The following is a 70,474-nucleotide window of genomic DNA, read 5'->3' as shown; positions in this document are numbered from 1 at the left end:
ATTTGATGAGAGTGCCAGATGGGATTGGAATGATAGCTCTGGAAAACATTCCAATGTATCAATTACTATTGATATGGCAGAATTTGAACTAACTCAAGGGTCAAGAGTTCAAGATGAAATTGTACTCCTTGAGGTCATTTTTGATATTTCATAAGAAGGTTTGAGTTCTAATGCTGATGGTTCAAGCTCACAGATTGATCTATCACAAAGCTATGATTTTACGCCAAAGAAATGAAGATCCTTGAATGAAGTCATTGCACAGTGTATTGTTTGCATTATGGAACCCGAGAATTATGAAAAGGCTACTCTAGATTTATCTTGGATGAAAGTTATGCAAGCTGAGCTAGACATGATTGAAAAGAATAATACATGGATGCTGGTAGATAGACCATCTAGCAAACCTGTGATAGGTGTGAAGTGGGTATACAAAACAAAATTGAATCTTGATGGAAACATTCAGAAAAACAAAGCTAGACTGGTTGCAAAAGGTTATTCACAAAAGCCAGGAATTGATTTCAATAAGACCTTTGCCCCAGTTGCTAGGCTTGATACCATAAGGACTTTGATAGCTTTTGCAGCTCATAAAGAATGGCAGCTATTTCAGTTGGATGTAAAGTTTGCATTCCTCAATTGTGTACTCAAGGAGGAAGTCTATGTTGATCAACCTCAAGGATTTGTCATACAAGGCAAGGAGGATAAAGTGTACAAGTTAAATAAGGCATTATATGGCCTTAAGCAAGCTCCAAGAGCTTGGTATGATGAAATTGATTCTTACTTCACCAAGGCAGGTTTTAAAAGAAGTCCTAGCGAAGCCACTTTATACACTAAGATTGAAAACTCAAGGATTCTCATAGTTTCTGTGTATGTTGATGATATTGTGTACACTGGAAGTAGTGACACAATGCTTGACAAATTTAAAAATGATATGATGCAGCACTATAAGATGACTGATTTGGGATTGCTGCACCATTTTCTTGGTATGGGAGTTGTTCAAACCAAGAAAAACATTTTCATACATCAGAAGAAATATGCAAAGAAGTTGCTGGAGAAATTTGGACTAAAGGGTTGTAAATCTATGGGAACACCATTTGTAGCAAATGAAAGGCTGTGCAAGAATGATGGAAGTGAAGCTGTAGATGAGTCTGAGTATAGGAAATTGGTGGGAAGTCTTATGTACCTTACTGCCACTAGACCAAACATAATGTTTGGTACTAGTCTTTTGGCAATATTCATGCATGGTCCAACTAAGAAGCATATGGGAACAACAAAAAGAGTATTGAGATACATTCAAGGTACTATGGACTTTGGCATTGAATATATAAAAGGAAAGTTAGCACTTCTTATTGGATATTGTGACAGTGATTGGGTTGGGAGTATTGATGACATGAAAACTACATCAGGGTATGCTTTCAATCTTGGCTCGGGTGTGTTCTCTTGGGCATCAATTAAACAAAACACAATGGCATTATCCACTGAAGAAGCTGAATATGTAAGTGCTGCTGAAGCAACATCTCAGGCCAAGTGGTTGAGATTTGTTTTTGAAGATTTCGAGGAAGAACAGGTTGAACCTATTATGCTAATGTGCGACATTTCAACAATAGCTATTGCCAAGAATCCTATGTTTCATCAGAAAACAAGACATATCAGTAGAAAATTTCACTTCATCAGGGATGCAGTACAAGAGAATGAGATTGAGCTTGTTTACTACAAATCTGAAGAACAAATGGCAGATATCCTGACTAAGACCCTACCAAAGGAGAAGTTCAACTATTTCAGAGAGATGCTAGGAGTCAAATCAGCTGACAGCATAGAGGAGAGTGTTGATGTTTAAGCTTTGCACTTTGCAGCTGCCTTCTGATTAAAGTTTCTTGTTTTCCTTTGTAATTCAAAGTTGTTGTTCTTAGTTTGTAATGCAAGTCTCATATTAAATCAAAGCTAATAGGCTAGATGTGTGCCACATGGTATAACAACTCACTTATAGGTGAGCATGTGTTGTGCACGTGAGTGTGTGTGTGTGAGGTGGATGTGTGAGTGCGCCTTCAAACGGCTATATCTCACTCCCCACTTTATGTTTGTAGCTGCATCAATTCAGTCATAGTTGAATAGAATCAAAGAAAAAGGAAAAATCTCTTCATCTTCTTTGCACCTTCATTTCTTCATGCTTTCTTAGAAGAAATCAAAATCTTATTGATTTCTTTTGATTTGTGCTCTGATTCTTCATAAAAAGCTACATATCCATATAAAAACTCTAACTCTATCATTGGGGAGGGGAGAATTCAAGACTGTATATAAGGCATTTGATGAAGTCGAAGGAGTCGAAGTAGCTTGGTGCCGAGTGAATATCAAAGGAGTAGAAGAAGTGGAAAGACTGTATTCGGAGGTTCATCTGCTGAAGTCACTGAAACATCAAAACATCGTACAGTTCCATAACTCTTGGGTGGATGATAAGAACATGACCATCAACATGATAACAGAGTTATTCACTTCCGGGAGCTTGAGGCAGTACCGAAATAATCATAAGCCATCAAGAATTGGGCTAGACAGATTCTTCGAGGCCGGGACTATCTGCATTTTCACAATCCTCCAATTATTCATAGAGATTTGAAGTGTGACAACCTATTTGTCAATGGATTTAATGGAGAAATTAAGATCGGAGATCTCGGATTGGCGATAGTCATGCAGCAGCCTATTGCTCATAGCATAATTGGCACCCCTGAATTCATGGCTCCAAAGCTTTATGATGAGGAATACAATGAATTAGTCGACATCTATTCTTTTGGCATGTGCATGCTAGAGATGGTGACTTGTGAATACCCTTATAGTGAATGTAAAAATCTGGCGCAAATTTATAAAAGGTTATCTCTGGTGTAAAGCCTGCTTCCCCGAGTAAAGTAGACAATCCTCAAATCAAGCAGTTCATGGAGAAGTGTCTAGTTCCAGTTTCTATGCGATTGTCTGCGGTGGAACTCTTGAAAGATCCAATCCTTGCAATTGACAATTTGACGGGGTCCAGGTGTGATCTTTCACAACTACACAAGTTGTTGAACTTGCCAGACCCCGCATCTAACTTTTCAGTTCTGGAGTTACAGGGTTTCTCTAAGAATAATGAGTTCAGGTTAAGAGCGGAGAGAAATCCCGTCAACACAGTGTCTTTAACTTTGCTCATTGCTGATACATGTGGTCTTGTGAGGTATATCAGGTTTGAGTTCTATCTCGAGTCTGATACTGTGATTTCAATAGCTGGGGAGATGGTTGAGCAGCTTCATCTTTCACATGAAGATCTGTCGTAGCCGAGTTAATTGATAACTTGATTGTGAAGCTTGTACCCGGATGGAAACCTTCATCGGAGTCGTCTCTAACGAACAAATATGGGTGAGCTAAAGAGGGAGCTTGATGCTATTGGTAGCAGAATTTCTCGAAATTAAGGGAAGAAGAAATGCAGAGTGCAAAGAAGAGTTGGATAGCAGAACATGTTTGGCATTGTACATACATTTGCGTTTACGGTTAGTTATGAAGATTTTCTTGTTCCAAAAAAAAGTGTTTCTTTTTCTTTTGCCTACTATGAAGGTAATTTTGTGGCGCATGTGGTGGTAATTTTTCTCTTTGCTCTAGGCATACTTAAAGATAGGATAAAATTTGTCTTGTATCCGAGACGCCATTTAGTAGCACCATCACCTCAATAATGTCTATTACCCAGTTATTGCATGTACGTATTCTTTGAATGATGGTGCTGTTTTTTTTTTTTTTTTTTTTTCCGATTACAAGATAGAACTTCCCCATGTAAATAGCTCATAATATTTATGCTTGCTAAAATTAAAAGTACGTTTAGATTATGGGGTACCAAAACGTAACATTATTCTTATAAACATCTGTGAACACTAAATACATGTGAGAAATTATAAAGTATTAAGCCAGAAAGCATACTAACATAATGATTAAGACCTAAACTAGGGTTCCGCCCTTCACATACTCGGTGAAGGCCAAGGCTATGAGACCTAACATGGCCAACCTTCCATTTATGAGCTCAGCATCTGGGGTCATGATCCCATCTGATTCTGATTCCACGCTGAGTCCATTAAATAGAGGAATCAATGATGCCACTGTTATCAAAATACTAGTTCCAAGGAACAATGAGACTCCACCATTAGATATCTGAGCGAACACATCCTGCCCCTTGGATAGTTCCACTGCTAGAGCTGAAACAAACCCAACCATTGCAAGTCTGCCGTTGATCCTCTCCGGCACTGGCCCACTGAATGCGAACAAGTCTGAAAACTTTGTGCTAACCTGCTATGAGATACGTGTCACATATTATCCACGTGTGAATGCCACAGTAACGACATATTGCTATGGAACTCCTTAGCAGTACATATATACATTAGGGTAGCTAAATTTAATCTTTGGATGAATATTCGTGTATTGCTCTCGAATAAAGTGGATTGGACTTATATCAATACCGACATACAAACTTGTAGTTCCTTTGACAAAGTCCCATATTATCTTGATTTTAAAGTTTTAAATGTACAAATGCATAATTAGCATGAGTAAGGTAATATTTATTAAACTTTTAATAGTTAAGACAATACAACAAATAAATAACGGATCAATTCAAGTAACACTAGACACTTAAGCAAAACAATACCTTGCTGGGAGAAGAAGGTGTAGGAAGTGGTGGTGGTGGATTTTTTGATGCATTTGTAACTATAGATGGTTGTTTCTTCTGACCATCCTACAAATGAAAAATAAATCAGATATAGTACGTAATTAGTATCATTATTTTATAAATATATGTACTTAAGATGCACATATATAAGCCAAATAACGAAGAAGACAGAAGAATAGAATAATTACCTTGGCCATTGAACATATCCTTATTTGAGGGTAGATGTGCACAGTTGGTGCAACAAGGTGATTCACTCTAACTGATTTATTCTTTCCCGCTCCATAAGCCAAGGAGTTAGCTAGGAATGTTGAATGCATGAAAGTTGCTGATGCAGCCATTGTATAAATATGTATTTTGGTTCTTGGTTAAACACTAACAAAAAGATCAAACTCTAAGCTTTTGGAGACGTAATTTGTTCTTACTTCTTGATATCAAGGTTTGAGCACCTTAGTTGCTTTTTATAAGGTAATGGTGCCCTAGTGGGGGAAGCTTTTTAAGCGGTTTATAGTTTGGCACCTCATCACTGTTTTACTTTCCCAATGACACATGACCACGTCTGTTAGAAGAAAAAAAAAAACTTACTTGAAACATGCATTGTGTAGCTGTAATTATATGACTAGAGAAGAGAATAAAAAGAAGTATACTTCTCTTGAAGGAACGAGAGGCCGACGTACATGCATGGCTGCAGAACATACAACATTACCATCTAGCCAGTAGTGACCATCCTGGGGTCACATTAATTTGTCGGGTCTTCAAATTTTTATGATATTTTGAGCAAGGGAATGATGTCTCACAGGACCACGACTCCTTTCAGCTAGGGGACACTGTATAGCAATAGCAGACACAATTGCACTAGAGAACGGATCTTTATGCTTCATTTAGTTTCATCCGCAAGAAAAATGTTAGATGAGTACTTGGTGGCCCACTCTCTTGGTCACTTTGCATAATTGCACTTGTTTGATAGCTAGGACAGCTTTGTGTGTTTGATCTTGTCCATATATGCCAGGTGCACGGTACGTAGAGACGTGGCACCTCGCACACGCTATAACGTCGCACACAGGGTTGGTTTGTTGTTTGATTTTTTTAGTTCGTCAATATACTTGAGCTTAAAAAAAAATTCAACCAAAACTATATGGATGAGTTAGTCTAAAATACTCTTTAATTTAAAAAAAAAATAGTTTATTGGTATTATTGTAAATGTAAATTTTGTTCGAGGTTGAATTGACAAAACTCCACTGACAAAATAAGACTCACTGTTAGTCTAATTGACGAATACCCGAGAAATAAGGAGGACGTCTGCCAAAGGGCCTTTGATGGCTAAGTCAGTGAATAGTTTGAGAAAAACTAGAACAAAGAGAATTATGAGTAGTAAGTGGCGATTATCGGTTCCCCTGTTGGAACATGACTATTTATAGGAGTAAACCCTCACATGCAATAATAAACACAATTGCACTAGTTTCTTGGTTTCAACTAGAGGACATATGTAATAACAGACACAATTGCACTAGACAACGAAGCTTTTGATTCGTTTTCGCCAAAAAGAAAAAGGTTGGATTGGATGGTTATATTGCTTTGCTTGTTCATCATGGGCCATGACCCTCTCATCATTTGCATTTGTTTGATAGTTTTGGAGAGCTTTGTGGGCAATTTTTCTGTTGTCTAGTCCAAGTAAGGTGATCTGAGGGACGTGGCTCCCCAAACACAGCACAATGAACAAGTCAAAGAATTAAATCTGCTCCCCTTAATTTTTTAAGGTTTTTACTTTTCTAGTATTTTCAGTGTAGTGTAGCTATATGCACAAGTACACAATCAATATGAATTAGCACCAAGTTTAATTCTATATTGCAGTATGCGTGTATGCATTTTTGAAGGTATTTACCGTTTTATACGACGACTAGCTAGTTTAACTTTTGGGTCCTAGTACATGTGTTAACATATATGAACTTGAAGCATAAAGCATTTGAAAAGGGGATGTTACCAACTTTCACCTTATAAGTCCTTTATAATTTTAAAATTCTTGCACTGTTATTTAATAATAAAAAAATATTTTCACGGCCATTGTTAATCCAACAGTATCCTCCAGATCCTCTTTATGAGGATCCCGGGATCCATGAATCGTGTCCGTTCATTATACATCGTGTGATCAGTTTTTGTCAAGTACTGTTTGTGTTCAATTTTAAATAAAAAAAATTTAAAATGATTTCTGACCGCACGATGTACGATGAACGAACACGATTCATGGACTTCCAGGATTCTCACAGAGGATTCGGATTCATCGTTAATGATATGCTCTGTCAGCAATATATAAAAATAGAAATCATCTAACCATTTTATTAGCAATATCATAATTTCATTGTTTAACTAACAAACGTGATTATGGATTTAGTAATTTTTGTAAAAATATCTTTAAAGAATGATCTAAAAAATAGATGATTCGGATCGTTATGAAACATTAAAGGATAAGAAATGAAAAAGAAGAAAATCTATGAAAAAAAATGCTAGCATTTCTTTTTTGACTAATATTAGGTAAACCAAATTTGTCAAACCATGTGATGTGTCAACAATAGAAAATAAGCACATTAATTAACATTTAAGTAATAATTCATTCATCAACAACCATGTCATATGATTGACAAAGTACGATTTAAATGGATGATTTCCATAGCATTACTGAACTTTCGATTTCCCTGCTAAACTTTTTAATTGAAAAACTAAGTACTCAAACTAATTTTTTTTGCCAATTACACCCCTACTATTAGTTTTTCATTCATTTCATCCAAGTTTCTGTTAAATAAAAGCATGTGCAAAACATGTGAATGTACTTCGGTCGCTTCATTCTTTAAAGTAATTGAAAACCCTAGATTTCTAAAATGTCGACCTGTGCAAATATGTGTGATTCTATAGCTTCTATATCTGAAGGTCTAGTGAAGTGACGCTTTTGTCCTCAAATGAGTGTCACGTGGTGTGCATGTGATAAGAGTTAACGTTAATTTGGATGAAATCTATGCAAAACTAACGGTATGGGGAAATCAGCCAAAAAATTAGTTTTAAGTCCTTAATTTTCCAATTAAAAAGTTGAGGAGGGAAATCGCAAGCTAAGCAAAAAGTTCAAGGGGAAAATTAGCAGTAAACTCTTTTTTCTTTTTTTTTTTTATAAATAAGTGAAAATGAGAATTGCTAAATTCTTTAATCTAGATCATTTATAATAAGGGTAACGCTGATGAGACTAAATTTATAAACTGTATATGTGAACTAAATTATGTGTCACCAATAAAAAAAATAAGCATGATAATTAACATTTAAGTAATAATCTAATCATCAACAACTATTGTAACATCCCGTCCCGAAACTAACGAAACGTACATTGAAATTACAATTTTACCCCTAATCTATTCGTTTACGTGTATATTTGTGTTGTGTGGGTGGTGGGACCACACACAATCATACATTTTTTTTTCTTTTCTCCCGGGATTCCCTCCCTCATTCCCTCACTCTGTCTCTTCTCTCTTCTCTCTTTTCTCTCTCTCTCTCTCTCTCTCTTTCCCCGAGCTCCATTATTCTTCTTCTTCCTCTATACACGGACACACATACAAGCATACCCAAATCTTCACCAAACAAGAAACCAATTACACCATTGAACTCGTGAGGTTGTGAGGAGCACAACCATACCAATTCCAGGTAAGAATTCGAACGTTTTCACGTCGTTTCAACAATGGCCGATTTGAAACACTGTTCATGCAAACCTAAACTAGCTTGTTTTTGGATTTTCTAAGCTTGTAGATGTGTTTGTGAGGTCCCAAGGAGCCTCGGAGTGGTTCGTTGGGTGAATTTGGACGTTGGGAAGGCTAGGTTCGAAGTTGGCCGAACTTTGAAGTCGTGGACAGGTATGATCTAGCAATTTTTAGGCCTTAAAACTAGTCTAACGTGATTCTACTAGTCCTAAGCTTCATTTTGGTATAAAGAACGTGAAAAATGGTTGAAAAACGAAGGAGAAAACTTAGTTTGAAAATTACCCAGTTTTCCGGCGCCGTCGCCGGCGCCGGAGGTTCGCCGGAGAAGAAAGGGGAATATTCCGTTAAGTCTAACGGAATATTCCTAACGGCAGTGACAGAATCCGGTTAGATTTGACGGAATATTCCGTCAGTTAACGGAATATTCCTGACGGCGTCAACTGACGCCGTCAGTGTGCAGTGCACGTGGGCCGCGCGTGGGGGCGCGTAGGTCCGTGCGTGTTCAGGCGCGTGGGGGCGCGTGCGTGGTCCAAAAATTTTTCTAAAAATATGGGCGTGATCCTGAGGTTGTGTAGGTCACGTTGGTATATTCATATGTCCAATTTGAGCAATGTATGAGAAGTTATTACGAGAAGTTGCTTAGGTGCTTTTAAATTAATGTTTTCGTAACTTTGTCGCGTATAGGTGATTCGTTTTCCGAGGACGAGCGTACGCACTCGAGGCAGGGGGGCTACGACCCTTCTAATTATCTGTGAGTGGGCTTTTGTTTTCCGTATATACCTATATACCTCTAAATTCCCAGAAATAGAATAGAAAAGGTTATATGTTTTATGCCATGCATCATTTGAATATTGTTTACGTATCATCACGTGCATTGGTAATTGGCATACATATATATAAATGTGTATTTGGTGCTGTGGACGCACAGGTAAGTGTCAGGTAAGCGGTATTCATGTGGTTATGCATTCCTGTTTATTATGCAATCGTAGTTTGAGATGCTTAGAGAGCTCATAATCTGCACCCCCGGTGTTAGTGCTCCCGCCCAGAGAGGGGCAGAGTCCTTCACGTGTATGTTCACCAGCACCACACGCTCGCCTTGGATCCAAGTTAGGTGCAAGCCTTGTCGTGCAGACCACATTAGGTGGTTCCGACTCGTAGGTGACCCGCGATTATTCGCATAGTCTTCACGTGATCGTAGCACTAGAGCGTATATATATTACACCCAGTCTTGTCGTACAAACCACGTTAGGTGGCTCCGACTTGTGTGCAGATTCAGATGTTGAGTTGAGATTAGAGCTCTATATGCAGCGGTACATGTCACGTTAGGTGACTCCCGGCTGCCAGATTATATGTTATTGATGTGATTTACGCTTGGGCATTTATATTTGATTATGAGATTCTGTTGTGGCATAATGTGAGCATGAATGGCATATCATGGAGCATGATTGACATATCTATACATACGTATATATGTTCATTTTCTGGGAAGTATACAGGTTTTACGGCGAGGGGTTAGAATGTATTTTGCTAAAGAGTTTTCAAAGAACTTTGTTTTTGCCCACTCACGCTTTTGTTTTTGCGCCCCTCCAGGTTCTAGTGGTCTAGAAGGTTCGGTGGTTTATCCCAGAGGGCGTCCCGGCATTTCTGACAGACATTCACCATTGTAGGGTCACCTTCGGGTGTAAATATGTCGTATCTTTTCCTTTTGGACTGTTGTAGCTTTGCTCTGAATTGTGTCTCACATACACTAGTACTCTGTATGCTATTAGGTTTTTAATTATTCGTACTTTTATATTACCTTCTTAATTAGCTTCCGCACGCGCACATGGTTACGTCACCTTTGCGTGACGGCCAGCACGCCCTGATCTCGGTCGGGGTGTGTCAGCTTGGTATCAGAGCCTAGGTTTGGCAGTCCTGTGTCTTTGTGAGTATTCTAATAGTTGGTGTCTTCTGTCAGAATCATGCCGCCTCGTCGGGAACCACGTCGCTCAGATGAGTCTAGTTTCCCTGATCTTACTCAGTTGGGGGAAGTGATTGCTACAGCCCTTCAAACAGTGATGCGCCCTCCCCAGAGGACTCCTCTGGAGACTATGTATAACCTGAAGTTGGATAAGTTTAAAGGTAACGAGGGTCACGAAGGCGCAGAACGTTGGTTGGAACACCTAGAGAAGACTTTCCGGGTGTTACATAACCAGGGGAACCTTCCTATGGAAAGGTGGGTTGAGACAACCTCTTGGTTTCTGGAGATGGAGTCTGCAGCTTGGTGGGAACAAGAACTTCGTAGGTTGACTCCAGCTCAGAGGACCGATTGGAATGTTTTCAAGGACGTGTTTCAAAGGAGATTTGTACCCCCTGAGTATATCGACCGTAAGAAACAGGAATTCACTGAATTGAAACAGCGAAAGATGACGGCTAACGAGTACTATCGTAAGTTCACTGATTTGTCTCGTTACTATCCTGATGTCGCTGGTAATCCGGCGGAGATGCTTCGTCGTTTTCGCTTGGGCACTAGAAAGAGATGGCGTTCTATGGCGACTACTACTCACTGTGAGTCCTACCAGGAGTTCTATGAGATATTGTTGAGGGTAGAGGACTCAGAGAATATGTCGAGCGACAGTGATGAAAAGAAAGATGACAAGGGGAAAAGTCAAGTGTCGCTTGGGCCTCGCCAAACTCAGAACTTCAAAAGGGGTGGTGCCAGTTCGAGTTCGTCTAGTGGTGGTTTCAGTGCCTCTGGACAAGGACGTGGAGGTAGGTTTTATGGAGGTGCTCGAGGCCAGAGACAAGGTGATGGTGGTCGAAACCGAGTTCCATTTTGCCGTAGATGTAATAACCGACATTTCGGCGAATGCAGGCGTGGCAGCGGTGTTTGTTTCACTTGTGGACAGATGGGACATATAGCTGTGAATTGTCCCCAGGGTCAGCAGCAGAAGCCGCAGCAGACCTTTATGCCGCCACCTGCACCGATTCGGCAAATCCAAGGTCCGAGTAATTATGGTCAAACAGGTAGAGGTGGTGCCTATCACTATCAAGGTGATGTTGTTCCCTATGCCCCGGGACCGTATCAGTACCCCCAGGACCCGTATTCACAAGGTGGTTATCCCCCATATCCCAGCAACTACATGCCGTATCCTCCAGCTCCAGTTGGTGGTTCTCAATGGTACCAAGGAGGACAGTATCAGCAGAGTGAGAATGCTACTAGTAGTGCAGGGTCTTCGAGACAGATGGGTCAGCCCAGTCAGGGGCGTGGAGCTCAAGGTCGCGGTGTTCAAGCGAGCAGAGGTCGCGGTGGACGACAGCAGGGCCAGGGGCGTATTCACAATATTTCCCTGCAGGATGCTCAGAACAACCCGGACTTAATTATGGGTACGTTAAACATTCTTGGTTATTTTGCTAGAGTCTTAATTGATTGTGGAGCTACACATTCCGTTATTTCTCATACATTTGCTCAAGTAACGCAACCTCGCCCCACACCTCTAGGGTACGATTTAGAATTCGCTATGCCTAGAGGAGAGAGATGTGTTGTAGATTGTTTATACCCAGGATGTCCAGTGATAGTAGAGGGTGTTGTTATGCCCGCGGATCTTATCCCGTTAGATATTGTTGATTTTGATGTGATTTTGGGCACGGATTGGTTGCACTTCTATCGTGCCAACATTGATTGTTACGGGAAAGTAGTTACTTTTCACCGTCCTGGATTACCTGAGGTTACTTTTGTGGGTGAGCAGAGTAGAGTAAGACATGGTGTTATTTCGGCTTTGCGAGCGAAGAAGTTGTTGTCTAAAGGTTGTCAGGGGTATCTAGCTCATGTGGTGCTAGAGGAGGCCGTTCCTAGCAGAATTGAGGATGTGAGAGTGGTCAGACACTTCCCTGATGTTTTTCCTGAGGATTTACCTGGTTTACCCCCGGATCGAGACGTGGATTTCAATGTTGAGTTGCTTCCAGGTACCAATCCTATTTCTTTAACTCCTTATCGTATGGCTCCTGCTGAGTTAAGGGAATTGAAAGTGCAGTTACAGGAATTAGTGGATAAGGGATTCATTCAGCCTAGTACTTCACCTTGGGGCGCTCCAGTGTTGTTTGTGAAAAAGAAAGATGGAACTTTGAGGCTATGTATCGACTACAGACAATTGAATCGGGTGACGATTAAAAACCGTTATCCATTGCCTCGTATCGACGATTTGTTTGATCAGCTGAGAGGTGCTAGTGTATTCTCTAAGATAGATTTGAGGTCTGGGTACTATCAGCTGAAGATTTGTAGAGATGATGTTCCTAAGACGGCGTTCAGAACTCGTTACGGTCATTACGAGTTTCTGGTTATGCCATTTGGGTTGACGAATGCACCAGCAGCTTTTATGGATTTAATGAACCGGGTATTTCAGCCTTACCTGGATAGATTTGTCATTGTCTTCATTGACGATATTCTGGTGTATTCTAAGTCCAAAGCGGAGCATGTCCGACATCTTACTTTGGTGTTGAAGAGGTTGAGAGAACACCAATTGTATGCTAAGTTTAGCAAGTGCCAGTTCTGGTTAGATCAAGTCGCATTTTTGGGGCACATCATTTCTGCTCAAGGTATTCTGGTTGATCCTCAGAAGGTTGCAGCTGTGGAGAGTTGGGAGCAACCACGAACCGTCACTGAAGTGAGAAGTTTCATTGGTTTGGCGGGATATTATCGGAGATTCGTTAAGGATTTTTCGGTGATTGCCTTGCCACTGACGAGGTTAACAAGGAAAGATGTTAAGTTTGAGTGGAATGATAAGTGTGAGCAGAGTTTCCAGCAGTTGAAGCATTGTCTTACTAATGCACCTGTTTTGGCACTCCCGGACGATAGTGGTGATTTTGAGGTTTATAGTGATGCTTCTTTGAATGGTCTGGGATGTGTATTGATGCAGCATGGTAGGGTGATTGCTTATGCTTCGCGGCAGTTGAAAACCCATGAGATGAATTACCCTACACATGATTTGGAATTGGCTGCTATCATCTTTGCGTTGAAGTTGTGGAGACATTATCTTTACGGAGAGAAGTGTAGGATCTTCACAGATCACAAGAGTCTTCAGTATCTCTTCACCCAGAAGGAACTTAATCTTCGTCAACGGAGGTGGCTGGAGTTGCTCAGCGATTACGATTGCACGATTGATTATCACCCTGGTCGTGCGAACGTAGTAGCCGATGCACTTAGCAGGAAGTCACATGGTCGTATCAATGCGCTATACGCTAGTCGTATTCCTCTTTTGGTGGACTTGCGTGCTACAGGAGTAAGGTTAGAAGCAGAAGATCGAGAAGTGGCATTACTTGCTAATTTTCAAGTTAGACCAATCTTGGTTGATCGGGTGCTTGAAGCTCAGGTAGCTGATGAACAGATTCAAGAACTAATTCGAGCTCGAGATCAAGGAAGGAGGCGAGATCTCAGAGTTCGTGATTCTGATGGCATGTTGATGTTAGAGGGTAGAATGTTCGTGCCTAGTAATGTGGAGTTAAAGAAGGAAATCCTCGATGAAGCACATATCTCGGCCTATGCCATGCACCCAGGGGCAACCAAAATGTATCATACCATTCGACCATTTTACTATTAGCCGGGTATGAAAAGGGAGATAGCTGAGTATGTGAGCAGTTGTGCTGTTTGTCAGCAGGTTAAAGCAGAAAGAAAGAAGCCGTTCGGATTGTTGCAGCCGCTTCCCGTTCCAGAGTGGAAATGGGAAAATATCACTATGGATTTTGTGTACAAGTTGCCGCGTACACATAATGGCTTTGATGGCATTTGGGTGATCGTTGATCGGCTCACTAAGTCGGCACATTTCATTCCAGTGAGAGAGAAGTACTCTTTGAGCCGGTTAGCAGAATTGTTTATCTCAAAGGTTGTGAAGTACCATGGTGTCCCTGTAAGTATTGTCTCGGATCGTGATCCACGATTCACATCGAAGTTTTGGGTAGCTTTTCAAGAAGCTTTGGGTACGAGACTACTTTACAGTACGGCATATCATCCACAGACAGACGGACAGTCCGAGAGAACTATTCAGACCTTGGAAGATATGCTGCGAGCATCAGTGTTGCAGTTCAGTGATGCTTGGCACCAGCGGTTAGACTTGATGGAATTTGCTTACAACAACAGTTTCCATTCGAGTATTGGCATGGCGCCATTTGAAGCTTTGTATGGTAGATCTTGTCGCACTCCGTTATGTTGGTCAGAGGTTGGCGAAAGAGTATTAGTAGGTCCGGAGATTGTCGAGGAGACTACTCAAAATGTTCAGGTAATTAGGTCTAACCTGAAAGCAGCTCAGGACAGACAGAAAAGTTTAGCAGATCGACATGCTACGGACAGAACGTATGAGGTCGGAGATTGGGTATTTCTGAAGCTTTCACCGTGGAGAGGTGTTGTGCGGTTTGGAAAGAAAGGGAAGTTGAGTCCCAGGTATATCGGACCGTACATAGTCACAGAAAGAGTTGGTGAGGTAGCTTACAGGTTGGAGTTGCCTCTGGAGTTGGCTAAGGTGCATAACGTGTTTCACGTGTCTATGCTCCGACATTATGTTGCTGATCCGTTACATGTAATACCTCCTCAACCGTTAGAGATAAATCCAGATTTGACGTACGATGAGGAACCGTTAACGATCTTGGATTGGAAAGAAAAAGTTCTGAGGAACAAAACGGTGAATTTGGTGAAAGTTTTGTGGAGGAATCACTCGGTTGAAGAAGCGACATGGGAGACAGAAAATAGGATGAGGGATTTGTATCCTAGATTGTTCTTCGATTACTAGGGGTTAAATGAGGTTGTTTTGAATTTCGGGACGAAATTCTATTAAGAAGGGTAGGTTGTAACATCCCGTCCCGAAACTAACGAAACGTACATTGAAATTACAATTTTACCCCTAATCTATTCGTTTACGTGTATATTTGTGTTGTGTGGGTGGTGGGACCACACACAATCATACATTTTTTTTCTTTTCTCCCGGGATTCCCTCCCTCATTCCCTCACTCTGTCTCTTCTCTCTTCTCTCTTTTCTCTCTCTCTCTCTCTCTCTCTTTCCCCGAGCTCCATTATTCTTCTTCTTCCTCTATACACGGACACACATACAAGCATACCCAAATCTTCACCAAACAAGAAACCAATTACACCATTGAACTCGTGAGGTTGTGAGGAGCACAACCATACCAATTCCAGGTAAGAATTCGAACGTTTTCACGTCGTTTCAACAATGGCCGATTTGAAACACTGTTCATGCAAACCTAAACTAGCTTGTTTTTGGATTTTCTAAGCTTGTAGATGTGTTTGTGAGGTCCCAAGGAGCCTCGGAGTGGTTCGTTGGGTGAATTTGGACGTTGGGAAGGCTAGGTTCGAAGTTGGCCGAACTTTGAAGTCGTGGACAGGTATGATCTAGCAATTTTTAGGCCTTAAAACTAGTCTAACGTGATTCTACTAGTCCTAAGCTTCATTTTGGTATAAAGAACGTGAAAAATGGTTGAAAAACGAAGGAGAAAACTTAGTTTGAAAATTACCCAGTTTTCCGGCGCCGTCGCCGGCGCCGGAGGTTCGCCGGAGAAGAAAGGGGAATATTCCGTTAAGTCTAACGGAATATTCCTAACGGCAGTGACAGAATCCGGTTAGATTTGACGGAATATTCCGTCAGTTAACGGAATATTCCTGACGGCGTCAACTGACGCCGTCAGTGTGCAGTGCACGTGGGCCGCGCGTGGGGGCGCGTAGGTCCGTGCGTGTTCAGGCGCGTGGGGGCGCGTGCGTGGTCCAAAAATTTTTCTAAAAATATGGGCGTGATCCTGAGGTTGTGTAGGTCACGTTGGTATATTCATATGTCCAATTTGAGCAATGTATGAGAAGTTATTACGAGAAGTTGCTTAGGTGCTTTTAAATTAATGTTTTCGTAACTTTGTCGCGTATAGGTGATTCGTTTTCCGAGGACGAGCGTACGCACTCGAGGCAGGGGGGCTACGACCCTTCTAATTATCTGTGAGTGGGCTTTTGTTTTCCGTATATACCTATATACCTCTAAATTCCCAGAAATAGAATAGAAAAGGTTATATGTTTTATGCCATGCATCATTTGAATATTGTTTACGTATCATCACGTGCATTGGTAATTGGCATACATATATATAAATGTGTATTTGGTGCTGTGGACGCACAGGTAAGTGCCAGGTAAGCGGTATTCATGTGGTTATGCATTCCTGTTTATTATGCAATCGTAGTTTGAGATGCTTAGAGAGCTCATAATCTGCACCCCCGGTGTTAGTGCTCCCGCCCAGAGAGGGGCAGAGTCCTTCACGTGTATGTTCACCAGCACCACACGCTCGCCTTGGATCCAAGTTAGGTGTAAGCCTTGTCGTGCAGACCACATTAGGTGGTTCCGACTCGTAGGTGACCCGCGATTATTCGCATAGTCTTCACGTGATCGTAGCACTAGAGCGTATATATATTACACCCAGTCTTGTCGTACAAACCACGTTAGGTGGCTCCGACTTGTGTGCAGATTCAGATGTTGAGTTGAGATTAGAGCTCTATATGCAGCGGTACATGTCACGTTAGGTGACTCCCGGCTGCCAGATTATATGTTATTGATGTGATTTACGCTTGGGCATTTATATTTGATTATGAGATTCTGTTGTGGCATAATGTGAGCATGAATGGCATATCATGGAGCATGATTGACATATCTATACATACGTATATATGTTCATTTTCTGGGAAGTATACAGGTTTTACGGCGAGGGGTTAGAATGTATTTTGCTAAAGAGTTTTCAAAGAACTTTGTTTTTGCCCACTCACGCTTTTGTTTTTGCGCCCCTCCAGGTTCTAGTGGTCTAGAAGGTTCGGTGGTTTATCCCAGAGAGCGTCCCGGCATTTCTGACAGACATTCACCATTGTAGGGTCACCTTCGGGTGTAAATATGTCGTATCTTTTCCTTTTGGACTGTTGTAGCTTTGCTCTGAATTGTGTCTCACATACACTAGTACTCTGTATGCTATTAGGTTTTTAATTATTCGTACTTTTATATTACCTTCTTAATTAGCTTCCGCACGCGCACATGGTTACGTCACCTTTGCGTGACGGCCAGCACGCCCTGATCTCGGTCGGGGTGTGTCAACTATCATCATTTAGTTTACAAAATTTAGTATTCCTAACATTAATAATAATTGTTTCCAAGTACACAGTAACAGAGGTCCTGGAAAATCAGAATTCCCAAAAACCGTAATCAAACACCATTAGTTTGGTGCACAAGTACAAGTACCACTAGAAGTAGAAGTCCTAAAAAATTGAAATTCCCAGAAACCCTAATCAAACTACAGTATATAATGTCTCCCCCTACCCTACATACTTGATTAACAGGTCTCTCCCAATTCCAATCGCTAGGTTTTCATCTCTAATCTCTCTCGCTCTCTCCGTCATTCAGTCTCTGGTTTTTAGGGCATTCTTAGGGTTTTGAATCAAGTAGTTTGCCTCTCGGCTAGAAATTTTTGTGACTTTCGTGGTTCAGCATTTGATTTTGGGGTTGCAGATAGCGCCATGGCTAAGTCTCGGATAGTTTTAACAACGGGGAGCTCCGCCGCAAACCGCCAAAATTCTGGTACAGAATCGGGGACATGTGGTTTATGGGATGCAGTTTTCGTCTTCGATCAGCGTTTGATTCCTACACCGTGGCTTGCAAGGCATTTTTTGAGCATGCACGTTCTTAATCTGATTCCAGTTGGGGTTGAGAACAAGAAGCTTTGATCGATAGAGTTTTTGAGATACGTTTTTGTCTTTTCTCCGAGGAACGAAAGAAAAGATTGTTCCTTTGCGGAGATTTAAGGTTATGGATTCCTATAGCGGTTTGGAAGATGCTGCCCTTGTGGAGAAAGATCCGACTGGGAGATACTTGCGGTATGACGAAGTGTTGGGGAGGCGAACATTCAAGACTGTAAGGCATTTGATGAAGTCGATGGAGTCGAAGTAGCTTGGTGCCGAGTGAATATCAAAGGAGTAGAAGAAGTGGAAAGATTGTATTCGGAGGTTCATCTGCTGAAGTCACTGAAACATCAAAACATCGTACAGTTCCATAACTCTTGGGTGGATGATAAGAACTTGACCATCAACATGATAACAGAGTTATTCACTTCCGGAAGCTTGGGGCAGTACTGAAATAAGCATAAGAATGTCGATATGAAAGCCATCAAGAATTGGGCTAGACAGATTCTTCGAGGCCTGGACTATCTGCATTCTCACAATCCTCCAATTATTCATAGAGATTTGAAGTGTGACTACCTATTTGTCAATGGATTTAATGGAGAACTGAAAATCGGAGATCTCGGATTGGCGATTGTCATGCAGCAGCCTACTGCTCATAGCATAATTGGCACCCCTGAATTCATGGCTCCAGAGCTTTATGACGAGGAATACAACGAATTAGTTGACATCTATTCTTTTGGCATGTGCTTGCTAGAGATGGTGACTTGTGAATACCCTTATAATGAATGTAAAAATCTGGCGCAAATTTATGAAAAGGTTACCTCTGGTGTAAAGCCTGCTTCCCTCAGTAAAGTAGACAATCCTCAAATCAAGCAGTTCATGGAGAAGTGTCTAGTTCCAGTTTCTATGCGATTGTCTGCGGTGGAACTCTTGAAAGATCCAATCCTTGCAATTGACAATTTGATGGGGTCCAGCTGTGATCTTTCACAACTACACAAGTTGTTGAACTTGCCAGACCCCGCATCTAACTCTTCAGTTCTGGAGTTACAGGGTTTCTCTAAGAATAATGAGTTCAGGTTAAGAGCGGAGAGAAATCCCGTCAACACAGTGTCTTCAACTTTGCTCATTGCTGATACATGTGGTCTTGTGAGGTATATCAGGTTTGAGTTCTATCTCGAGTCTGATACTGTGATCTCAATTGCTGGGGAGATGGTTGAGCAGCTTCATCTTTCACATGAAGATGTCTCTGTCGTAGCTGAACTAATTGATAACTCCTTGGAAATTGTTGTGCTCTGCTACTGAAGAACAAATGAGCGGCTAGTAAGACAATTTTGTGTGATGTTTTACTTCACCCGTATAGAAATGTGTGATCTCATAAACAAATCCATGTTTTATCTTTGGAGCAACTAAATTATAATCATCTTTCTACATGATTGAACGAAAAAGGAAAAAGTTAGCAACAAACAGATTATTAAGTTAAAAGACTGGCGCCATGTTTGAGATTGCTTATAAAATGACTAAAAGCTTTTTCTATCAACGAAAAGCGATTCTAACAATATTTCACAGAAACTTAAAAACTCGACCAGTTTTCTAACCTGAGAAAGAATTATAGGACCTCCTTGAGTTTGAAACAGCTTCTCTGCCTTTATCATAACAGATAATTAGAAATTAAATTTAGCTTCAAAATTATTTATTAAAAAAAAAATAAATTGCATTGGTGTAAACGGAAGATTTATAATATCCTACCTTGAAAGGTTCATTGTCCTTCGAAAAGCGATTCCGGGGACATATTTCAGCCAAACTGGGAATCCCCTGTTTCAGAAACAGAACAAAAAACAGAGTAATGAATATAAGCATAATTACATAAGATAAAAAAGAAATCACAAAATATTCGTAACAAAAATAATTACCCGAAGTTCCATTCGGCGCAAACATAAGGGCCAATCTGGAGATTAACAAATAGACCTGCTTGTTGCACCAGCTTGATGAACTTGACCAAATCATATTCGTCCCTCAAAATAATACTGCAAATTTGAAAAAATAAAAAACCAATGAATTAGCAAAAATATATTTGCATTAGAGAGGGCAAAGAAAATGAAAATTTTAAATGTGAATTGCTGACTGCATTACTTTTCACGGAGAATGTTCATGGCCATTCCAAAACACAAAGGATGACAATCCCAAAACACAGAAGTTAAAAACCCTAATACACAATCCTAAATTTCTTGTTGGGGTTTATCAGAAATTTGTGAATCAAATTCAAATTCCTATCCAAACTCAATAACCAGAAAACCAAACAGAGAATACAAATTCAATAATCCCAAAAGTTATTGAAATCAAACCTATTTCAACTCTAATATAATCCAAAATACCATATTCGCTTACCTTTGGGAAAAAGAAAAAAAATTATATACCTTGATGATAAAGAGTTTGGAAAGCCGCAGAGAAAACCTGGAAAATTCGAGTAACAACTTCTGCTGCAACTAAAAATCAAAGCAGATCAGAAAAGTACACCCAAAGCTTCAAAAACAATTAAATCACACACAATCAGAAAAATAAAAAACTCACCAGCAAACGTTTGATCGTATCCTCTCTTCCTGAAATCAAAAATCAAAACACATCAGAGAACCACACGTAAACCACGGAAAAAACAAACAAAAAAAAAATATTAAAATCCCATGTGGCAAGAAAACCAAATAACTCACCAAAGAACGTTAGATCGCTCAGGCAAAAAAACGATTCGAATTTAACCCAGATCGACAACCACAACGAAAATCACAGAGTCCATATATAGAAGGAAAAGCAGAGGATGGAAAATTTTCCAGGAAGAAAACGACCATGGGTAAGAGCGATGTGAAGCAAGAAAACCGCCGTAGTTAATCGGCGAGAAAAACCCGACAACAACAGGCAGCATGAAAGAGGAGAAAAAACACCCAATGTTCTAGAATAAGCAAAAGCTGAGAATGGGGAGAGAGACGATCGGAAAGAAGCACCGTCGATGATAAACATGTGGAAAAGATGGAGCAGAAGAGTCCAGAATAGAGGAAAAGCGAGAGGCAGCACGGATGACAACACATGAAAAAAGGGTCCAAACGAAATTAAACAAATCAAGTAAGGATAAAATCGGCATCACACTGGTATTATAGTGCAAACATGTTTAAGAGGCCAAGCTTGAGATAGCGTTCATGAGGGGTGGCTGCAGGTCATTGTTAAATTCCAAATGCCCTAATTATTTTTTCAACTTTAAGTAAGGCATTTTATCGAGCACTTAACCCATACTCATTATTATGTGCTTTGTGTACATCTTCACCTTTTGTGCCATTTTAGTTGTATCTTTAGGTTTATATCCTTAGGCTCAATATTGTTCTAGTGAATAAATTAATAAATATACTCTATACGTACAGAATTAGGAGGTCAGATTTAGTTTATTAGACATATGAGAGTAGAAAATTCAAAATGAACAGTGTATTTTTTGGCAACAGATCTAGTAAATATTATGACACGTGGATTCTCTCGTCTACGCGTAGTGGTTTGAGAGACGTGCCACAAGTATACATTACAATGTACTAGGCAGTGATTTCTAAGGTTACATTTGCTCAAGGTTTTCAAAGTTTTGTATAGGAGAGGAAAATGACCGACTTATGCCTCACGGGACCACGAGCACTAGTTTCAAGGTTTCAACTAGAGGACATATGTAATAACAAACACAATTGCACTAGACAACGAAGCTTTTGATTCGTTTTCGCGTTGGATGGTTATATTGCTTTGCTTGGTCATCATGGATCATGACTACTCTCTCATCATTTGCATTTGTCTGATAGTTTTGGAGAGCTTTGTGGGCAATTTATCTGTTGTCTAGTCCATGTATGGTGATCTCAGGGACGTGGCTCCCCAAACACAGCAAAATGAACAAGTAAAGAATTAATTCTACTCCCATTAATTTTTTAAGGTTTTTACTTTTCTAGTATTTTCAGTGTAGCGTAGCTATTGCACAAGCACACAATTAATATGAATTAGCACCAAGTTTAATTTCTATATTGCATATTGCAGTATGCGTGTATGCCTTTTGAAACTACTTACTGTTTTATACGACGATCAACTTCTGGGTACTAGTACATGTGTTAACATATATGAACTTTAAGCATAAAGCATTTGATAAGGGGATCTTACCAATCTCCACCTTATAAGTAGATCATTAAACGATGGCCTTCTCTTTCTGCTTTGTCCTTTATAATTTTTAAATTCTTGCATTGTTACTTAATAATGAAAATCATATTTTTCACGGTCATCGTTTAATGATCTACTCTGTCAAAAATAAATCTAAATTTTTAATTAATATTATCATAATTTTATTGTTTAACCAACGAACGTGATTATGGATTTAGTTAATTTTTTGTAAAAATATTTATAAAGAGTGATATAAAAAAAAAAATAGATGGTTCGGATCATCATAAAATAATAGAGGATGAGAAATGAAAAGGAGAAAATCTAAAAAAAAAATGTTGCTAGCATTTCTTTTTTAAATAATGTTAGTTAGACCAACTTTTTAAACCAAATTTGCAAATCATGTGATGTGTCACCAATAAAAAAATAAATACGTTAATCAATACTTCAGTAATAATTTAATCATCAACAATAACATCATATGATTTTTCAAGCATTAACAACCACGTCATATGATTTACTGAAGATTTAAATAGATAATCTATCTAGCATTACTTTTATTTAATATAAATAAGTGAAAATGAGATTTGGTAAATTCTATGATCTAGATAGTCAACAATGTACTAAGTTGGCAACTTATTTTATTATTGTATTAAAAAAAAAAACGATACTATATACAATGAGTTAGCAATAATATGGTTTAAATTCTTTTTTTGACGATAATCAAACCTAAGACCTCTAACTTACAAGTGAAGAGGAAAACTATTAGACCATAATACTAAGTGGCATCAAACTTGTTTTTAGATTAGAAAAAGGAACACATGCCCCTGTGATCTAAAATGAAGAGGCATACTGGCCCAGGTAACCTCTAAATTGTTTTTTAAACTGGTCCCAAAGTAACACTAACACATGCCCCTCCGATCTAAGTTGGTTACCGCCTTAGTTTAACAAAATAATTTATAAAAATAATTTGTTTCCAAGCACTACTAAGAGCAGTTCCACCCCAGCCCTTTAGGCTAGCACCCAGGCCAAAAAATGGATTGGCATGCCTTTTTTTGCTCCATCCCAGCCTAATAGGCTAGCACCTAGCCCAAGTCAGGCCGCAGGCCGGCCCATAATCGACAAAGTAAAGGACGGCTCATCTGGCGTCATGCTGACGCCAGCGTGACGTTGCATGGCATTTTATTTTATTTTTTACGCCAGGTGCACGTCACCGACAAGAAATCAGAGGTGAGCCCGCTTACACAGGCGCACTAAACCAATCTGACGGGAGGCCACGTGGCCAATCCTGGGCCATTGGATTTCCAACGGCTAGTTTTCTAGATCGTTGAATTCCTAACGGTCAAAAAAATTTTGAATTTGAAATCCAACAGCTAGTGATGTGGCTTGATCTGGACCGTTCGATATTCCAGAGATCAACGGTCCATGTTTTTACCCCATAAATTAAAAAAAAAAAAAAAGCACAACGGTCAGAAGTATGACTGTTGGCCACATGTCAACGTATAGGCTATTAATCCAACGGTCCAGATTAATAAACTAAATTAAAATTTATATAAAAAAAATAATTAATTAATTTTCTTATAAATACCTAACCCTCATCCTTTCTACCAAAGCTTTCATATGCTTTTTGTGTGAAAAAAAATACCTAGAACCTCATCCTTTCTTTTTTTTGTCCATATAAACCCTACATCCATCTTCATCAAATCTTGAGTTCTTACAATGTCTTCTTCAAGGAGAGTGTATAAACAGTTTGAGGAGCAACAGAAAAGATTGTTGGCACAACAGGAAGAATTGGTTAATCTCGAGGAAGGTGGAGATGGAGATGAGGCTTTCGCAATGGATGAGGATAAGAAAGATGACCATAGAAGGCAAAGAGCCTCACATTCCCTCTGTGTCATGGAAGTTATGGGTTAGATAGCCAAACCCAGACGTGTCGCAAACTTCGATAGAAAAAGGGAAAGACAAGGTAAAGATCTCTTGGAAGATTATTTTATTCCCAACAGCGTATTCCGTGATCATGTTTTTAGACGTCGTTTTAGAATGCAACGAAGTTTGTTTGACAAAATCATGAGTGCTATTTGCAACCATGGTCCATACTTTGTGCAAAAAAAAGTATGTTTTTCATGTTCTAGGTTTTCTTCATGAGCAAAAAATTACGACTGCCTTGCGAATGCTTTCTTATGGAGTATCTGCATATCTAGTGGATGAGATTGCAAGGACGGGAAAAACTGCAAATCTAGTGGATGAGATCGCGAGGATGGGAAAAACCTTCATTGGAGTTGTCTCTAACGAACAAAGATGGGTATGGTGAGCTAAAGAGGGAGCTTGATGCTATTGGTAGCAGAATTTCTCGAAATTATTGGAAGAAGAAATGCAGAGTGCAAAGAAGAGTTGGATAGCAGAAAATGTTTGGCCATGTACATACATTTTGCGTTTACGGTTAGTAATGAAGATTTTCTTGTTTCAAAAAAGTGTTTCTTTTGCCTACTATGAAGGTAATTTCGTGGCGCATGTGGAGGTTATTTTTCTCTCTGCTCTAGGCATACTTAAAGATAGGATAAAATTTGTCTTGTATCCGAGACCCCATTTAGTAGCACCATCACCTCAATACTGTCTATTACCAAGTTATTGCATGTACGTATTCTTTGAATGATGGTGCTGTTTTTTTTTTTTTTTTTTTTTTTTTCCGATTACAAGATAGAACTTCCCCATGTAATAGCTCATAATATTTATGCTTGCTAAAATTAAAAGTATGTTTAGACTATGGGGTACCAAAACGTAACATTATTCTTATAAACATCTGTGAACACTAAATACATATGAGAAGCTATAAAGTATTAAGCCAGAAAGCATACTAACATAATGATTAAGACCTAAACTAGGGTTCCGCCCTTCACATACTCGGTGAAGGCCAAGGCTACGAGACCTAACATGGCCAACCTTCCATTTATGAGCTCAGCATCTGGAGTCATGATCCCATCTGATTCTGATTCCACGCTGAGTCCTTTAAATAGAGGAATCAATGATGCCACTGTTATCAAAATACTAGTTCCAAGGAACAATGAGACTCCACCATTAGATATCTGAGCGAACACATCCTGCCCCTTGAATAGTTCCACTGCTAGAGCTGAAACAAACCCAACCATTGCAAGTCTGCCGTTGATCCTCTCCGGCACTGGTCCACTGAATGCAAACAAGTCTAAAAACTTTGTGCTAACCTGCTATGAGATACGTGTCACATATTATCCATGTGTGAATGCCACAGTAACTACATATTGTTATGGAACTCCGTAGCAGTACATATATACATTGGGGTAGCTAAATTTAATCTTTGGATGAATATTCGTGTATTGCTCTCGAATAAATTGGATTGGACTTATATCAATACCGACATACAAACTTGTAGTTCCTTTGACAAAGTCCCATATTATCTTGATTTTAAAGTTTTAAATGTACAAATGCATAATTAGCATGAGTAAGGTAATATTTATTAAACTTTTAATAGTTAAGACAATACAACAAATTAATAACGGATCAATTCAAGTAACACTAGACACTTAAACAAAACAATACCTTGCTGGGAGAAGAAGGTGTAGGAAGTGGTGGTGGTGGATTTTTTGATGCATTTGTAACTATAGATGGTTGTTTCTTCCGACCATCCTACAAATGAAAAATAAATCAGATATAGTGCGTAATTAGTATTATTATTTTATAAATATATGTACTTAAGATGCACATATATAAGCCAAATAACGAAGAAGACAGAAGAATAGAATAATTACCTTGGCCATTGAGCATATCCTTATTTGAGGGTAGATGTGCACAGTTGGTGCAACAAGGTGATTCACCCTAACTGATTTATTCTTTCCCGCTCCATAAGCCAAGGAATTAGCTAGGAATGTTGAATGCATGAAAGTTGCTGATGCAGCCATTGTATAAATATGTATTTTGGTTCTTGGTTAAACACTAACAAAAAGATCAAACTCTAAGCTTTTGGAGACGTAATTTATTCTTACTTCTTGATATCAACGTTTGAGCACCTTAGTTGCTTTTTATAAGGTAATGGTGCCCTAGTGGGGGAAGCTCTTTAAGTGGTGTATAGTTTGGCACCTCATCACTTTTTACTTTCCCAGTGACACTTGACCACGTCTGTTAGAAAAATAAAATAACTTACTTGAAACATGCATTGTGTAGCTGTAATTATATGACTAGAGAAGAGAATAAAAAGAAGTATACTTCTCTTGAAGGAATGAGAGGCCGACGTACATGCATGGCTGTAGAACATACAACATTACTATCTAGCCAGTAGTGACCATCCCTGGGGTCACATTAATTTGTCAGGTCTTCAAATTTTTATGATATTTTGAGCAAGGGAACGATGTCTCACAGGACCATGACTCCTTTCAGCTAGGGGACACTGTATAGCAATAGCAGACACAATTGCACTAGAGAACAGATCTTTATGCTTCATTTAGTTTCATCCGCAAGAAAACTGTTAGATGAGTACTTGGTGGCCCACTCTCTTCGTCACTTTGCATAATTGCATTTGTTTGATAGCTAGGACAGCTTTGTGTGTTTGGTCTTGACCATATATACCAGGTGCACGGTACGTATAAGAGACGTGGCTCCCCGCACACACTATAAAGTCGCACACAGGGTTGGTTTGTTGTTTGATTTTTTTAGTTCTCGTCAATATACTTAAGCTTAAAAAAAAAAATAAGAATCACTGTTAGTCTAATTGACGAATACCCAAGAAATAAGGAGGGCATCCGCCAAAGGGCCTTTGATGGCTAAGTCGGCGAATTGTTTGAGAAAAACTAGAACAAAGAGAATTATGAGTAGTAAGTGGTGATTATCGGTTTCCATGTTGGAACATGACTATTTATAGGAGTAAACCCTCTCATGCAACTAGGAGGGGGGCTGTAGGCCATACTAGGCAGACCTCTGTGTTGTGCTAGTGTGATGCTAGCATTTCTTTTTTGGCTGATATTGGGTATACCAAATTTTTAAACCATGTGATATGTCAACAATAGAAAATAAGCACATTAATCAACATTTAAGTAATAATTCATTCATCAACAACCACGTCATATGATTTACAAAATACAATTTAAATGGATGATTTCTGTGACAACCCGTTCCAAATTTTATTATTTTAAAAGAATAAATTTACGAAAATGCCCTTGAGGCGAGGGTATTGACTTTCGTTGACCAACGTATAGTGAGACATACGAGATATTCCTTTTGAGTATTCTTGTAGTACTCGACGATACAGACACGTAGGCATAAGCAGAAATGAATTTGGAGTTACGGTTAAAGTTTTACGGAACTGTAAACCTGAGAAGTACTTTGTTTTAGCTACTATTTATATTTTTATAAATTTTTTTATTAATGTTTTTTTAGTTTTTTAAGAAGGAAGAAGAAGAAAAGAAAAAAAAAAGAAAAAGGGAATGGCTGCCTGATGGCAGCGAAGGAGAAGAGAGGAAGAAAGTAGGAGGAACTGGGAGAGAGTGGCCAAATGAGGAGAGGAGAGAGGAAGGTGAGTGACCAACCAGAAGATGGAAACAGGAGGGGAAAGTAGGGAGAGGGATACACCGGATCCCTTTACCTGGTTCTCCATTTCGAGTTGACTCGACGGCACCATTAATTCCGGTGCATTTTCCGGTGGTTCTTTGGAAAATTAGAACCCCTCATCACTTGGAATCATCCTAGAATTCTTCCCTCTACCTACTCCAGCCCAAATTGGAGAGAATTTGGCCTTGAAACTGGGAAATCCGCACCGTGGGTGCCATAAGAATCCTTGCTTGTGTTCTACCAATTGTGAAACCACCTCCTTCAATTACCACTACCAAAACACTCCCCTAGAACCCAGGAACAAAGCCGAGGCAGTGGTGGAGGCATCGGAGCAAGTTTGGCCTTGGTCACAGGTATGAAAGTTACTTTACTCATTGAGATCTTCATTCCTGTAAATTTTGGTAATTTTTGGAAATAGTGGAATTTTCCGACGAACCGTGGCGGCACGTGGACCGAGACTCCACCTGACCTTCCTAGGCTACTTTTGAAGCTCCGATTGCATAATTGACATCCGTTTAGTAAAATTGTGATGTTTAATATGGTTTCATAGTTGACCACCTAGTTGGCCATTAAGAGGTCCTTTCACGAATTGATGATCCGACCATTGGATCATCACCAAACTTGGATACATTATAATACATAATATTTAAGGGCCATCGGAATTTACGGATCGGGAATTTGATGTACGGATCTTCCCGAATTGGATTTGTAAGTTCGTAAAATAAATGTTAATCGTCACTTGGTTTTGGGCAATTGGCAAAGATCCAACCGTTGGATCGTAATGAAATTTTAGTATGTTATTCTAGAAGCATAATGTGAATTTTTGGAAGTACAGATTGGAAATCTGATACGCAGATCTTCTGGATCAAGTTATACAGGGTTGTAGACCCTACTGTCGATCTTTGATCGACGGTTGACTTGTGATCAATGGGTCTCAAACTATTTTAGAATGTCCTTGAAGATGTGTTTTATGTGAATTACGTATCCTATTGATATGAGTTTTGAGATATGATTCGATAATTGTTATAGGCGCCAATCGTTCGGGACGCTTTGATGTACATGCTAGTGAATCATAGCGTGGACTTCAAGTGAGTGGATCTTTTCCTTCTTATCATATGTATATAATTGATAGTTCCGCAAATGTTTCTAAATTGATTTATGCATGTCACATGCAAATAATTAATGTGAACTACGAATGGCTTGATCCCTGTTTAGGGTACGTAGGCAGTCTAACGAGACGTTAGATGCAACCATATAATAAATGAGACTAAATAATTGAGACAATAGCCTTGTTCGAGGAATTGAGTAGTGTGAGGGAGATTGGTGAAAAATGTGAGATTTAACCTTAGGTTTTTGTAGTTAAATGTTGGTCATAAATTAAGATGTAAAGAATCAAGAAATTGAAGTAAGGAAAGGTAAGTACTGATAGTTAATTTAATTAGTGTCTATTTAGACTTATCGCTGATGATTACTCTCAAAAGTAAATAGTTCGGGAGTGGGGTGTTACAATTATGCATTTCATGCCATTTATATATATGTTTATATTTGGAAATATTATAATATGGTTGAATTTTAGATTTACATCATGGCATATTCATATGTATAGTACCTGAACCTAATTATTGTGAATGCTTTGAAGTACCAAATGATGTTGTGGATGTCCAGGTAAGCTTCAGGTGAGTACATGTTGATGATAGTGATAGTAGTGAGTATAATTATGTTGAGATATATTTGAGCTCATAAACCTGCACCCCGGTGTTAGTGCTCCCGCCCGTGGCCAGAGCCTAGCCTTCACGTGATTGTTTACCTCCTACACCACACGCTCACCTTGAATCCAAGGTAGGTGTCAGCCTGTCATACATACCATATTAGGTGCTTCCGACTCATAGGTGACCTACGATTCGTCGCACAGCCTTCACGTGATCGTAGCACTTGAGCATACTTATTTTCGTACATACCACTTTAGGTGGTTTCGACTCGTGTGCAGGTATACTTATGGATGAGCTATTGGCTAGCATATTGATGAGCTATTGGCTAGCATGTTATTGAGCTATTGGCTAGCATATTGATGAGCTATTGGCTAGCATGTTATTGAGCTATTGGCTAGCATATTGATGAGCTATTGGCTAACGTGTTATTGAGCTATTAGCTAGCATGTTGATGAGCTATTAGCTAGCATGTTATTGAGTTATTGGCTAACATGTTATTGAGCTATTAACTAGCATTAATTGATGAGAGATGGATAAGTCGTACAGGTCACTATAGGTGTTTCCGACTTATGTGTTAGCATTGATTGAGGAGATATGGGTGCAATCGTACATGTCACCATAGGTGACTTCCAACTTGCATGCTAGTATGGATTATCAAACACATGATTATTTATGTTGCTAATGAGATGCTATGTCGTGGTATACTGTTGGATTTACTATTGTTATACATTTGATTTCATACTTATACGTAGTATGATTTTCTAGAAACTATTCGAGTTTTACGGCGAGGGGTTACTACCTTTGATAATGGAAATGATTTTGAAAATCCTAGTTTCGATCACTCATTCACACTTTCTATTTATGCACCTCTCCAGGTACTAGCAGCAGAGTTTCCATATCAACGAGGATTTGTGGCACTTCCCAGTACAGGCGAATTCTTTTGATGGTATAATTATTATCTTACCTTACTGTATTATACCTATGCTCTGTATCACGCCTGAAATGGGTCCAGACCCGCTCACCGGGCACTCGTGTACTTAAGCACTTTTAGATTTTAATTTATTCACATTTTATACATTATCACACTTTATGGCTTCGTCACCTTCCTGGTGTCGGCCAGCACGCCTCGATTTGGGATCCTAATGGATATTTCGGGTCGAGGTGTGTCAATTTCCCTAGCATTACTGAACTTTCGAATTCCCCACTAAACTTTTTAATTGAAAAACTGCATTACTGAACTTTCGAATTCCCCACTAAACTTTTTAATTGAAAAACTAAGTACTCAAACTAATTTTTTTGCCGATTACACCCCTACTATTAGTTTCTCATTCATTTCATCCAAATTTTTGCTTAATAAAGGTATGTGCACAACATGTGAATGTACTTCGGTTGCTTCATTCTTTAAGGTAATTGAAAACCCTAGATTTCTAAAATGTCGACTTATGAAAATATGTGTGATTCTATAGCTTTTGTGTCTGAAGGTCTAGTGAAGTGACGCTTTTGTCCTCAAAGGAGTGTCACATGGTGTGCATGTGATAAGAGTTAACGTTAATTTGGATGGAATCTATGAAAAACTAATGGTATGGGGAAATCAGCCAAAAAAATTAGTTTTAAATCCTTAATTTTCCAATTAAAAAGTTTAGGAGGGAAATCGAAAGCTAAGCAAAAAGTTCAAGGGGAAAATTAGCAGTAAACTTTTTTTTCTTTTTTTTTATAAATAAGTGAAAATGAGAATTGCTAAATTCTTTAATCTAGATCATTTATAATAAGGGTAACGCTAATGAGACTAAATTTATAAACTATATATGTAAACTAAATTATATGTCACCAATAAAAAAAAAAATAAGCATGATAATTAACGGTTAAATAATAATTCAATCATCAACAACTAACATCATTTAGTTTTCAAAAGTTAGTATTCCTAACATTATCCTTATGGTAATCATAATTGTTTCCAATTACACAGTAATCGAGGTCCTCGAAAATCAGAATTCCCAAAAGCCCTAATCCAACTCCATGAGTTTGGTGCACAAGTGCAAGTACAAGTACCACTAGAAGTAGAAGTCCTAAAAAATTGAAATTCCGAGAAATCCTAATCAAACTACAATATATAATGTTTCCCCCTACCCTAGATAATTAATTAACAGGTCTCTCTCCCAATTCCAATCGCTAGGTTTTCATCTCTATTCTCTCTCGCTCTCTCCGTCATTCAGTCTCTGGTTTTTAGGGCATTCTTAGGGTTTTGAATCAAGTAGTTTGCCTCTCGGCTAGAGATTTTTGAGACTTTCGTGGTTCAGCATTTGATTTTGGGGATGCAGATAGCGCCATGGCTAAGTCTCGGATAGTTTTAACAACGGGGAGCTCCGCCGCGAACCGCCGAAATTCTGGTACAGAATTCGGGGACATGTGGTTTATGGGATGCAGTTTTCGTCTTCGATCAGCGTTTGATTCCTACACCGTGGCTTGGGAGGCGTTTTTTGAGCATGCACCGTCTTAATCTGATTCCGGTTGGTGTTGAGAACTAGAAGCTTTGATCGATAGAGTTTTTGAGATACGTTTGTCTTTTCTCCGAGGAACGAAAGAAAATATTGTTCCTTTGCGGAGATTTAAGGTTATGGACTCCTGTAGTGGTTTGGAAGATGCTGGCGTTGTGGAGAAAGATCCGACTGGGAGATACTTGCGGTATGACGAAGTGTTGGGGAGGGGAGCATTCAAGACTGTATATAAGGCATTTGATGAAGTCGAAGGAGTCGAAGTAGCTTGGTGCCAAGTGAATATCAAAGGAGTAGAAGAAGTGGAAAGATTGTATTCGGAGGTTCATCTGCTGAAGTCACTGAAACATCAAAACATCGTACAGTTCCATAACTCTTGGGTGGATGATAAGAACATGACCATCAACATGATAACAGAGTTATTCACTTCCGGGAGCTTGAGGCAGTACCGAAATAAGCATAAGAATGTCGATATGAAAGCCATCAAGAATTGGGCTAGACAGATTCTTCGAGGTCTGGACTATCTGCATTCTCACAATCCTCCAATTATTCATAGAGATTTGAAGTGTGACAACCTATTTGTCAATGGATTTAATGGAGAACTGAAAATCGGAGATCTCGGATTGGCGATTGTCATGCAGCAGCCTACTGCTCATAGCATAATTGGCACCCCTGAATTCATGGCTCCAGAGCTTTATGACGAGGATTACAATGAATTAGTCGACATCTATTCTTTTGGCATGTGCATGCTAGAGATGGTGACTTGTGAATACCCTTATAGTGAATGTAAAAATCTGGCGCAAATTTATAAAAAGGTTACCTCTGGTGTAAAGCCTGCTTCCTTCAGTAAAGTAGACAATCCTCAAATCAAGCAGTTCATAGAGAAGTGTCTAGTTACAGCTTCTATGAGATTGTCTGCGGCAGAACTCTTGAAAGATCCAATCCTTGCAACTGACAACTTGAATGAGTCCAGCTGTGATCTTTCACAACTACAAAAGTTGTTTAACTTGCCAGAGCCCGCATCTAACTCGTCAGTGCTGGAGTTACATGGTTTCTCTAAGAATAATGAGTTCAGGTTAAGAGCGGGGAAAAATCCCGATAACACAGTGTCTTTAACTTTGCGCATTGCTGATACATGTGGTCTTGTGAGGAATATCAGGTTTGAGTTCTATCTCGATTCTGATACTGTGATTTCAATTGCTTGGGAGATGGTTGAGCAACTTGATCTTTCACATGAGGATGTATCTGTCGTAGCTGAGCTAATTGATAACTCGATTGTGAAGCTTGTACCCGGATGGAAACCTTCATCGGAGTTGTCTCTAGCCGACAAAGATAGGTATGATGCGCTAAAGAGGGAGCTTGATGCTATTGGTAAGCAGTATTTCTCGAAATTAAGGGAAGAGGAAATGCAGAGTGCAAAGAAGAGTTGGATAGCAGAAAACAAAATAGCTGTAATTGATGTACTACACTCTTGCTAAGTATTTTCTTTTCGTCTGTTTTCCCTCTAACATTCATTTGATTCTTGTGAATTGCTTTCGTTAAGAAATGCGGGGACGTGTTTTTAAGTTTGGATTTGTACTTACATTTGTATTTACGGTTAGTAATGAATATTTTCTCGTTCCAAAAGAATGCATTTCGTTCATATGCATAGCTCCTCCCTCTTTATATGTTTGTGTCTATTATGAAGGTAATTTCGTGGCATATGTGGAGGTATGTAATTTTTCTCTCCTCTCTAGGTATACTCATGTTGACAGGAGAAAATTTGTACCAGAGATACCATTTTAATGGCACCATCATCTCAATACCGTCCACTATCAAGTTATTGCATGTAACTATTCTTTAAATTGATTTTTTTTTTTTTTATAAAAAACTTTTTTTTTTCTCCATCTAAATATATATATTTATGCTTGCTAAAATTAAGAATATGTTTGGATTATTTGGTACAAAAACGTAAAATTATTCTTATAAGCATCTGTAAACACTAAATACATGCCAAAAAAAATATATATATATTAAGCCAAAAAGCATCCTAACAAAATGATTAAGACCTAAACTAGGGCTCCGCCTGTCACATATTCAGTGAAGGCCAAAGCTACGAGACCTAACATGGCCAACCGTCCATTTATGAGCTCAGCATCTGAGGTCATGATCCCATCTGATTTTGACTCCACGGTGAGTCCTTTAAATAAAGGAATCAATGATGCCACTGATAGCAAAATACTAGTTCCAAGGAACAATGAGATTCCACCGTTGGATATCTGAGCAAACACATCCTGACCCTTGGATAGTTCCACCGCCAGAGCTGAAACGAACCCAACCATTGCAAGTCTGCCGTTGATTCTCTCCGGCACTGGCCCACTGAATGCAAACAAGTCTGAAAACTTTGTGCTAACCTGGAAAAAAAAAAAAAAAAAATCCCTGCTATGAGATGCCTGTCGCATATTATCCATGTGCGAACGCCATAATAACAACATATTGATATGGAACTTCTTTGCTTTGGATAAATATTCTGGACAGACAAACATGCCGTAGGTCTTTTGATAAAGACCCATTATCTTGGTTTTAAACTTTTAAATGTAGAAATGCATAATTGGCGCGCGTAAGGTAATATTTGTTCAACTTTTAATAGTTCAGACAATGCATATAAATAATTAATGGATCCATTCAAGTAACACTAGACAATTTAATAAAACAATACCTTGCCGGGAGAATGAGAAGGTGTAGGAGGTGGTGGTGGTGAATTTTTTTATGCCTCTGTAACTTTAGATGGTTGCTTCTTCTGGCTATCCTACAAATGATAAATCAGACATAGTACGTATCATTATTTTGTAACTATATGTAGTGTAAGATGCACATATATAAGCCAAATAAAGAAGAAGACAGAAGAACAGAATAATTACCTTGGCCATTGAGCATATCCTTATTTGAGGGTAGCTGTGCACAGTTGGTGCAACAAGGTGGCTCATTCTAACTGATTTATTCTTCCCCGCTCCATAAGCCAAGGAATTAGCTAGGAATGTTGAATGCATGAAAGTTGCTGATGCAGCCATTGTATATATATGTATTTTGGTTCTTAGTTAAACACTAACAAAAAGATCAAACTTTAAGCTTTTGGACATGTAATTTGTTCTTACTTCTTGATATCAAAGTTAGATTGGTTGCTTTTTATAAGATAATGGTGCCCTAGTGGGGGAAGCTCCTTAAGCGGTGTATAGTTTGGCACCTCATCACTTTTTTACTTATCCAGTGACACTTGACCACGTCTGCGAGAAGAAAAAAAAAAAAGAAAAAAAAAAGAAAAAAAAATTGAAACACGCATTGTGTAGCTGTAATTATATGACTAGAGAAGAGAATAAAAAGAAGTATACTTCTCTTGAAGGAATGAGAGGCCGATGTACATGCATGGCTGCAGAACATACAACATTACTATCAAGCCAATAGTGACCATCCTGTGGTCACATTAATTTGTCGGGTCTTCAAATTTTTATGATCTTTTGAGCAAGGGAAAGATGTCTCACGGGACCACGACTCCTTTCAGCTAGGGGACACTGTATCGCAATAGCAGACACAATTGCACTAGAGAACGGATCTTTATGCTTCATTTAGTTTCGTCCGCAAGAAAAATGTTAGATGAGTACTTGGTGGTTCACTCTTTGAGTCACTTTGCATAATTGTATTTGTTTGATTGCTAGGACAGCTTTGTGCATTTGGTCTTATCCATATATACGTAAAGGGATCCTCTACGGATCCTTTCTACTAAATCCACCAATTCGGACTCTTGAAATTTGATCTAACGGTTAAAGTTATTATAACTTTTAAAACGGGCCCTTGACCAAATTTCAAGAGCCCGGATTGATGGATTTTGTGGATTTGGTGGAAGGGACCTGAAGATGATCCCTTTCCCATATATACAAGGTGCATGGTACGTATAAGAGACGTGGCTCCTTGCACACACTACAACGTCGCACACAGGGTTTGGTTTGTTGTTTGATTATTTTAGTTCAACAATATACTCGAGCTTAAAAAAAAAATTTAATTCAACCAAATTTATAGGGATGAGTTAGTCTACAATACTCTTTAATTAAAAAAAAAAAGTTTATTGGTATTGATAAATCTAAATTTCGTTCAAGGTTGAATTGATGAAACTCAACGTACCAAATAAGACTCACCGTTAGTTTCATTGACGAATACTCAAGAAAAAAGGGAAGGTGTCCACCAAAGGGTCTTCGATGGCTAAGTCAGCGAATAGTTTGAGAGAAAATAAAACAAAGAGAATTCTGAGTAGTAAGTGGCGATTATCGGTTTTCCTGTTGAAACTTGACCATTTATAGGAGTAAACCCTCACATGCAGCTAGGAAGTGAGGTTGTATGCCATAATAGGTAGACCTCTGTGTTGTGCTAGTGTGATACAGACCATTCTCCACAGACAACTCACAAATAGTCTCAAAGGTCTTTGGTAGATAATTGTCCTGTATCGCAGGACACTCAAGGGAGACTTAAAAGAGTCTTCTTTTTGCCACCTTAGGTCGGGTATGGCATGCTGTTAGGATTGGGATATCATGGCCCAAAGGGTATCTTGATATATATGTAACTAACTTGAAAGCCCAGTACCTATGGGGCCGAAAAATGCCAGGCCCTTTGAGGTACCATGTGGTTTGCTCACAATGTCGAAGGTAAAATCTTTGTATTGAGTTAAAAGTTCACATGTCCTTCTCCTATTGGATTTAGTCCATTTATGCCTCCAAATGTATTATTAAATTTGAACATTTATAGTGCAATGCAATCACGTTCAAGTATAATATCTTATATTTACAGTAAATTAATACAGCGTCCAGAACGTAAATGTTAACGTTTTTATAGTATTACTAACGTCATTTTGTGTAATTAAATTACTAGATTATATGTAACCTTATCGATGTTGTAACTCACACCTTGAATGTTAAAATCATGTTGAAACATTGTTATACTTTAGGATAGGAGGACATAAGGGACTAAGATGTTGTGTATTATCATGACGTACGCTAGTGATAATTTATGTCTACATTTTAATAAGACGTTCATGGTCATCAACGTTGGTATTATAATGCAAACACGTTTAAGATGCCAAGCTAGAAATAGCGTTCATGAGGGGTCTAACTAAGCAATGGTGGCTACAGGTCATTGTTAAATTCCAAATGCCCTAACTATTTTTTCAACTTTAAGTGAGGCATTTTATCGAGCACTTAATCCATACTCATTATTGTGTGCTTAGTGTACGTCTCCACCTTTTGTGCCATTTTAGTTGTATCTTTAGGTTTATATCTTTAGGCTCAATATTGTTATAGTGAATAAATTAATAGATATACTCTATATGTACAAAATTAGGAGGTCAGATTTAGTTTATTAGACGTATGAGAGTAGAAAATTCAAAATGAACAGTGTATATTTTGGCAACATGTCTCTAATTAATTTGTCTTTCCAGTAAATTTTGTGACACGTGGATTCTCTCGTCTACGCGTAGTGGTTTGAGAGACGTGCCACAAGTATGCATCACAATGTACTAGGCAGTGATTTCTGAGGTCACATTTGTTCAAAGTTTTCAAAGTTTTGTATAGGGGAGGAAAAGAACCGACTAATGCCGCACGGGACCACGAGCACTAGTTTCAAGGTTTCAACTAGAGGACATATGTAATAGCAGACACAATTGCACTAGACAACGAAGCTTTTGATTAGTTTTGGCATTGGATGGTTGTATTGCTTTGCTTGTTCATCATGGATCATGACTACTCTCATCATTTGCATTTGTCTGATAGTTTTGGAGAGCTTTGTGGGCAATTTATCTGTTGTCTAGTCCATATATGGTGATCTCAGCGACGTGGCTCCCCAAACACAGCAAAATGAACAAGTCAAGAATTAATTCTGCTCCCATTAATTTTTTAAGGTTTTTAGAGAATATTTGATATTCTATTTGAATCTAATTTTTTAAACTCAAAAACAATTTTTAAGTTTTATGTCTTAAAAACTTGTTTGGTATGACTGTTTTTAAAAACTAAACTCAAGAATAACTCAAAAATATAGTATATTCTTTAAAAACACAAAAAATGAGTTTTTAGAGTTTTTAAACTTAAATTCAATCTGTTTTTTTTTTCTCTCCCTCCTCCCCTTTCACTCCAAAGCTATCTCTTTCTTTTCTTCATTCTCTCTACCCTTCTCTTTCTTTTTTTTACCTTTTTCGTCTCTCCTCCAATCCGCACTAATTATTTTCTCGGTTTTTTTCTATTACTCCTCTTCCTCTTCCTCTCTATCTCCTCCAATCCTCTCACTTCTTTTTCTTTTCTCCAATCATCTTTTACTTTCTTTCCTCCTCTCTCCTCTTTCTCTCTCAACCCTCTATTTTTATATTTCTTTGTCCAATTTAAGTTGTAAAATTTAAAATTTTTAAATCACATACCAAACAAGTTTTCAAGTTTTAAAGAAAATTGTTTTCAAGAAAAATTCTTAAGAAATGTTTTGAGAAATTATAAAAAATTTCAAATAGGATACCAAACAAGCCCTTACTTTTCTAGTATTTTCAGTGTAGTGTAGCTATATGCACAAGCACACAATTAATATGAATTAGCACCAAGTTTAATTTCTATATTGCAATATGCGTGTATGCCTTTTGAAACTATTTACTGTTTTATACGACGATTAACTTCTGGGTACTAGTACATGTGTTAACATATATGAACTTTAAGCATAAAGCATTTGATAAGGGGATCTTACCAATCTCCACCTTATAAGTAGATCATTAAACGATGGCCTTCTCTTTCTGCTTTGTCCTTTATAATTTTTAAATTCTTGCATTGTTACTTAATAATGAAAATCATATTTTCACTGTCATCGTTTAATGATCTACTCTGTCAGAAATAAATCTAAATTTTTAATTAATATTATCATAATTTTATTGTTTAACCAACAAATGTGATTATGGATTTAGTTAATTTTTTGTAAAAATATTTATAAAGAGTGATATAAAAAAATAGATGGTTCAAATCATCATAAAATATTAGAGGATGAGAAATGAAAAGGAGAAAATCTAAAAAAAAATGTTGCTAGCATTTCTTTTTTAAGTAATGTTAGTTAGACCAAGCTTTTAAACCAAATTTGTAAACCATGTGATGTGTCACCAATAAAAAAAATAAATACATTAATCAATACTTAAGTAATAATTTAATCATCAACAACAACATCATATGATTTTTCAAGCATTGACAACCACGTCATATGATTTACATAGTATGAAGATTTAAATAGATAATCTATCTAGCATTAATTTTATTTAATATAAATAAGTGAAAATGAGATTTGGTAAATTCTATGATCTAGATAGTCATCAATGTACTAAGTTGGCAACTTATTTTATTTTTTAAAAAATGATACTGTGTACAATCAGCAAGCAATAATATGGTTTAAATTTTCGTTTGATGATAATCAAACCTAAAACCTCTAACTTACAAGTGAAGAGGAAAACTATTAGACCATAATACTAAGTTGCAGCAAACTTGTTTTTAGATTAGAAAAAGGAACACATGCCCCTGTGATCTGAAATGGAGAGGCGTACTGGCCCAGGTAACCTCTAAATTGTTTTTTAAATCGGTCCCAAAGTAACACTAACACATGCCCCTCCGATCCAAGTTGGTTACCGCATTGTTTAACAAAATAATTTATAAAAATAATTTGTTTCCAAGCACTACTAAGAGCAGTTCCACCCTAGTCCTTTAGGCTGGCACCTAGGCCAAAAAATGGATCGAAATGCCTTTTTTTTTTTTGCTCCATCCCAGCCTAATTGGTTGGCACCTAGCCCAAGCCAGGCCACAAGCTGGCCTAGAATCGTCATAGTAAAAGGATGGGTCATTTGACGTCATGTTGACGCCAACGTGACGTTGGATGGCATTTTTTTTTTTTTTTTGCACCAAGTGCACGTCACCGACAAGAAATCAGAGGCGGGCCCACTTGCGCAGGCGCACTAAATGGCTAGTTTCTGGATCGTTGGATTTCCAACGGTCAAAAAATTTTGAATTTGAAATCCAACAGCTAGTGACTTGGCTTGATCTGGACCGTCCGATCCAGAGATCAACGGTCCATGTTTTTCCCCCATAATTTTTTTTTTTAAAAAAAAAAAAGACAACAGTTAGAATTATGCATGTTGGTCATGTGTCAACGTATAGGCTATTGGATTTGAATCTTTTTCAAATCCAACGGTCCAAATTAATAAACTAAATTAAAATTTATAAAAAGATTAATTAAAAATTGTTAAAAAATAATTAATTAATTATTTTTCTTATAAATACCTAACCCTCACCCAATTACCAAAGCTTTCATATACTTTTTGTGTGAAAAAAAAATACCAAGAACCTCATCCTTTCTTTTTTTTTGTCCATATAAACCCTACATCCCTACATCCATCTTCATCGTTTTCAAATCTTGAGTTCTTACAATGTTTTCTTCAAGGAGAGTGTATAAACAGTTTGAGGAGCAACATAAAAGATTGTTGGCACAGCAGGAAGAATTGGTCAGTCTCAAGGAAGATGGAGGTGGAGATGAGGCTTTCACAATGGAGGAGGATAAGGAAGATGACCATAGAAGGCAAATGGCCTCACATTCCCTCTGTGTCATAGAAGTTGTGGATCAGATAACCAAACTCAGACGTGTCGCAAACTTCGATAGAAAAAGGAAAAGGCGAGGTAAAGATCTCTTGGAAGATTATTTTATTCCCAACAGCGTATTCCGTGATCATGTTTTTAGACGTCGTTTTAAAATGCAACGAAGTTTGTTCGACAAAATCATGAGTGCTATTTGCAACCATGATCCATACTTTGTGCAAAAAAAAGATGATTTTCATGTTCTAGGTCTTATTCCTGAGCAAAAAATTACAGCTGCCTTGCGAATGCTTGCATATGGAGCATCTATAGATTTAGTGGATGGGATCGCGAAGATGGGAAAAACTGGTGTCCCTGATGCGGTTTTGCTCTGCAATTTAAGCCTTCTACACCAATGAGTACCTTCGGAAACCCACGCCAATGGACATGCGAAGGCTTCTGAGGAAGGGTGAGATGCGAGACTTCCCTGGCTTGATTAGAAGCATCAACTGCATGCATTAGACCTGGAAAAATTGTCCAAGTGCATGGCAAGGAGCGTATGAGACAGAAAATGAGCCAAAAGTATCATTTTGGAAGCGGTGGCTTCATTTGATACATGAATTTGGCATGCATTTTTTGGTGTTCCAGGAGCTCAGAATGACCTAAATGTCCTTGCCTAATCTCCAGTCTTCGGCGAAGTGCTGCAAGGAAAAGCACCCAGAGTCATATATTCAGTGAATGACCACACATACAAAATGTCGTACTACCTTGCAGACGACATTTACCCAAGGTGGACAACGTTTGTCAAAACAGTCTCACATCCACAAAGTGAAAAAGAAAAACACTTTGCAAAATGTCAAGAGGGGTGTAGGAAGGATGTAGAACGTTGTTTTGGTATCCTGCAAGCTTGTTGGACAATTGTCCGGTCAGCTGCCAGAATGTTTGATGTTGAGGCACTTCGATCTATCATGATGACGTGTATCATTCTCCACAACATGATTGTGGAAGATGAGTATGATTATGATGTCGTCGACGAATACGAGCCGGACACAATGAACAACTCAAGAACACTTATCTATAGTGCTCATGACGCCATCGAAGATCCCATGCAACACGAGTCATTGGAACGGGATGGACGTTACAATGAATTGATCGTGAGTGGTACACTTCATTGCAAGAGCCATATTGGCACTGTACCCTTCAAAATGATTTGACTGAGCACCAATGGGAATTGCAACAAGGTCAAGATAATTAAAAGGAGCTTGTGGTGGAACAATAAAGTTCTTAGTTTATTTAGTGTTTTTTGTTAAGTTTATTTGGTGAGTTTATGTAATTTTATTATGATAATGACACATGGTGTGATGAGATTAGTTAAAAATCATATCCGAAATTAAAACTATTTTTTTATTTATTATTTTATAAAAAAATTAATAATATTTTAAATGGGCTGAGTGCCAACGCTTTTGGTAGAGGTGGATATCGTTTGTGCCAGCGCATTTTTTAGGGGTGAAAATGCATTTGGCCTATTACTGTTTATTAGGGTCTATCACATGTTCTTCGCTTTATTTGATCTTTTGAGAAGGAGGACCGATGTTTCACGGGGCCACGCGAGCACTTTTGAAGCTTTTTTTTTTTTGGTCGAGGAGCACTTTTGAAGCTTAATTTTAGCTAGAGGACATTTGTAGGAGCAGACTGAATTGCCCTTTGTCAACGAATCTTTTGCTTCATTTTCGTCAGAAAAAGTTGGATGATTATGTACGTATATACGAAATACGACCTTGCTTATTCACAGACAGTCAGTTGCACTTGCATACAATTACATTTGTTTGATAGCAACGACAGCACTGTGGGCATAATCGGTGGTATGTTAGGGTAGGGACGTGGCTCCCTGCACACACCACATCGTCTCAGTCGGCTGGGATTCTGAGGTCCCGTTAAATTTCTGTCTTCCTCCTTTCTTTTTTATTTATTTATATTTTCAGTGTAATATTGCAGCAAGGCACAAGTTGCATGCACAACAGAAGGAATTACGTTCAAATTTTACGATGTAACGAGTTGCAGACATAAAAGTTTAACTAAGGGATGTCATGCTGGTATCGCATTTTTTAGCTTTGATTTTATTAGTTTCATGGATTTTGGTGAGAGAGAGCTAATGTGACATTTCTATATTACATTGATTGGTACTACCGTAATGGTCCTTCTAACATACTTTATTTTAACAAAATTCTGACTGGGTTGATGAAAATGACCAAAGTTACAAATTTTGATGAGTTAAAGGATTAATAATCATGAATTTTAATTGAAAAACCATTACTTTAATTGAATTAAAATTAAAAAATTAGTACGACAATTTTCTCTTTATTTCCTTGTCTACATACTAAAACTCGTCACAATTACTCAAACTTTCCACAACCCTCTTTGATGATAGGAGTAGGATAATAACAAAGAGAAGGCAATTAGGCCAACTTCACACCAGTACTTTGTACATGACCATGAGCTGTCTCTTTAAGTGTTAGGTCAATGTCACGTTCACACCGGTAGTACTCTTTAGATGCCCATGTGCTGTTGCCATGCGGATCAATAATTTTTAGGTCTATACATTAGTCACACGAATATAACAATATTATTGGCGATTCCTTTTTTGAAAACCGTATTATTGACGATTCTTGACGCAAACTGGCCTTTAACATATGGAAAGAGATCCTCTCCGGATTTCATCCATCAAGATTATTGGATCAAGTGATTCAAATCTTTAAAATTTCATTCAACGGTCTATCTGTTTTGATCTCTTAAAAGTTATAATAATTTTTAGTTGTTTGATGAAATTTCAAAAGTTCGGATTACTAAATCAGATGGTTTTAATGGAAAAAATCCCAAGAAAATCTGTTTCCTAACATATAATGGTAGGACTTTTCTAAGTCACTATTAATTAACTTGTCAAGAAAAAGTAATTTGAAACTCATAGGAAATATGTATTTTGCTTTTTTCATCCACATTTGATTTTCGATAAGAGACAAATTTCTACCAAAATTAATTTCCCAAAATTAAGCTAGAGCCTTGCATTATGTTTGAATGAAAAAAAAAATTACTTGAAATTTTATTAAAAATCAAAATTTATAAATTGACATGCATAAAATTTATTATTTAAATTTTCACACATAAAAATTTAAAATTTCCGCGTAAAAAAACTTGAAATTTGGAACTCCCAAGTCTCAAGTTTAATTTTCATGTAAATACGTCATTTTTAAATTTCCATGAAAATAAAAGTAACAAATTCCGTTTCAATTTTATTGTTCTTCTAAGTTAATTAAAGAAAAAAATTCACAAATTCTAGATAATAAACTTCTATTATTATAAAATCCCTTAGTAATCTTAAATTTTCTCATCGAAACAATTTGATAATATTATCTTTATACCCAATGATACAACGTCCACAAAAATAAAAATAATACTAAAATTTCAAATTAAATTTACAAACCAAATATGAATATTACTGATTAATTTATTAAATAAATATCAATTAATGTATTTATTTTTATTAGTAAAATAATTTAGTTTGTAAATTTTCTCTCTAATATTATCGATTAGATTATGTCTATGGGTTGAAAATTTGACATTCTTATAAAAATTGGTAAACACTAATTACATATGCGGAAAGCTATTCCAAGGAATAATTAAGTTACATAACACCCGTATTAATTAGGACCTGATCAAACAAGAGTCCCTCCCTTCACATACTCGGTGAAGGCCAAAGCAACCAAACCTAACATAGCCAACCTTCCATTCCAGAGCTCAGCATCAGACGTCATGATCCCGTTTGATTTCGACTCCACGCTGACTCCTTTGAAAAGAGGAATCACGGATGCGACTGAGAGCAAGATACTAGTGGCAAGGAACAACGAAACTCCACCATCGGAGATCTGAGTAAACACATCCTGGCCCTTGGACAGTTCCACTGCCAGAGCTGAAACAAACCCTACCATTGCAAGTCTGCCGTTGATTCTCTCCGGAGCTGGCCCACTGAATGCAAACACATCTGAAAACTTAGTGCTAACCTTCTTGGGAGGACGAGGAGAAGGAGTAGGTGTAGGAGGTGGTGGTGGGGTTTTGGATGCCTCTGGTATTGTAGACGGTTGCTCCTCCTGACCATTCTGCAAATCAAAGAAAATTAATCAAATTAACTTCGTACGTGAATAGATAGGATATTGTACAATATAGTATTCAGATGTTAATTGAAGAATTAATTACTAATTACCTCGGCCATGGAGCGTACGACCATGTGGCGGTACCTATTAGCAGGAACAAGGTGGATGACTCTCGCTGATCTGCTCTTTCCAGCTCCATAAACCACTGAGTTAGCTAGAAGTGATTGCATGGTAGCTGATGCAGCCATTATATGTAATACTATTAAAAAAACCTAATCAAAGATCAACACAGAGGAGATCGGAAACTTTTGAATGCTTAATTAGTTTGAAGAAGTTCGTGTATTAATTTTGCATGCCTTGAGTGCCGTTTTATAGTGCAATGGCCAAAGTGGGGGAAGCTCATGAACGGTTGATATTTTGGCACGACGTCATTCAATTGCCATTCCCACTATTAACTGGCCACGTGGATTTGTTGTCGACACATGGTGGAAAGAGAGACGTGGCGTCTGCAGACACCACTATGTAGCAGTCAGTAATTTCTGAGGTCAGATTTGTTCAAGGTCTTCGCTTTCTTTTTTATCTTATATTTTTGGGGCATACACGTCTTTGATCTGTTGGGCAAGTGGTCCCGTGTAATTTAAATCGAAACTTGACTTTGATATTAAAATCAAGAGTAAAATCCAAATTTAATTTTAGTCGCTTAATATATTAATTATTTTATTTATTAATTAATTGTGATATAATTTTCATTTTTATTTTATTTATCATAATATATTGAAGATTACAAGGCACTTGTAAGAATATTGTGTTCTCTCCAATTTTTGTATAGAAATCTTTAGTTTTGTTCTTAATTGAAAATTACAGGTCCAGATTAGAATTGGGGCATGAAAATTACGTATGATGTTTCATCCGATGATTTGTGTTATTTGTAATCCTTCAAAAATATTCATTTACAGAGAAAAAAATGAGACGAAAAGAAAAGAAATTATCGCTTATTGAACAAACTAATTAAACAATGTAATGAAAATAGTACTTCCAAAGCACAGTTGGATGCTGTTCTTAAATGATAAACTAGCTCACGTATGTGTTCCAGCCGCTAAGGCCATCTCCAACCGAGGGCTGGCCAGAGGGCTCGTTTTAGCCCTCTAGCCCTCCAAGATTCTCTAAGATATTAATATTTTAATGAACAATATAGGGCCATATTTGCCTCCGTCTCCAACCGATAGTCAGAGGGCCAGAGGGCCAGATGGCTCGTTTTAGCCCTGTTACAAAAAACCGTCTCCAATCGAGGGCCAAATGGCGATAGGGCCAAACATAATTTATTATTTAAAAACTACAACTTAAATCTTGTTTAAGTTTCATGTTGTTAAATATTTTTTTTTATCTTGTATAATTTTAATGTTGGTTAATGTTATTAATATTGTTTAATGTTGTTTCATGTTACTTAATTTAATTTAATGTGGAATAATGGCTTAGGAGGTTATAGAAAAAAATAGAATTAAAAAAATATGAAACAAATTTTGTGAAATAGAAATTATAGGAAAAAAATAGAATTTAAAATAAAATGAAACAAATTTTGTGAAATAGAAGTTATAGGAAAAAAATGAAATTTAAAAAAAAATATGAAATAAATTTGTAAAATAAAAGTTATAGGAAAAAAATAGAATTTAAAAAAAAATATATGAAAAATAGAAGTTATAGGAAAATTTTTGTAAATAAAAAATAATAATAAAACTGTTAAAAAAATATTCAAAGAATTCATGTCGGTTATAACCGACAGGAAATCCAACATAAGCAAAAAAAAAATGCAGCCAGCCCTCCAGCCCTCTCCGATTTTGTGGGGCCAATCCTCTGGCCTAGCCCTCGGTTGGAAACAGTTTTCGAACTATTTTCGGTCCTTTGGCCCTCTGGACCCTTTGGTTAGAGATGACTTAAGGCCATCTCCAACCGAGGGCTAGCCAGAGGGCTCGTTTTAGCCCTCTGGCCCTCCAAGATTCTCCAAGATATTAATATTTTAATGAACAGTACATGGCCATATTTGTCTCCATCTCCAACCGATGGCCCTCCAAGATTCTCCAATATATTAATATTTTAATGAACAGTACAGGGCCATATTTGCCTCCGTCTCCAACCGATGGCCAGAAGGCTCGTTTTAGCCCTACCACAAAAAACGCCCTCCAATCGAGGCCCAAAGGGCCATAAGGCCAAACATAATTTATTATTTAAAAACTACAACTTAAATTCAAATCCAACAGCTAAGTGACGTCAGCTAGCCGTTGGATTTGAATTTTTCTTTTGCTATAAATAGGGTGGATATTGGGTTATAATTCACACAACTTTGAATTCAATTTATTTCAATTCAATCTCTTTCAATTCAATCTTTTTCAATTCAAGTTTGCAATGAATTCCAACTTTGGATCCTCTTTGGATTCCAACTGGGGGTCTTCATCCAATTCCAAATTAGAAGAAAAATGGACGCAAATGAGATGAGAAGATGAGGAGTCTGATGAAGGAGTTTAAGTAAGGCGCAACAAACAAAACATAGTAACAGCCATGGTTGTGGCCATGGTATGTCAGCCAACTGAGGAACAACCTCAATGGGGTGGCTTATTGCTGGTCGCTCTTACAAACCACGAAACAGAGCGATGTCGCATGCCAATCTGATGATCAACTACTTCAACCCCAACTCGGTGTACACAGAAGAGGATTTCAAGCGTCGCTTCCGGATGAGGCGTCATGTCTTTGAGCGTTTATTTCGTGATGTCCAGCAAGTCAATCCATACTTTCTACAGAAGCGGGACAGAGCAGGCCGCCCTGGTTTCTCACCTTATCAAAAGGTTACTGTTGCATTCCGAATGATAGCCTATGGCTCCCCAGCTGATTTTATGGATGAAACCCATGGTATGTCTGAGTCTACATGCCTTGATACTCTTCAACAATTCTGTGACATAATTCTTCAGGTTTACAAAGACGAGTACCTCTGCGAGCCAAATCAAAAAGATCTGAATTGGCTCATTCGCAAAGCTGAAGACCGTGCATTTCCGGGCATGATAGGGTCATTAGACTGCATGCATTGGGATTGGAAAAATTGTCCCACCGGATGGTAAGGAGGCTTTAGTGGAAGGTCGAGAAAGCCAACTGTTGTGTTAGAGACGGTTGCCTCATATGACACATGGATTTGGCATACTTTCTTTGGAGTCCCTGGATCCTAAAATGACATTACAGTTCTTGGGCGTTCACCCCTTTTCAATAACTTGACGAAAGGTAAAGCACCTCAACTTCACTACTACATCTACAACCGTCAATACAATATAGGGTATTACTTGGCAGATGACATCTACCCAAAGTGGGCGACACTTGTCCAAGCAATTCCAAACCCTAGAAATGACACAGAAAAGTTGTTTATCTTACACCAAGAGGCATACCAAAAAGATGTTGAGAGAGCTTTCGGTATTCTACAAGCATGGTGGAAGATTATTAGCAAACCAGCAAAAGGGTGGAGTCGAGAAAATTTGGACTCCATCATGATGTCTTGCATCATATTACACAATATGATAGTGGAGGATGAACGAGATGGGTATATTGATGGAGAGTCCAATGACAACCAAGAAAATCCAAATAGGTCAAGAAGGGCTCGTGTAAAAATATATGATGGGCCTAATTTGCCTTTCAATCTAAGAACTAATAGTATCTCTATAAATGAGTACATGAAACGCTATAGAATGATACGTTCTCGTGCCACAAACAAGTACCTACAACATGATCTTGTTGCACATCTTTGGGCCAAAAGAAGCATGGAGTAGGCGTTTAAGTTTTATGTTGTTAAATGTTTTTTCAAATGTTGTTTAAGTTTCATGTTGTTAAATGTTTTTTTTATGTTTTATAATTTGTATGTTGGTTAATGTTATTTAATATTATTTCATACTGTTTAATGTTGTTTCATGTTACTTAATTTAATTTAATGTTGTATAATGGCTTAGGAAGTTATAGGAAAAAAATATAATTTAAAAAAAATATGAAACAAATTTTGTGAAATAGAAGTTATAGGATAAAAATAGAATTTAAAATAAAATAAAGCAATTTTGTGAAATAGAAGTTATAGGAAAAAATGGAATTTGAAAAAAAAATGAAACAAATTTTGTAAAATAAAAGTTATAGGAAAAAAAATAGAATTTAAAAAAATATTAAAAATAGAAATTATAGGAAAAATTTTGTAAATAAAACTATAAAAAAAAAATTCAAATGCAACGGCTAGCTAACGTCAGCTAGCCGTTGCATTTGAATTTTTTTCTTAAGCATTCTTGTCGGTTAACCGACAGGAAAATTGAATTTTCTGGCCAGCCTTCCAACCCTCTAGCCCTTTTAGATGGAATTGTATAAATCATCCAAGTGGGCATATTCAACTTCAGTCCAAATCGAATTTCCTATTCAAATTATGTTCAGTTCTAAACCATAAGACCATCGTATTAATGCATTCAAGCTTGTTAGATCCCTAAGATGAAATTTTGATAGAAAAAGTTCGATTAGGATGGGGTAGGTTGATAAGAAACATAACGGCAAGGGCATTATATTCAGAGGAAAAACCTCACCTTTCATAGAGGAGACATAACGTAAGGAGATAGATTGACTTTAGAAAAAGAGACAAGGAGATTGGCGTACAGAGGAAGTGCTAACATCATTGCTAGCATGCAAATAGAAATAGCAAACGATGACCGATTGATATATAGATCATACACTCAGGGTTAAAAGTTAATTACTTGAAGAAGATGAAGCAGAAGACATAAAAAATTGCCAACACAAGAAAAGAAGCGAGACCGAGGGATCTCCATCTCCACTGGTGCAAGTGCAATTATGCAAACCAGAAAGATAAATTTGAGTACTTTTTTCATTTTTGGCACAGAGAACTTGATTACTTTGATGGGGTATTTGCATAGTTCCAGACATATTTTGCAAAAAGTTCAAATTCTCGGTCACCACCAACTTCATCACTGGGCACACCGTCAGAAATTTCTTTCAAGTCCTCATCCGTAAGCTTCACATTCAACGATCCAATGTTGATATCAAGGTTCTTAACTTGAGTTGTCCCTGCATATAATCAAAATCGAACTTGAGTATTTTTTTTAATTTTATGATTCACTTGAAATATCTGTACTGTAGTGTTTAAAATCCACAATCAATAACAAAGAGTAAGAGAACAGCATTATGTTTAAGAGAGAGTACTGTAAGATGTAATCATACCAGGGATTGGGACATTATAATTGTCCTGATGGAGAAGCCATGCTAGAGCTAATTGAGGAGCAGTGCAGGCATGCTGTGTTGCAAGGCTGGCAAATTTGCCATAAAGTAGTTTGTTCTTTTCCAAATTCTCGCCATTGAACCTCGGATGTGTATGCTGGGACACCACCACAATAATGTGAGTTCGGAGTTAAGGGTGATTGCTCTAACAAAATAAGTATCCCAAACCTATGTTGATATATATATATATATACATTTTTTTTGTTGTTCTCTCTCTCTCTCTCTCTCTCTCTCTCTCTCTCTCTCTCTCTCTCTCTCTCTATATATATATATATATGTGTGTGTGTGTGTGTGTGTGTGTGTGTGTGTGTATTTATATCTCTATATACAAGTGAAGTCATACATACCAGCAAACTCTCTTCAGGCAAGCTCTCTACAATTGCCTTCCCACCGAAGAATCCACGACCAAGTGGACTATATGACACTATCCCGATTCCAAGTTTCCTGTAAGGTGTGATACAGATTAATATTATTTTTTTTCCCCTCAGATTTTGAAAACATCAATCTTCACCTAGCTAGGAAAATAAACTTGTGGTACTTGACATTGTAAAACTCAGATAGGTGAAAGGTAACAAACCGGCAAAGGGGAATAATCTCATTTTCGATTTCACGACTCCACAGAGAATACTCCATTTGCACAGCAGTGATGGGATGAACAGCATGAGCTCTAGTTATTGTGTCAGCACTAGCTTCTGACAGACCAATGTATCGGATTTTTCCTTCATTTACCAGCTTCTTAAGCTCCCCCATCTTTCCTCCCAAAAAGATAATTCGTTCCAAACAGATATCCATCAACATATAAAGATATAAAGATATTTGGATATAAAGGATGAAAAATGGAACGGCGAAAAGTCTCTGGATGCTTACAGTATCCTCAATTGGCACTGAAACATCAACGCGGTGCTGATAGTAGAGATCGATGTAGCTGACATCCAGCCGCTTAAGACTAGCTTCACAGCATGACCTCACATATTCCGGGTTCCCATTCACCCGAAAGTCATAGTTTCCTGACATGGCAATGCCAAATTTTGTAGCCAATTGAACTTTCTCTCTAGGAAGCCGTTTCAAAGCCTAAAAGTACAAGAAGAGTAAATGATCTGAAAAGTATTTTTCTAACAAACTTATATCGCTTTTAGATGGCATGTCTTAGTGCTAGAGCTCATCAAATCTCATCTTTCATTCAAATATGGAAAGAAAAAAAAATAAAGAAAGAATATTACGGCTCCAAGCAAGATTTCGTTGTGATGATTAAGGCCGTAAAGATCTGAAGTATCAAAGAAGGTGATGCCCCTATCAAATGCTTCCTTAATAATTGTACATCCAGCTTCATCAGAGAGCGGAGCTTTGTTGCCATTGTATGTCCCAGATAGTCCCCCACATCCATAACCCAGTCTAGAAACCTGCAGTGCAGGAAAAAAATGAAACCCAACGAGGAGAAATGAATTAATAGTAAGTTTTTTATTTTTTTTTTATTTTTAAAGTAATTACCAATTCCTTAATTAATCACTACAACCAAAGACCAATTTCCATTGATTATGTAACTAGTTCACTTGATTATATCTGCAATTAGCCTTTGATTATGTAAGTAGTTGACTTGACAGAAACTAAAACGAGACAACAAAAAAAAAAAACCTTAATCACTTACCTCCAAGCCCTGACTACCTAGTTTAACTAGTGGGATTTGAATCTGTGACTTGTCCTCCATTCTCAACGAACCCAGAGAGGTACTTCTGTAATGAAAAATTGGGTTATTGCTGGTTGCTGCTTACATGTAAAAGAGAAGAACTAACTGGAGGGCACCACTATGCAGTGCAGACACCAGATACAACCACTTTAAATGATTTGTTTACTTTTTTTTCTTGATTTATTGGAAGCAACTTGCAGTATATGATTTTATTTATTTTTCTTGATTTATGGGAGAGAGAGAGAAATAGACTATAAAAACCCAACTTTCTATATTTTATGTTGAAAATGTCCAATTCATAAACTTGCAATGTAAACAAACATGTGAAACATGATTAAAAAATAATAATAATCTCAAGACAGCTGTTCTTAAATGTTGTTATTATAAGTTAAAATAACTGTCTCATGTGAGGACAAGCTATTTAGCGTTTACTAATCATACTTAAAGATTTCAGGTAAGTAATATATTTATGAAAAATAGAAAGCTCCCCAAAATACAAAGACATAAGCTTTATATTTGTTTCAAGTGTTCACACGTTGCATCTACTACAATTTTTTCTCCAGTTTTGTGGAAATGCAAACACCGATATTACCAATTTTGAAACAAAAGATAACGAAAATATGATCCAAACTATGACCGAATCTATGTGCAAACTCTCTCTGCTATACTTTCGTACAGAAAAACAATGCATACAATGCAAGAGATGCTGACATGCTGACCAGTTTAGCCACAAATGCCTACCAATTTTTGCTTCCATAATATGCATAGAAGCATAGCGCAGTTTTCACACCGCCCGCAGATATCAGCAGAGAAGAGAATGCTTTGAAGTTATTTTCATTCATCTCAAGGTGAGGTATAATATACAGCCTTAATCCTAATCAAATAAGGAAGAATAATTACAAGAGATTACAAAGAGATTTCTCCCAAATTACACGGGATCCATCATAAACTAAGGAATCCTAAATTATAGGAAACTATACAAGTTAACAAGCAGCTTGGCAAATGCAGCAGCCGCCCTAGTGCTTCTGTTGGCTTGCCCACTTCCCCCAATGATTTCACAATCCTCTTCTGTTTCTTCTCCGCAGCCATCACCTCATTCAACGTCATCACATCAGACTCCAATTCATACAATTTCAACTCAGTCTGTTGCAATTCTTTCATGAGCTCTTTAACTTGTTCCTGCAATTTATGAGTCTATTTTTCTTCCTCTTGAACTTTAATTCTTCTTTATTCTTCAGAGATCGACTTCACTAAATAAGCAAGTAATGGCGAAACCAGAAATTTTTCACTAGGTGGGCCAGCTTAAAGATTTAAATCATTATAATAATAATAAACATGATACTGTATTTTCACATTATCAACTAGCTAAAGAAAATTTTGACAAGACGAGCCAATAATTTTCGTTATTAAACAAAAACGTGTTTAAATTCAAACAAATCCAAATTTGTACATATACAAAAATCGATGAGAAAAAAAGAATGTAAGAAAAAGAAATGGTCTATAATAAAAAATCAATAAAAACTACATGTCGAATTTTATTTTTTAGAAAACTTAATTTTAATCCTTAAAAAAGATAAGTTTTAGACTATGACCTTGTGTAAGATTAAAATCCAATTTTAGTCCCTAGTACATTTAATCATCTCATTTATTAGTTATATTTTGATGTTTTATTTATCTTTTTATTCATATTTTAATGTATTAATTACATTTAAATTTAATTTTCATTTCATTTATCATAATATTTTAATGTCTACATTTAGGCAACTAATTTTTTTTATAATATATAGTCTGATAACAATTTTGTATGTTCTTCATTTAGGTACATTAATATATTTGAATATTTCGGTATATCTATTGATACAAACATATAGGTACATTAATTCATCGATACAAACATATATATGCATTTCGGTACATACATTTTGGTACACACATTTGAGGTTTTTTATTTATTTATTTTTTTTTATTTTTTTTTAGTACAACGATATATTTTTACACTAAGGCAAAGGTGGTTCGGCTAAACCACACAATAGACAACTTAATTTGGTATCGAAATTGTCATCGACGAGATTCGAACCTAATACCTCTCATTTGAGTATTGACTTTCAGGTACATTAATTCAATATACTATATTTTGGTACATACATTTCAGTACGTACATTTTGGTACATACATTTCGTATTGACATTTATGTACATTAATTCAATATAATATATTTTGGTACGTACATTTCGGTACATATATTTCGGTACGTACATTTTGGTACGTATATTTGGGTACGTATATTTGGGTACGTACATTTCGATACGTATATTTCAGTACATACATTTCAGTACCTATATTTTGGTACGTACATTTTGGTACGTATATTTCGATACATACATTTCGGTACATATATTTCGGTACATATATTTCAGTACGTATATTTCGATACATATATTTTGGTACATATATTTCGGTACATACTTTTCGGTACATACAGTTTAGTACATACATTTCGGTATTGATATTTAGGTACATTAATTCAATATAATACATTTAGGTTCATTATAACATATTTCAGTACAATCATGTAGGTACAAAAAAGTCAATTATATATATTTCGGCACAGTACAATCATGTATTTATATATTTTGTATCACAAATTTCTTTTAATATTTTCTCATTTATGTTCTTTTATAATTAAAGAACTAAATATGTGCATATTAATAAAATTAAAATTTAATGTGGAGAGATTAAATAAAAATACACATTAAATAACAAAAATTGAATATAAATTTTGATAAAAGTACCTTCAAGGGATTAAATTGAATATGTAATCTAGCACTAGGTTTTTTTTAAAATTTAAATCTTTTGCAAGGACTAATGTTCAAAAACCCTTTTATTTTTCACCGAACGCTACCTAGGTTATAACCCAGGGTAGCCCTTAACGTGGCTCCGTCAGTGGAAACAAGAAGAGACTTCTATTCAATATATTATTGCACTACATACTTTGTCGTTTTACTGAGATCCAACCGTTGATTTTGAAAACATATATATAGAGAGAGAAATGGTTCTTTGTACACCAAGAAATTTGCTCACATGACCATCACATAATGAAACATGTTGCATGCATGACGAAAGAGAACACGTATGGCCACACTATGTAAATTGGAAAAACAAGTGAATCCATAGGCACAAAATAGGGATGCATGCAACTCGGGCTATTGGACGGGTTTGAACCATTAAACCCTACCTTGACCTTCTCGCCTTCACAATCTAAGCTCATTGTTTGAAACGAGTATTAGGCGGATTAAAATAACCCCTTTTTATCTATGTAACAATTAATTTAAGTGTTCGTAGTGTAGAATTTATGGTCTGAGTTGTGTTCAGTTGAGCTAAACCTCAACCTGACCCATAGAGATTACCTTAACTCAACTTGAACTTGGATTGAGTTCAACTAAATTCGAGTTAGCCCAACCCAAGTTTGAGTCATATAAACCGTCTCCAGATGACAAACAACATCAAAACTGGCCCAAAAGTTCCAACCAAAGGCCAATCCCACAATGAAAACCCAATAGGCCCTAAATGTCAACTTTTTTTTTTAGAGTCCTTCCCACCAATTAGTGTGAGTAGCTTCCAACCTGTCGATTCTGTTGCTGCCAGCCCTTGCCGTAGCGAGGGTCGGTGGAAGATCTGGATACTTTCTTTCTGCTTCCTCCTTTGGTTTCTTTTGCTTCCTTTCTCCATATCTATCTTTACCGTTTTAACTAGTCCGTTATACTTTATGGGCGTCCATCTTCTTGGACCTTTTTTGATCCAATTTGCATTCAGCTTTCAACACATTTTGATGCGTTTTTTTTAGAAGGTGTATAGAGTTCCAATGACATCGGCTCGAGTGTTTACACGACCACCTCCTTCTTTCTGTCTGCCTTTGTTTGTAGTGTTGTCTGTGGTAATCCCACGTGTTTTTTTCAATTTTTGACCGAGATCGGTGCGGAGTTCATGGCTGGGATACGAGGTATCACTTCATTTCATCTCTACAATACTGCTTGGTGGGAGTTGTGGTGTCGATTTGGGAAATTAGTTTTGGTTGATCGGGAAAAATTGTTACGACAGTGGGAGCAATCTGGAACATTCTGGAGCTTTGTATCAAAATTTGGGCTTTGGGTTGGGCTTTTTTAAGATAGCTTGGATATTCCCTTTTTGTCTTGTATCCCATCTTTAAAACATTTCAATGTCATACCTTATCTTCGAATTTGTTGCAATATCATACTTTCCGTCAGTTTGTCAGTCAATTCTTCTGTTAAATGCTGACATGGCTTGAGGCGGTGCTCACTCCCTATTAAAAATTAATAAAATATTAAAAAGTAATTAAATATTAAAAACTAAATGTTTAGTTAATTTTTTACACCCCTTCTTCCCCATCCATCTGTGTCCCCCCAACCTCCCTTCACCGCCAAAACCAAAACCCCATGCCCTCTCTTCCTCCATCTCCACCTCCCTCCCATGACGCTCCTCCCCTTCCCCATCCCCCTCCTCCTACACATCCATCACCCTAACCAAATTAATCCCTGTAACCAATTTCAAACAAAGCACCCCAATTCCACCCAAACCTTAACCCTAAATTTCAAATTCTTAGCATTAATCATCTCCATAGCAATGTCCACGACACCATCACCACCGTCTCCCACAGCTTCAGTTTCTACCATTACTGCCATTGCCCACGGTCCCAGTATCTACCTCGCCCCCAGTCCTAAATTTCGAATTTGCCTGTTTCCGAGAAAGCTTCAGACTTTGCTCAAGGGTTTGTGGGTTTTGGCTCAGGGGATGGGAGACAGCTATGCTTGGGTTCTGGGGTCGAAGAAGAACGGATTCGATTAGATTTTTCTGGGTTTTGGTTTAGGGATCGGAAGAGGAGGTAGGGAGTGATGTTGACGTGCCCCCGGCGGCGGCGGCGGCGGCGGCGGCGGCGGGGGGGGGGGGAGAAGTGACGGAAAAATCGGCCAGCAGAGAAGAGACGAGTGGGGAGAGAATTGACGGAATCGATCACCTACAAAAAAAATTCTGGGTTTTTTTTTGTTTCAAAATTTGTTTGTTTCTGGGTAGAGAAGAGAAGAATGAGGGAGTGGGTTTGATGGCCTGTAGGAATCGGCATTCTAAATTACGTACTGAAACGATCAACTAAGAGATATAAGTAAGTTAAGGAGCAAATTGGTGTCTGCATCTCAAAGTGTTCTACTGTCAAGAATTTTGACTACAAAATACTCACTGTATATAAAGACTCACTACAGAAGACTTCCCCGTTCATATATTCAGATAACTCGGACCTCAAAAATGAGAATGCATGAAAATACCATGCATAAAGTATGGAGGGTATGAGAAAACCCAATAAAAAGGGGAAACGAAGGAGAAAAATAATCACAAATGTCTTATGCTGATTATTTTCTCTTGAAATTGTTGGGAGGGTTCTGCATGACCATGGTGCAGATACAACCCATGACTGCAGGCACTTGGAATGAGATGACATACAACCTTAAATTCCTTCTAAGAGCTTGAACACAACAAAATATATGTCATTGAAATCACTATAAAAAATAAAAAATATGGAGTCTTACCTCATGAGATGTTTCCAAAACATCGATTTCATGTTTCATTCGTAAAAAATATTTTTTCTCAATTAGTTTCAGTGGTTAAAATTTTATTTCACAATGGAGGGTGAAGGGGGTTTTGAGAATTGAAGAAGATAAATAATACTTTAAAAGTGATTTGGTGTGTATTTGGAAATTTCTTATTTTTTTAAAATCTTATAAGGTCAAAATTGTCATTGCATAGTAAGGTATATAAATCCTTTAATATTAAATTTCAATGTGATGTGTATTCAACATTATGTGGGGTGCTAATAAAAAAAGTCATATTTAAATGATTTGATTTTTAATTTTTTAATCTAATTGGAATATGAAGTGGGCTTCGTCTCATACCACGTCAGAATTTAACAGAGAGATTGACAGAAACCTAACGAATGTCTGATATTGTAACAAATTCGTAAGATGAGGTATGACATTAAAATGTTTTAAAAGTGAGATATGAAACTATGATTGACCCAATAATTAAGGTAGTTTGTGTAATTTACCAAAAAAAAAACCCAACAGGCTCAATAATACCAAGTTGGAATTGGATCCCTTCTGGATCCACTTTATAGGAATCCTAGAGATCCTCATATCTTAATCATTCATCGTGTATCGTGCGGTCAAAAATCATTTAACTTTTTTATTTAAAATTAAACACAAATAATATCTGACAAAAACTGATTGCACGATAAATTTCTAGAATGTAAGAATCCCTAGGATCTTCACAAAATGGATCCGGAGAGGATCCTTTTCCAAGTTGGAATTGGATCCCATCTTTCCTTCTAAGTTGATTCGTCTGCTTACGTGGAACGAGCGACGTGTCAAGGACGTATGGTCGAACGCCACGTATCAGTCTGCGTTTTCACGGACGTCAGTAAACCAAAAACGCGAATGGTTTGAAAACCCACACATAGACCACCTTCCCCTCTCCTCCTCCTCCAACTTCAAGCTGTCGTCTTGGAGTTTGAATATTTCAGACCCGAAAACAGAAAAGACAAAAAAAAAAAAAAAATGGAGGGAAGGGCGAGGGGTTTGACGCTGATTGGCCTTCTTTTGGTGAGCTTCGTCGGAAAGATCGCATCGCTATCGGTGACAGTGAACGACGTTGAATGCGTGTACGAGTACGTGCTTTACGAAGGCGATACCGTTTCGGGCAACTTCGTGGTCGTCGATCACGATATTTTCTGGGGCGCCGATCATCCCGGCCTCGATTTAATCGTGAGATCTTTTTTTTTTTTTTTTTTTTTTTTTGTTTTTTTTTTTGTTATCGCTACACCGCAAATGCATCGAAATTTAGCCAAATTGGGATTTTAGGGTTTATGGAAGGGAATAATTTTTGGGGGTTTTGTTTGGTGTGGAAAGGATCTGAGTGTAGATTGTAGTTTTCAAATTGTTTGGTATTAAAATTTGTTAGAACTTTTTGAAAGTGTTGATTTTTGAACTAATGCGGTAATTGAAGCTGCAATCTTGATGCTTGTAAGTCCAACGCCAATTGTGAAGATTCTTTGATATTCATAGTTTATTGTATCGAATTTCAAGCCCTGAATCGAAAAATATGGATAACTGATAAGACTATTGATCAAAGGTTTGATCTTTTTTAAGTCTTTGTAGCATCATCCATGAAGTAGGGAATAGTTCGAGTAGGAATAGTTCAAGTAGCTAGGAAACTATGAGAACCGGGGGAAGGTCTTGGAGTACTTTTGAAATTAGGGCTACACTGGCTGTCTGCCTGTATCGCTATAGTCTAATTCTCCAAATCAATTGAGTAGTGGATCACAATGCAGATGGCTACACGTAGTAATCCCTACAGGTGTGCTTAGTAGGGATAATCTGTGGTAATTTCATGAAAGTGGTAAGTTAAATTTCAGTTTGAATTATGGCATTTGAGTTGAAATTTATGTCAAATTTTATTGTTCTAACCTTCAAAGTAATGTTAGATTTATTCAACTATAAGCAAGATAGGACATTTATAATAGTACTGCAGTCAACATATGGTTGTGAGGCTTTGGTTTATAAACTTTAAATTTAGATGTGGTGTGTAGGGCTTTGAACCACCTGGGGGCCTAGCCCTACCAAATTCCTAATGTTGGTTATTAGAATTATTAGTTTTCAGCTGCAAGTAATTTTGATCTTACTATGTTTCACTGTTGGGTATACTTTACTTAATATTTATGTCGCCCCATGTTTCCTTGTAAGCAAAATGGGTTTAGGTTCTTGTTCAAATAAATAAACTTTGACATTGGTGGACAAAAAGGGGTCAGCTTTTTGTTTGTAAGAATTCAGAAGAGTCAGTTCAATACATGCTTATTCTCTACGCTGTAGCTTGGGAATCTGTTTTCCCATGGCTTAGTGTTGGTTGGGTGTTGCCTAAGAGCATAGGAAATGGTTTATCTGGCTAGATTGGAGTTTGATTAGTAGACTATTCGTGATGTTGGTCTTTGGAAAACAGTTTCTGTATCTTTTTCTTAGAGTTTGTAGGTTGAGAGGAATCACTAAGCATTTGAAGGCATGCAACTATCTTTCTGTAAATGGACCAAGAAAGGCTGTCCATCTTTTATAACTATTCTAGAAATTTTGTTTTCTTAACATGCACGAGTTTTTGTTATAGTATGCTACTTGTTTCATAGGCTGCACCAGTAGCCAGTAGGTGCTTTTTCTTGCAAGTAAACTTTTCCAATGATGAAAAAAAGACTGATGTTGGTATTTTGTGCAGGTGACATCTCCTGGGGATAATACGGTGCACACTTCAAAGGGAACATCTGGTGATAAGTTTGAGTTTAAAGCCCCAAGAAGCGGAATGTACAAATTTTGTTTTCACAATCCTTACTCAACACCAGAGACTGTTTCTTTTAACATACATGTTGGTCATATTCCCAACGAGCACAATATTGCCAAAGATGGTTTGTGAAAAGCTTTGTCAATAAGTTTTCGTTATGTTATTTTCGTTTCCGTTTTCAATTGTGGTGCTGCAATTTGAAGTAATTTGTTGCCTTGACAATCAAAAAGAAAATAGCTTTTGCCTTTGAATGTCAAGTACTCTGAATTGCTTGTTGAAGTGTGTTGATCTCAGTAACATGTTCTAGACTTTCAATAGTATCTCCATCCTTCGGTTTTTTTAACCATTAGATGTTGGTTTGTTGCAGAACATCTAGACCCAATAAATGTTAAAATTGCTGAGCTTAGAGAAGCATTGGAGTCAGTTACATTAGAGCAGAAGTACTTGAAAGCACGTGATGTTCGACATCGTCATAGTAAGTTTTCTTTCTCTCTTTACCAAAGAAAGTTAACAATGATAGGGTCATGCTATATCAGCGTATCCTACTGGCAGTTAGGTTTATGCCTTATTTGTTAATGGGATCCTCTCTCTTTTGTGAGACATTTGTGTATTTCCTGAATTTTAATATCTAGGATGTCCTCTTGTCAAATGTCTTCTGGGTGATTTTTGATAGGATTGAAAGGGTTATCTTGGAATTATCAAGTGCTGAATAAGTATGTACTGAGTGTTCAAAACTGAAGAATTTGTGTGCAGTAGGTTCAACATGTGTGTTAGCTAAAAGTTTCAAGTCTTAATTCAGCGTATGAAAACATATTGGCAGCACATCATTGAGAACATTTTAAAACATCAATCTATCATTAACCTGCTTAGGTACTTATGTGATATTCAACTTTTTGATTGTGTGCACGTCTTATGAAGTCAAAAACTCTCAGTAACAGCAAAATGAGGGTCATGAATTGATTCCATGGTGTCACTGCTGCCATGGACATGCGGCATATTGGGTTGCAAAACTACATTATTAGGGTTAACGGATTCTCACAACTATTTGTCCATAGCTAACCTGCTTCTTTTTAGCTCGTCTCAGTACTAAGTAACAAAATAATGCGGTAGATCCTTCATGTTTTAGAACCTGGCACCATCTTATGATTCTGATCACATGCTTTTTTGTGTCTGTCGCAGCAAATGAGAGCACAAGGAGGCGGGTTGTGTTGTATACAGTGGGAGAGTATCTTGCGCTAGCTGCTGCAAGTGCCTTGCAAGTCGTTTACATTCGCAAACTTTTCAGCAAATCGGTTGCATACAATCGGGTTTGAACTGCTTGGTTCTTGTTATCGTCTATTTTAACACAGGATGAACCTCATAGATTATTTCAAATACGTTTTCTGTGTAACAAGTTATGAAAAGTTTATACTATTTTGGTTCTTAGTTTTCAAATACATTGACCTACACCTTGAAATGTCATGGTTTTAGTTGGTATATGGGAGTTCTTCAAAAATACCTATTTATATATTAGGTACATTAGAAGCTAATCTTTTTCTCAAAGATAATGTTACTTGGACACACAACTGATACACTTGTTGACACATATTCATATACGAGTCTCGGTTCACATTTCCACTCCGATTGTAGAATGGTTTTGATATGGTCCAAATAGAAAGTTTTTTATAATTTTTATTTCGAAAGTTTGTGTTCATTTGTGAACCTATCTAAACAGGTTTAATCTAACAACAAATTAAAGCTCCCCCTTTCTGAGAGTCTCTTGTCAAATTCTTCCTCCCTCTTCCGTCGCTGACCCTTGTCAAAAGTCGGTGGCCGTTTCCTGCTTCTTCTTTTTTTCTGTGTGCTCGTTGCCCTGCATTTTGTCCGCGTTGTTTTGCCCCAATCTACACAGAACCGAATGCAATGACGTTCTAGAATTCATATAGCCGACCTTACTTAGTGGGAAAATGCTTTTTTGTTGTTTTGCCCCCAATCTACCTCGTCTTTTGCCCTAAGTTATGATCCCCTCTTCATCCAATCTATGTTTCCTGTTGACCTCCATGTTTCTCTTCATTCCCCATCCTATCCTCCCCACCTGGCTCTGGCCTTCCTCGATCTCGCATCATTCCAGATCTGCAGTCACTTTTTCTTCACGCGAATTGTTGCGAACCCTTGGAAAGGTGCGTATAGCTTTGGCTCCGGTGATCACAACATCACCTTCCTTGTGTATGCCTTTATTGGCAATGTTACCGGTGGGATATCTTTCTCCCTGGTTTCTTTCAATTTGTGGCTCAGACCACTAGTTTTTTCAATATGTGGCTCACATCAATTTGGTGCTGGATGGAGGACGTTTGGCACTTTCTTTTCCATCACTTTTGGGGTGTCGGTTGGCTAGATCTCTGGCATTTGCTGGAGATGGTGGTGCACGGTAGCCGGTTGCAGTGCTTCGATGGCGATTGTGGTGCAGGCTGCTTTGAGCTGTTCTGTGCTTTGATTTTTTTTGTCTGGGTTGTCTATTTGGACTTTGTTTTGCTTGGGGTTCAATAGTATGTTTAGAGGGATGTTAGCTACCGGTCCCTTTTACCTTTCTCTACTTACCTTTTTAATTTATTTCTTGCCATGTGGATTCAACTATCAATTTAAACTCTATATGACTAACCACAAGATGTGGTCCAATTTACAAATTGCCACCTTCAGCTGGCGATTTCCTGGTGCGTTTCTGGCAGGAGTTCGGAACCAGTTGAGAGCACTTTGTGGCTAGAGGCAAGCCGAATCTCGAGCAGAGATTAGACCCACCCTTTAAGTGTGGAGACACTAGGAATGGGCAAAATACCCGCAGTTATGGGTAACTGCGGTTACCCGCTTATTTAAACTTTACGGTTATGGTTATGGCTAAACGTTTAGATAAATAAACAGTTATGGATATAACCGTTTACTCGTGAAATTTAAATGGATGGTTATGGATATTAACCGAGGTTATAAACGGGTAACCATTTATCTATTTATTTTATATATGCAATGTTGAATATTTTAAAAATAAAATTATATATACATATATATATATATATATATATATGTATGTATGTATGCGGCTGTTTGACAAGGGATGGGAAGTTGTGTTATTAGCCAAACAATCACATCTCTTCAATTTGAATGTTGCATCTTTTGATTGTTGCCAAAAAGACATGATTCACGGTCAACAAGTGTAATTCTTCTTCTAACCATGTTCTCTATCGGACAAAACTTAAATCAATGTTATTGACTATAGTGCATGGTTTATATAGCTAATTATAATATAATGTAGCTCATTGTATATATTATGTTAATACTTTACATAATGGGTAAAATAACCCAAGAATACCATCTTCTAAACAGTTTTCGTAACCTAAGAATACTTAGCAAATATTATATTACTTTCATTGGTAACAGTTAAAATATCGTCCATAAACTATTATTTCAATTATTGGAATGGTATAAGGACTTAAAAAATTAAAATACTGAAATGTATGATGAATGTTACCTATAGCGGTGTTTAATTGTAAAAAAAAAAAAAGAGAAAATTATGACAATTTTTTTTCAAGTTGTTAAAAAACATGTAGACGGGTGAAAAAGAGGTAATGGTAAAAAAAAAAAAAATGATAAACGGGTTGAAAAGGATAAATGGGTAAACGGGTATTAAACGGTTACGGTTAAATAGGTATGTGGTTATGAGTATAGTTAACTGTTTATAAACGGTTATGGGTATGTGTATAACCGTTTAAGCAATTACTCAATGGGTAAACGGTTATGCTAATATGAGTATTAACGGTTATGAGTAAATAACCGCGGTTACCCGCCCGTCATAACTGTTGCCTATCCTTGGGAGACACTTCGTGATCTTTACCAAAAACAAATGTTATAGGTGATTCTAATTATTTGGAAAAAAAAGCCCCGCCTAATACAATTTTTCTCATCGAGATTCGAAAGCACCCGAATGTTAATTTGTTTTACGCATAACTAGACCGATTTACCTTAAAAATAATTGGAACCAATCGCTTTTATTTATCCATTAAATTAAAGCAGCGCTAAGAAAATTTCCTTATATTTGTATATCATTTTTATGACAAGCAACATCAAATAAAATAAAAACTATTATAAACTTTGTATTTAAGTATGATTGTGTAAATTCTAAATTATATTTTATACTAGTTATTCTTCTATATTATGACTTGTATTCTTTGGAGGAAAATGATTCTTTACTCCCTTATTACTATAAATAAAGGCACTGCGTAGGGGGAATAACACATCCTCTACACAACCCTACAAACACATATCTCTCTTTACTCTCTTTCTCTCTCTTGCGCCCCTCTCTCCCTATCAGATTAAAATAAGCCACAACACGTTATTAGCACGCTCATACCGTTGCACTTAGGAATCTGACGTGAAAGCTTTCTGCATCAAACCGGTTCATCAATATCATCACGCAATCATGTTCTTTCAAAACAACAGTTTTTATCTCGATATTTTTGCACCCTTGATAGCATGAACATTCACCATAATGCATGACCCAACTTTACGTTTTGTTGAATTTTAGATTCTACATAAATTGTGTATACATTATATCCATAAATGTTGAATTATGTGAGTTGATATTGCCATGAATTGCATCAAATATCTGCTCATGCATTGAATTATATGTTGAATATGCATTGAATTGTAATCTGGAAATTGAAAAAAAAAATATTAGGGTTTCGTTGGGAACCCCGAGTGTGACGGCTGGAAGCCAAGTCATCGGGCTCCCTGAGTCAAGCCGAGTGAACCAATCCATTGAGTCAGAAGCTCCAGGCTTTGCAACCCAGAATAACATGACGTCATTAATGGCGTCCTTGTCCACGACCACTGCAGGCATAGCCTGCAGCCAACACGTCGAGCCTTTGGTCACTGTCACCGACGACTAAAAGTCGTCTCCGACGAAAATTGGATCGAGAGTTACTTGAATTTCATCAGAATTTCTTGAAAATCCGATTTAAAATTTCTAGGTTTTGGTTCTTGAACGTCGAGATTAACCTTCTCCGTTCACCACCTTGGTCATCGTCGACCCACGTGACTCTCCCCGAGTTCTTTGAACCACAACACAGCCGCCAAAAGCGGCAGCACCGATCATCTCCTTCGATACATACACCCAGCATAGCTGGGATTAATGTTTGGTCTGACCCACGGCCCTCTGGGCCTGGACTCATTTAACCTGTAGCAATAATCTAAAAAAAAAAGAAATTCCATGGGCCTGCGAACCCAAGCCCTTGCTCCTCACCCTAAGCCCATGTGATACCAACACATTGGGCTTGGGTGTCCCCGTGCATAACGCCACACCAGGTCTTAACCTGCAGCTAAAGCCTGGTGCATAGGTGCACCTGTACCGAGTCACACTGGATCCTAACCTTTGGTTGGTGCATCCATGTACCCACAAGCACTTGATCCCAACCTATAGCTGGTGCATCGGTGCACCTGCACCGTGTCACACACCCATTTGTGCCTCTGGTATATTGGGCCTGCAGCCCACATCTGTTTACCCTAACCCAATTCTTGGGCTTGTGCTACACGGCCTAAATTTTCTCAGCCCACCCGTGGACTTTGGTCCATATTTTTGGGCCCCAAGTTTAATTGCCTATATTTTTTAGGCCTTATGGGTTTTATAATTTTTTTTACCCACACTTTAGTTTTGGCCCAAAGCCCAAATAATTAATTCAATTATTATAATAGACCCTGAAGATCTATTTGCATATCTTTCATGTTGCATATTTCTGTATATATATTTGTGTTTGTCTGCAGGAACATATGAACCTGAAGTTCATAATTCTTTGGAAACCTGAAGTTTCTAGAAACATGTCTTATTTGAAAACTTGAAGTTTTCCTTAAAAACATCACCCATGAAAAACCTAAAGCTTTTTCATGTAACTTTAAACCAATACATGTCTATTAGAACCTAAATGTTCTATTCCTATGTGAATGAATTGATTTTTTTTCTCCATTACACTAACCATATTCTTGTCCATTTATTTTGTGATAGGGACATGTCGAATTTGAACAAACTCGACTTCACCGTTTTAGAGGTCTCTGGAAGAAACTAGCTCAAGTGGTCCAAGATGTGAAGCTCCACCTCACTGCAAAGAATTTGCGTCTCGCCATTGAAGATGAGACAAATAACCTGGTTGGCGAAGCTGAAAGCCACTGCATAATCTTCATCCGAAGACACATTCATGATGCACTGCAAACCGAGTACTTTGCTGAGGAAGATCCATGAGCACTTTGGGTAGCTTTGATCACCAAAAGGACATCTTCTTGCCTGAAACAAGAAATGACTGACAACATTTGCACTTCTAAGACTTTAAGTATGTGAATGAATATAATTCTAAAGTTTGTCAAATCTGATCACTTCTTAAGTTCTGTATCGAGAACTTGACCGAAGATGATCTCTTGGAAAAGACCTATTTGACCTTCTCTGCTACCAATATTGTCATGCAGCAACAATATAGGGCTCAAAAGTTCACTAAGTTCTCAGATTTGATCTCTGTTTTACTTTTCGTTGAAAAGTAGAATAAAAAATCATCAAGCTTGGCCTAATATAGTGAATGTTGTGCCTGAAGCACACTATAGCACAAACCAATACCCAAAACGTCAATATAGGCATGGTAGAGGCGGCTAGAAGCCACCCCGTCAAGGTCAACTGACGCAGCGAGATAATAAACAATGGGATCCTCACGTTCACCCTTAAAGATTCATCTGGAATCCACCAGAAAATGAGAGAATTCTGAAAGATTATTTGATTAATATGGAATACAAAGAAGATGCCCTTAAGCACCCTTACATTGCCTATTTATTCTATTTGTGATATACCAGATTAATTGCACATATTGAATACTATTAATCATAGTGGATAACTCATGACCTCTTGGTCTTCTCTTGGCGCCTATCAAGCTGTGCTTCAAATTCCTCTGCTAAACGTTCTACGTCAGACTCCTCCACTTCGAAAGAACTCGTCCCCGAGTCATCTTCAGGATAGAGCGCTTCATCAGCATGATATTCAAACAAATCTGTAACATTAAAAGTGCTCGAAATTCCCATAGATGCAGGCAGGTCCACAATATAAGCATTATCATTGATCTTCTTTAAAATCTTATACGGTCCATACTTGCGCGGCTTCAGCTTACTGTAAGTTCCAACAAGGAATCGCTCTTTTCTGAGATACACCATCACATAATCTCCCTCATCGAAACTTTCCTTGCTTGAGACACTCAGTAATAGGAGCTGTAATGGTGACGTAGAACGTTTAGCAGAGGAATTTGAAGCACAGCTTGATAGGCGCCAGGAGAAGACCAAGAGGTCATGAGTTATCCACTATGATTAATAGTATTCAATATGTGCAATTAATCTGGTATATCACAAATAGAATAAATAGGCAATGTAAGGGTGCTTAAGGGCATCTTCTTTGTATTCCATATTAATCAAATAATCTTTCAGAATTCTCTCATTTTCTGGTGGATTCCAGATGAATCTTTAAGGGTGAACGTGAGGATCCCATTGTTTATTATCTCGCTGCGTCAGTTGGTATCAGAGCCAGGTTTGCCTTGGCTCGATGGCGAATGACTCGACGAATGATAGGACTCGTCCTGGAGGGGAACCAGTTTCCAGGAGAGAGTTTAACGCCCTTGCTGCGAGCGTTGAAGAGATTAGGCAATTGCTTCTCAACATGGGAAACCACAACAATCTACAAAACGAACGAGAAAACCGACGTGGTGGTGGTAGAGTCAACCGCAATGGTCATCGTCAACGGGAAACTAGTGAATCAGATTCTGAGGAGGAGATTGACCAGCCCGAGAACCCATATGCTGCTAATCAAAATAACCGATAACCCATTGAAGATTACCGAATGAAGGCTGACATTCCTTATTTTAATGGTCATCTATCCATTGAAGGATTTTTAGACTGGCTCGTGGAGGTAGAGAGATTCTTTGAGATTATGTCGGTGCCAGAGGAAAAGATGGCTAAGATAGCGGCTTTCCGCTTGAAGGGAAGTGCGGCTGTATGGTGGGATAATTTGCAGAAGTCGCGACAGAGGCAGGCCAAACAACCGATCAAAACATGGCGTAGGATGAAACAATTGATGATGGACCGTTTCCTTCCAGTAGACTACAAGCAGCATCTCTATCGCCTTTACCATAATTGTACCCAAGGTAGCAGAACAGTCGAGGATTATACTGACGAATTTCTACGGTTGGCAAAGAGAAATTCTTTGAATGAGACTCAAGGGCAGACGGTGTCAAGGTATGTCAATGGATTGACGACGTCAATACAGGATAGAATTGGGTTACAAGTTTTCTGGGATGTCCATGAGGCTCAAAATATGGCTATGAAGGCACAACAGTTAGAGAACGAACTGAAAGATCGTGAACAAAAAGAGAAGAAATCGAGCTATGGCAATAATAATAATAATTACCAGAGGAGGGCAGCATATTCTTATGTTCCTAACAAGGAGAAGAAAGATGTTTAGCCGATCCAAGGAAATAATTATAAAGGGCAGAATTACAGAGGAGAGAGCAGCCGGGACACTGACATAAATCAGAATCGAAATCAAAAGCCAAGCCTTGGTCCGTACGCCAGAGCAACCAGTGATGTCTGCTATAGATGTTTCCAGCATGGCCACAAATCCAATAACTGTCCGAAGCGGAAGCAAGCAAACCTTGTAGAAGGAATCGAAGAAGCTGATGATCACGGAGGAAATTATACTGATGATTATGATGGGGCTGAGTTTGCATATGAAGATAATAATGAGGTTGTGAATTTGATGATGAATCGTGTTTCTATTGAAGAGGATGAAGTACTCAATATGGTGCTACAACGAGCTCTCCTTTCGCCTAAACAAGAAGGGCAGAGAAATCATATATTTCGCTCCTTATGTTCTGTTGACAACAATGTGTGTACACTGATTGTGGACAGTGGTAGCTGTGAGAATTTTGTGTCACAAAAGCTGGTTGATTATTTAAAACTTCCGACAGAGAAACGTACAGATCCTTATATATTGGGTTGGGTGAAGAAAGGCCCGTCGGTGAAAGTGACAGAAGTATGCAAGATTCCTCTTTCTATCGGTAAGCATTACAAACATGAGATTTGGTGTGATGTAATTGACATGGATGCCAGCCATGTATTACTGGGAAGGCCATGGCAGTTTGATGTTGATGCTACCCACAAAGGTCGTGATAATGTATTTCTCTTTGAGTGGGGCTCTCGCAAAATTGCTCTTGCTCCTGTTAATCAATCTGGAAAATTAGAAAACCCACAAGTTGGGAGTTCAAATTTTCTAGCTATCTCCAGGAATAGCCACGAGTTTGAAGACATTATTAAAGAAGTTGGGTGCATGTATCCAGTTGTACTTAAGGGTCTCATGGTGACGGATGTTGCTGCAAGCCACATTCCTGAAGAAGTGCAGGAAATTTTGAGAAAGTTTGAAGATTTGATTTCTGAAGATTTACCGGAACAACTTCCTCCTATGCGAGATATTCAACATCAGATTGATTTAATCCCTGGAGCAAGCCTTCCTAACCTACCCCATTATCGGATGAGTCCGAAAGAAAATGCAATCTTGAAGGAGAAGATTGAAGAGCTGCTGAAAAAGGGATTTATTCGTGAAAGTATGAGTCCTTGTGCAGTTCCCGTCTTGTTAGTGCCAAAAAAGGATAACACTTGGCGTATGTGTGTTGATAGTAGAGCCAAGGGCCATCTAAGGGAGGAAACCGAGCTTGGAAGCACCCTAACCTCACTCCCAAGGCCCCGAACTCCAAGAATAAGGGCAAATCACCTAACACCATGGATGCGGACATGTGCTACCGATGTGGTTCAAATGACCATTGGTCCCGTGTTTGTCGTGCTCCCTATAAGGTTATAGCTGAATATCATTTTCATCATAAGAAATTTGAATCAAACTTTATGCAAGTGGATGAAACAGAGAGTACCAAAATGGAGGTTTCTGACTTTCAGGAAGCTATTACCCCTATGGAAGATTAGAATCTTAGACATAAACTATTTTTAGTAGAATTTTAGACCCATGGGCCGAATTCCACCTAGTGGTCGAACCCTATCTTGTTTTTTGGTTTAAGTTTGAACAATTTTCCTTTATGTTTGGATTATCTGTTGGTGATTTGTTTTTGGATATTATGTTTTTTTAATTACCATCCTTGAATACTTAAATTATTTTGAATGGATATTTGTTTTTAGAATTTTTATGCATGTGACCGATTCAAATTAATTTTTATTTGTAGGTATGACTAGCGGTAAAGTTAATTGTCTGGCAGATAGTGCAACCACGCACACCGTTTTATGTGAACGCATCTATTTCACT

The 70,474-nt window shown here is 37.8% G+C and overlaps 7 protein-coding genes, 1 long non-coding RNA gene and 2 pseudogenes across 12 annotated transcripts; 4 read left to right on the top strand and 6 right to left on the bottom strand.

The window, feature by feature from the left end:
* Window positions 1-3,838: 3,838 nt before the first annotated feature.
* LOC137737066 (early light-induced protein 2, chloroplastic) lies at window positions 3,839-5,102 on the bottom strand. Of its 2 annotated transcripts, none has more exons than XM_088682178.1 (3): window positions 4,852-5,102; window positions 4,643-4,729; window positions 3,839-4,290 (listed from the first exon to the last, which is right to left on the bottom strand). In XM_088682178.1, the coding sequence occupies exons 1-3, from the start codon at window positions 4,999-5,001 to the stop codon at window positions 3,943-3,945; spliced, it is 585 nt and encodes a 194-aa protein (XP_088538304.1). In that variant the 5' UTR covers window positions 5,002-5,102; the 3' UTR covers window positions 3,839-3,942. The 2 variants fall into 2 exon arrangements, with proteins under 2 accessions (XP_088538304.1, XP_068332520.2); XM_068476419.2 differs by having other exon boundaries at window positions 3,839-4,287; window positions 4,852-5,101.
* Window positions 5,103-18,120: 13,018 nt separating this feature from the next.
* Window positions 18,121-19,392, top strand: LOC137736138 (serine/threonine-protein kinase WNK8). The gene is given in 2 exon segments (XM_088683153.1): window positions 18,121-18,308; window positions 18,311-19,392. Coding segments are annotated over 2 exon segments (1,173 nt in total). The 5' UTR covers window positions 18,121-18,202; the 3' UTR covers window positions 19,378-19,392.
* On the bottom strand, window positions 19,363-21,120 carry LOC148691885 (uncharacterized). The gene is made up of 7 exons (XR_015955093.1): window positions 20,781-21,120; window positions 20,644-20,672; window positions 20,490-20,558; window positions 19,986-20,099; window positions 19,822-19,887; window positions 19,671-19,718; window positions 19,363-19,500 (listed from the first exon to the last, which is right to left on the bottom strand). It is a non-coding gene; the product is annotated as an uncharacterized LOC148691885 (long non-coding RNA).
* Window positions 21,121-25,008: 3,888 nt separating this feature from the next.
* LOC137737065 (early light-induced protein 2, chloroplastic-like) lies at window positions 25,009-26,279 on the bottom strand. Of its 2 annotated transcripts, none has more exons than XM_068476417.2 (3): window positions 26,022-26,279; window positions 25,813-25,899; window positions 25,009-25,460 (listed from the first exon to the last, which is right to left on the bottom strand). In XM_068476417.2, the coding sequence occupies exons 1-3, from the start codon at window positions 26,169-26,171 to the stop codon at window positions 25,113-25,115; spliced, it is 585 nt and encodes a 194-aa protein (XP_068332518.2). In that variant the 5' UTR covers window positions 26,172-26,279; the 3' UTR covers window positions 25,009-25,112. The 2 variants fall into 2 exon arrangements, with proteins under 2 accessions (XP_068332518.2, XP_068332519.2); XM_068476418.2 differs by having other exon boundaries at window positions 25,009-25,457; window positions 26,022-26,278.
* Window positions 26,280-31,692: 5,413 nt separating this feature from the next.
* Window positions 31,693-33,617, top strand: LOC137738236 (serine/threonine-protein kinase WNK8 pseudogene; annotated as a pseudogene).
* Window positions 33,618-33,947: 330 nt separating this feature from the next.
* Window positions 33,948-35,166, bottom strand: LOC137737064 (early light-induced protein 2, chloroplastic-like; annotated as a pseudogene). The gene is made up of 3 exons (XR_015954923.1): window positions 34,915-35,166; window positions 34,713-34,802; window positions 33,948-34,407 (listed from the first exon to the last, which is right to left on the bottom strand). The product of XR_015954923.1 is annotated as an early light-induced protein 2, chloroplastic-like (transcript).
* A 9,046-nt stretch (window positions 35,167-44,212) lies between these two features.
* LOC148691884 (early light-induced protein 1, chloroplastic-like) lies at window positions 44,213-45,139 on the bottom strand. The gene is made up of 2 exons (XM_088682964.1): window positions 44,870-45,139; window positions 44,213-44,765 (listed from the first exon to the last, which is right to left on the bottom strand). The coding sequence occupies exons 1-2, from the start codon at window positions 45,005-45,007 to the stop codon at window positions 44,325-44,327; spliced, it is 579 nt and encodes a 192-aa protein (XP_088539090.1). The 5' UTR covers window positions 45,008-45,139; the 3' UTR covers window positions 44,213-44,324.
* A 2,173-nt stretch (window positions 45,140-47,312) lies between these two features.
* Window positions 47,313-47,866, top strand: LOC137736135 (uncharacterized). Its single transcript, XM_068475461.2, has 2 exons — window positions 47,313-47,327; window positions 47,528-47,866. Exons 1-2 carry the CDS (start codon window positions 47,313-47,315, stop codon window positions 47,864-47,866), a joined length of 354 nt encoding a protein of 117 aa, XP_068331562.2.
* Window positions 47,867-49,452: 1,586 nt separating this feature from the next.
* Window positions 49,453-51,967, bottom strand: LOC137737062 (perakine reductase). Of its 2 annotated transcripts, XM_068476414.2 has the most exons (7): window positions 51,700-51,967; window positions 51,275-51,454; window positions 50,922-51,125; window positions 50,632-50,804; window positions 50,402-50,498; window positions 49,998-50,151; window positions 49,453-49,844 (listed from the first exon to the last, which is right to left on the bottom strand). In XM_068476414.2, exons 1-7 carry the CDS (start codon window positions 51,757-51,759, stop codon window positions 49,669-49,671), a joined length of 1,044 nt encoding a protein of 347 aa, XP_068332515.2. In that variant the 5' UTR covers window positions 51,760-51,967; the 3' UTR covers window positions 49,453-49,668. The 2 variants fall into 2 exon arrangements, with proteins under 2 accessions (XP_068332515.2, XP_088538331.1); XM_088682205.1 differs by having other exon boundaries at window positions 50,632-51,125; window positions 51,700-51,893.
* Window positions 51,968-58,258: 6,291 nt separating this feature from the next.
* LOC137737296 (transmembrane emp24 domain-containing protein p24beta3) lies at window positions 58,259-61,599 on the top strand. Its single transcript, XM_068476738.2, has 4 exons — window positions 58,259-58,565; window positions 60,061-60,247; window positions 60,491-60,598; window positions 61,303-61,599. Exons 1-4 carry the CDS (start codon window positions 58,359-58,361, stop codon window positions 61,434-61,436), a joined length of 636 nt encoding a protein of 211 aa, XP_068332839.1. The 5' UTR covers window positions 58,259-58,358; the 3' UTR covers window positions 61,437-61,599.
* Window positions 61,600-70,474: the final 8,875 nt, after the last annotated feature.

Source organism: Pyrus communis, chromosome 13, assembly GCF_041283825.1.
Source record: "Pyrus communis isolate YQ-2024b chromosome 13, ASM4128382v1, whole genome shotgun sequence".
Lineage (NCBI taxonomy): Eukaryota > Viridiplantae > Streptophyta > Magnoliopsida > Rosales > Rosaceae > Pyrus > Pyrus communis.
Note: the sequence above shows the minus strand (reverse complement) of the source record. Positions and strands in the feature narration are given on the sequence as shown.

Bases quoted from the DNA above. Each gene is read 5' to 3' on its own strand.
- LOC137737066 (XM_088682178.1), bottom strand. From the start codon at position 5,001: ATGGCTGCATCAGCAACTTTCATGCATTCAACATTCCTAGCTAACTCC. The intron at 4,730-4,851 runs GTAATTATTCTA...TTTCATTTGTAG, and splicing joins GGATATGTTCAATGGCCAAG to GATGGTCAGAAGAAACAACC. The intron at 4,291-4,642 runs GTATTGTTTTGC...CGTATCTCATAG, and splicing joins CACCTTCTTCTCCCAGCAAG to CAGGTTAGCACAAAGTTTTC.
- LOC137737065 (XM_068476417.2), bottom strand. From the start codon at position 26,171: ATGGCTGCATCAGCAACTTTCATGCATTCAACATTCCTAGCTAATTCC. The intron at 25,900-26,021 runs GTAATTATTCTA...TTTCATTTGTAG, and splicing joins GGATATGCTCAATGGCCAAG to GATGGTCGGAAGAAACAACC. The intron at 25,461-25,812 runs GTATTGTTTTGT...CGTATCTCATAG, and splicing joins CACCTTCTTCTCCCAGCAAG to CAGGTTAGCACAAAGTTTTT.
- LOC148691884 (XM_088682964.1), bottom strand. From the start codon at position 45,007: ATGGCTGCATCAGCTACCATGCAATCACTTCTAGCTAACTCAGTGGTT. The intron at 44,766-44,869 runs GTAATTAGTAAT...TTTGATTTGCAG, and splicing joins TCGTACGCTCCATGGCCGAG to AATGGTCAGGAGGAGCAACC.
- LOC137737062 (XM_088682205.1), bottom strand. From the start codon at position 51,759: ATGGAGGACAAGTCACAGATTCAAATCCCACTAGTTAAACTAGGTAGT. The intron at 51,455-51,699 runs GTAAGTGATTAA...CCTGCACTGCAG, and splicing joins TAGGTAGTCAGGGCTTGGAG to GTTTCTAGACTGGGTTATGG. The intron at 51,126-51,274 runs GTAATATTCTTT...TTGTACTTTTAG, and splicing joins ACGAAATCTTGCTTGGAGCC to GCTTTGAAACGGCTTCCTAG.
- LOC137737296 (XM_068476738.2), top strand. From the start codon at position 58,359: ATGGAGGGAAGGGCGAGGGGTTTGACGCTGATTGGCCTTCTTTTGGTG. The intron at 58,566-60,060 runs GTGAGATCTTTT...TATTTTGTGCAG, and splicing joins ATCCCGGCCTCGATTTAATC to GTGACATCTCCTGGGGATAA. The intron at 60,248-60,490 runs GTTTGTGAAAAG...GGTTTGTTGCAG, and splicing joins GCACAATATTGCCAAAGATG to AACATCTAGACCCAATAAAT.